The sequence below is a fragment of the Neolamprologus brichardi genome, chromosome 9, assembly GCF_056152115.1.
Source record: "Neolamprologus brichardi isolate AB-2024 chromosome 9, ASM5615211v1, whole genome shotgun sequence".
In the NCBI taxonomy this organism is placed as follows: Eukaryota; Metazoa; Chordata; class Actinopteri; order Cichliformes; family Cichlidae; genus Neolamprologus; species Neolamprologus brichardi.
In genome coordinates this window covers 27,257,862-27,318,809 of record NC_142112.1, presented here as the reverse complement: position 1 = coordinate 27,318,809, position 60,948 = coordinate 27,257,862, and the positions used below count along the sequence as shown (strand labels likewise).

The 60,948-nt window shown below is 42.3% G+C and overlaps 1 protein-coding gene across 1 annotated transcript; it reads left to right on the top strand.

The window, feature by feature from the left end:
• Positions 1 to 303: 303 nt before the first annotated feature.
• Positions 304 to 40,908, top strand: cyribb (CYFIP related Rac1 interactor Bb). Its single transcript, XM_006795000.3, has 12 exons — positions 304 to 525; positions 14,998 to 15,086; positions 24,797 to 24,879; positions 26,918 to 27,039; positions 27,779 to 27,884; positions 31,935 to 32,074; positions 33,484 to 33,561; positions 37,209 to 37,325; positions 37,428 to 37,507; positions 37,588 to 37,714; positions 37,792 to 37,862; positions 40,098 to 40,908. The coding sequence occupies exons 3-12, from the start codon at positions 24,807 to 24,809 to the stop codon at positions 40,159 to 40,161; spliced, it is 978 nt and encodes a 325-aa protein (XP_006795063.1). The 5' UTR covers positions 304 to 525; positions 14,998 to 15,086; positions 24,797 to 24,806; the 3' UTR covers positions 40,162 to 40,908.
• The last annotated feature ends 20,040 nt before the right edge of the window (positions 40,909 to 60,948 follow it).

Below are 60,948 nucleotides of genomic sequence, written 5' to 3'. Positions count from 1 at the left end.
CAGCGTCATTATTAGCACGAATAATTTCAATGACATGCATGGAAATCGAGGATTAAAACTCGCTGATAAATTCTGGGGCGAAATAACAGAACAGCGTCACCTAGAGGCGCTATGCTAGTTTATTGCCCAAGGGCACGTCGGTAGAACGGCTTCAGCTTTGATGTCCGATTGAAGAACTAAGTGCAAACACTGCACCTACCGTCTGATAAGACCTAATTTACGCGGCGGTGGGTTCCATTAAATCTATTTTAGTAGTGATACAGTGGAGGTGACCGCTGACATAGTATCGCGCGTGTCGGCTGACCGGGCGCATCTATTTTCAGTTCTGGAGGGGGGAGGAAGGTGTGCGACTCACCCCCATCCGCGCTCAGAGGTGGGACAAACCGAACTCCCCTCTCGTTTGACGCTGGATAGCTAACCCGGAAACAGCGGCAGCAAATCGCTGTTCCCTTTCTTTGAGCCCGTACCGCTGCTTGTAGCGTGGTGTCCAGCCGACGGTTGCCGTGTTTCTCCGCGAGCATCAAGGTAAAACACAAAGAAAATACTACTTTATTCGCACTCTTTCTCCCCTTTCTGTTAGTCACCTTCGCTGTCCGCCGTATGCCATTCATTGAAGCTTGCTCTGAGTGTTAGACTTTGGTCCTCGAAGGCAAAACTGTTGAATTAAAAAAAAAAAAATCAGGCAAAATCAAACCTAGGTAGGGTTAAGTTGGCGTTAAAGTAAAAGGAGGGGTAAATGCGAGCATGACGGTGTTACATCCTCGGTGTACCGTTAACTTCCCTTTTCAGAACAACGGACGGGTTCTCAGGCATTAGGCTCCGATGCTTAGCAGGATTTCCCTTAATTTATCCACAGACGCTGAGCGATACACGCCTGACCCACAGCACTTCACCGATGACCAGGCTATCAGCTGTGTTTGGCGTGTGTGCACAGTTTTAAACGGACCGTATGGCTGTGGATTAGGACTGCGCGCTTAGAGGCAGCAAATGAAGCTTCATTAAAGGAAATGCACACACAGTGACAGATGGGGCAGCAGGTTCAGGGCTGGGTTTGTCTTCGGTCATATTTTTATTTTAAAAGCTGTGGCTTGATTTCAAAGCGCTGGGAGTTCATATAAAGTGTCAGCAGTAGCAGCCGCAGAGTATACACATACCTGCAAAAGTCCGAAATTAGATCTGCTGTTGGTTAATTGAAGTCACCGCATGCTTTATATGCTCTTTATAGAGGTTTCTTACATGAGTAGTTACTACAGTTGCCAAGTAATATCAAGTACCTGAAAATGAGGACCCTTTTTTTGCAGTCCAGCACTGGGATTTCTGTAGACTGCATGCTTAATCTTTGCATCAGTGTTTCAGTATAACCACAGTATATAATTTCCTGTCTGCCCAGAAGTGGAAATGAAACATCCAGACAGTCCGATTTGTTGACAGTGTTTGGAAAGTGCAATGTCCTACTTCAGATTCGTCTCAAAGGTCTCAGGCTCGCTCCTGCTGCAATTTAGGAGCCCCTGAGTGTAGTCAGACATGCACAAAGTTACTCCACCATCTTTAAAGATGGCTCAAGTCACTTCAGTGCGTCACCCGGATATTGCAGACTCATACTTTATTTCACAATTGCTTACTATCACTTTCCCCTCTATGTGTGGCTCTAAAAGGGAGTGGAGAGGGGAGTGTTACGGCTCTCTCAATAAGGCCTTTTCCAGTGTGTATAAAAAATTTAGGCCTTCCATGTGATTTATTTATTTATTTTTTTAAATGACAAAGGAAGGAGTAAACTGCACAGACTTCTGTTTAGTAACGTTTTCCTACAGGCACATTTTGAGACAGAAAAAGCCCTGCAGCCCATTTAGCTGAAAAGTAAAATATTTGCATTTTTCAATGCCGCCGCATATAGAAAAGGCACTGATAAATGTATAATTTCCTTTCTGCTCAAAGTCTACCGAAAGTGGAAGTGAAACATCTGCAGACGGATGGATTTGTTGATTAGTGCAGCTTTAAATTTATCTCAAAGGTCTCACTCCTGCTGCACATTAGAAACCTCCAAGTTTAGTTAGACATGTAAAACGTTGCTCCACTATCTTTTCAGATGGCACCAGTCATGCATACCAACCGGATATTGCAGACTCATACTTCAATTCACAGATGTTTACTGTGACTTTTCCCCTTTTGTGTCGAAAGCACCTCAGATGTGGCTCAAAAACAAGTATGAGGTCGAGAAGGGATGGAAACTGAATCAAGTATCGCCTCTTTTTATGTTTTAGACCTCTAAAGATTGACTGGAGGACGCAACAGCACCCAAGTGTTGCCACAGTCAGTTGTGAGATGTCAGACGAGGTGAAACTTGTTGCGCCCTGTCTCCTTCCCTTGCTGCTCTTGTGTGAACAGCTGGGATCATCGCCAGTTCCTCCTTATTTTTATTTATTTATTTTCTTGATCTTTCTGCTGTCACAAAAAGTGTAAAAGCGGGGAGAAAAGACTGCTTGCGATAACAAAGTGAAATGTTGTGTGGAGGAAGTTGTTTATGTGAGCTTTTGTTTTTTTTTTTTTAAATGCTTACAGTCTTGAATGAGAAAATATGGCTGACTTGGCTGCGTGTTTTCCCTCATAAATCCTGCAGGTACGGGCGTGCAGGTGCGCTTAGGCATGACCCTTTCTTAGAAATCAAATGTGGGCTGGATACTCTGACATGTCAGCAGCAAACCAAACAAATGTTAGGAGCCCTGGGGGTGACTTTCGCGGGTTTAATCTTGTGTTAATGGAACAATAGGCATTTGGAAAATAATGTTTTGTAGTCAACAGCAGCACCTTAGAATATAATAAGACAAAGATAAACAAAGCCTGCATAAAAGAAGTGCACGTTTCTCCCATGAAGAGAGATTTTCCACGTTTTCTCCCGCAAATGTTGTTCGGATAGTTGTACATGGTACAGCTGGTAGAGTGAATGTAATGGTGGTCAGTTTTAATTATTTATAATGTTTCCAGGAGTCTTCCCGAGCTTTTCAGTCATCACACAGACCGACCTGCACTCAAAGCCAGGGTAATATTATATATTTTATATTTACTGTTCTGATAGCTTTACATTTCCCCACATTGTAGAGCTCACAGGACCCACTCCCTCAAACACACCTGTTGGCTTCAGCTTGGGTTACTGCAGTTATTCTCAGTATGCTGACACTCGGTCTGTATTATATAGTGTCTCTGATGGTGAGTGGATCGTCTCACGCTGAACACACTGAACATCTCTTCATTGTTGAGTCATTGTTGTAACATGTCCAGCTCATGTACCATTGTGTGGTTTTTGCAGCAGTGTTGTGACATTACAGGCAGCCCAACACATGTTTATTTACTACACAGTGACAGCTTGCTTCGAGCATTTTTCATGTTTGCTGTGGCCACGTAGCCAAGCGGCGCAAGATTATTTTCTGGTTTGGTAACGTAATTTAAGCTTAAAGGAGGCAACAACCCAAGCGCTTGTGCAACAACACACAACCCAACGCAGTCCCCTCAAATAACCACCAAAAACAGTCCCCACAGAAAAGATTTATGAGTATTTGCCTGTTTGCCGTGCTGTTCGTCTTATTGTGTCCAGCATTCGTTTTTAAAATAGCACAGTGAGCACGGTTGGCAGAAAAGCGTTGTATTGATCCATTTCTCTGGCATTAAGCTGTTTGTGCAGTTATTGGGATTAACTTCCTCGAACTCATCTGGCATGTTCAGCATTCAGCTCTAACACCATTATCATGACATGGCCTTAATCCAGAGGAGCCGCAGACTTCAGCATTTCAATTTTAAGATTGTTTTTTTCCCCCCCACATATGTGTTTAAAGACACTTAAATTATAAATCCAACATTCTTACACCATGCACTTTGTTTAAAAGTTGCTCGTTGCTTGGATCACTGCGGAGGTTGGTAACCTGCCTATCATACAATATTATCGCAGTTTTTGACATCTTAAAAAAAGCTGAGTATTGCAGTAATATGTGTTGTAATTTATCAAATGTTTTCAACTGCAAATTCTCCTCAAATTTAAACTTTGTCAGTATGTTTAGTCCAATAAGCTAAAGTTATTTGCTTCAGTTATTTTTTTGCTACAAAATAAGACTGTCAAGCACACCAACACCGTGTTACTGTTGCCTTAATACGGAGTCAGTTTGCAATTGGATATGCCTAGTTAGCAATTACATGCAATGTGTTTCTAATAATAAATCATCAAATATCACTTATCTGTTGCTGTCTGCATGGACAGAAGTTCACATGTAAATATTAAATTTGCACTCAGTAAACTTCCTGTTCTTCAGGAACCTAACCAGAACGCAACCAGCTGGCAACTGGTTTAGTCGAATCTCCTCGAGTTGTGCTTGTTCGCAAAGACTGATAACATGTTGGCAATCCGTCTGCATTTATAAACTAGAACGCATGTATTCGCAAACCTTCTATAATCTCTCAGAGCAACTGCAGTCGGTCCAAGTCAGACTGTGACTGTTTGCAGAAAGGTTGCCACCCAGGTGACCTGTGCAGCCACCTTGCGATAAAAGTGGTTGTCAGTGCGCAACACCCTCAAGCTCTGGGCGAGCATTTATTTACCACAGTCGTTCACAGAATGTGAAAAGATTCAGTAGAAACACCAATCGGAGGCAAGGTTGCTGTCCTATTTTTATCCGTGTGACTGAGCTGTTAGCTTGCTCTGAATTAGGAGGTAGCTTTGTTGAGTTGAGTGTGTCCAGTGTTGGATGGTTTTTCGGTTGAGCTGACTTAATGTACGTTCGCTTGGCTAACATGATCTCAGGATGGCAGTGCATGAGATGGGCCCTTTTTCTTCATCTTATTCCCAGGGTATTTTCATTTATTTAATAAAATATCAATATTTTGTGTCCCTTTATCAATACAATATCGCCACGCACTGTATTGGCCCCATTACACTCAGTGTTTTCCTCCATGCAGCTAGAAAAACCTGACACCCTCTAAAGAGTTTTTGCTCTTTCACTGAGGGAAAATAGTCAGGACTGCCATTAACAATATATTTTTGAATATGCATTTACTTACATACATTTACTCAAGCTTACAATACATCTTTGTTTATCAAATGTCCAAAGGAATATCAGAAAAAGACATCAACGTCTTTTAACTGCAGTAACTAGCACCTTTTGCATTAATTACATGTGGGGCCAATTGTGGTTGTGTGCATAGGCACCTCCTCACGCAGGCCACACAGAGCCAGGAAAAACCCAGACTGTTATGACTAAAATGGGTGAAACCTTGTGGTCCTTCATGCTTCTGCATCAAATTTGGTAGAGAATTCTGACTTAGCTGACTGGTATTCATTCTCTAAAAAGTGTAAAGGTTTTTCCAAATCTCACACCGTTCTGATTATTCTTTATATATGTATATGTATATATATCATAAGATTGTTCTTTTTTTTTTGTTTGTTTGTTTTTTACAATAACATAGGTTTAAAGGATTTTTTTCAATTTGGGAATTAACAGAGAAAGGACTTTTGTGATAGCAGTTGTCTAATATACCTTCTGATCACACGTGATTGTATTCCTCCCTTTGCATGCCGGCTCACATCCTTAGAACTGTCAACTTATTTTGAGTCATTTAGTAGTAAATCCTAACTGTAATGCCCCCTCATTCAGAGCAAGATCTAAATCTATTTTTCTTGCAGTTGTTTGGAACTTGACACTTTATCTCTACTGTTTTGTGGTCTGTTCTTTTGAAACCTCTTTGTTTCTTATGCACTTCCTGCTGCTGTGTTGGCCAAGACAACCTCGGCGAGGGACTTCTCCTGCCTAAATAAACTATTACAAAAGATGTCAAAGGGCACTGCATGCTCCCTGCTGTTCAGTCTGCAAACGGATATATTTAAAAGTTTATTGATTAACACACGCTGACTGTATTTCGCATTAAATGAGCACAGAAAGGTGGTCTGAGGCTGCGGAGGTCCTCACTCTGGTTTGTGTTTGTAGCTTTTGGCGGGGACGAGTAATATGCTTTTGATATGTGGCTCTGATGTTTATGAGTCAGTGTGTGTGTGCCAGTTTCTAATCTGCAGGGCTGGCTGTGCTGGTAGACTTGAGCATTCCTCTCAACTTTCTCACTTCCGTCTGTGATCCTGCTTCATCTGAAGCCCAAAGCGTGCACATAATGAGAAAAGAGAGCAATCTTGTTTTTTTCTTTTTTTTTTTCTTTTTCTTTTTGCTCCTGTAAGCAGGCATCTGACTGCCTTTAACGGGATGCTCACTATTTCCTGCTTGGTGTATGCACCAGCAGCAGCATCTCCAATGGAAATGTGAAGTGAGGTGGACTTTGCCATGAGAAAGTGCTGTTTAAGTGGTTAAGTCTTCTCAGTATTCTTAGTTGTGTTTTTGGACACAGACTTTCAGATGTATGATTTGTTTCCAAGTAAAATTTTCCACTGTTAAAGGGCAAAAAGGTCACATTTGAGGCCTGAGGGGGACGGTGGTGTGTGATAGCTCTCAGTGCTCAAACCAGAAACCACAGTTTGAGTCATACAAGGAAACAATTTTTACTCTTAGATTTGTGTTATTTTAAGTGTTATTGTCACTGGAAAGAGTCGGTTAAGTTTAGGGACTAAAATCAACTCAGGTTTAGGAAGGAAAAACTACTCGTTAGGTTTAGGCACAAAACAGCTCGGCTAGGCTTAGGCATTAAATGGTTGTTCTAGACTTGGACTTAAATTGCTCAGTTAGGTTTAGGTTTTATACTACTCAGCTACGGTAAGGCATTTAGGAAAGGAAAAGGAAAACTATTATGTTAGATTAAGGCATTAAATTATTCATGTTGGTTTAAATAGACTTGTTTAAGTTAAGGCATTGAAACTACTTTAGGTATAGGTACTCTGTTGGGTTTAGCAAAAACTAAAAGTCATTTAGGTTCAGGTATTACATTATATGGTTAGGATTAGGTATGAAAAACTACTGTTAGGTTTTAGCAATAAAAATGAAACTAGCTGATTAAGTTTGTAAAGAGCTCGTGGTTTGGGTGAGACTACCGTGGTTCCCACTTTTTCAAAGCTGGTTTCATCGGTTGCCATGGTGACAGGACCTCTCTGAGGAGTCTGGTGTCTTACATGGTGCAGAAGCGATAGACTTACCCTTACAATACATTAGTTTCCTAATTGACATCTTGCCATGAGACTGGGCTGTAGTATACCACATTAAGACTATAAATATCACTGCTCACTCAATGAGAAGGAAAAAGCACTGTGCTCCTACCCCCACATCTTTCACTCATGCACTGAAAACCCCTACAGGCTCACACTAGAGAAAATGTACTTTCACTTCATCCTGCTGCATTGAGAGAAATATTCACTCATGACAAAAGCCACAGTGGGGATTTTTATTTTATTTTATTTTTTTGTGATAACATGTTAAATTCAACAGGCATGAGATTCTCATGCGGCTGCCTGCATTTTCAGCAGACGCTCAGAGCAGACGTGCTACCACAGATGGCAAATCAGCATGGTACAAATCCAGTTTTTGCATGAAAGTGTTGCTGTGCTGCCCCCGCACCAAACCTCCATTTTCACATAGTATTAAAGCTGTTATATAAAAACGAGTCGCTCCCACTTTCACCCCAATAGCCTGTACATTGTGTAGTCAGATCTAGAATTTCCTTCTTGCTTCAACCTAATGTAGTATATCTGAATATACATCCTTATGTGAAATAATGTAATGGTGCTTAATATTTTGTTCAGCCAAAATACTCTATTTAGTCCATTAGTCAACAAAAATAATTTTCTCAGTTTTATGGCATTTTAAATTGAATATTTGTGGTGTGGGGCTTAAAAGGAGTAATTTGAAGACGTCCCCTTGGATTCTGGGTAATCTGTAATGGACATTTTAGAAATTTTATGACACTTTATTGATAATAACCAGGGTTTAATGGGATTTGGCATTAAACCCTGGTACTTAGAAGTACGCTTAGAAGTACATTTTGTTAGGTATACCTGTTTAACTGCTTATTAATGCAAATATCTAATCGGCCAGTCACATGGCAGCAGATTTAAACTGAGCATCAATTGGCATGGTTGTTGGTGACAGATGGGCTGGTCTCAGTCTTTTCAGAAACTGGTGATCGCCTGGGATTTTCCTACTTGACAATCTCTCGGATTTACTGAGAAATATCCAGTGAGCAGCAGTTCTCTGGGTGAAAGTGGCTTGCTGATGCCAGAGGGCAGAGGAGAAAGGCCAGACTGGTTTGAACTCAGTTGTAACATAATGTTTAAACCAAGGTATGTAGATGAGCACCTCTGAACACACAACACATTGAACTTATAGCAGCAGAAGACCACACTGGGTGCTTCCTAAAAACCCAAATTATATTTATTCATTAATTTATCTTGGTCCAAGAAAATCCACTTCTTTTCTTTTTTCTTTTAAATGTGAGTAATCTATGTTATTAAAAAAAAATCACAATCTAAGTGTCTTCTTAGTATCAAAGACATTTATAATGGATCTGTGTGCCAGCGTCTGGTTGCGTGATTGACTGTAGATCTCTGGCACGGTGTAAATATTCCAGTCCAGCAGAGAGGAACGAGCCCTAAACAAGCATTTGTTGTGTCATTTCAGTTCAAGCATCTCCGGCCCGTGTAAGCGATCTGTGGGAGATTGCTTAATGAAATGATTTTCCACAGAGGCTCTGCTGTGCTCTGCGGGCTTCAGTAATTTCAGTCACACAGCCGATATCCCTCGTCAGTCCTCGGCTCTCGCTCGCCAGAGGGAAATGGGGAATACAAGTTGTCATGACAACCCAAGTTTTTATGGAAGATTTATTCAGAGGTGTCGAAACTAACAGCGTGAGGGACAGTTTTAAGTCCCAGTGTCGCTTTCTTCATTTTGGTTCTGGAGATGCTCACAAGTCTTTTGCCGCTCTCTCGCTCTCCTCGACTGCACAGCCAGCATTTTCCATCCAAGCTCCATCATCACAAGAAAACATCCGCCTTTGAAGTTTCATTCATACAGCTGCAGTATTGTAAAACACACTACACAGGTGAGATTGGAGGTGTTGTCAGTTTTGGAAAGAAAGTTGGAGCTTGTGATCACATAATGTCAGTGACCCAAATGTCATGTTGAGTGTAAATGTTTAAAATCTCTAGGTTTCTAAGCACATCACAAGTTGTTTTTTTGTTTTTTTTTAAATCACTCTGTATTAAAAAAAACCCCATTTAAGTCCTTCAAACAGCTGTAAGTATTTAAAAAAATCCATCTACACCTTGGTAACTTTCCATCCAACTTCTTAAACACTTATTCGGGTAAGGGTTGCTGGAGTACTGGGGCTTATCCCTGTATGTTGTTGGGTGTGAGGTGGGGTTACCCAGTACAGGTCAACAGGCAATCACAGGGCCAACACACTCACATTTGCACCTACAACTGACTTAACCATTTAACCTAACATGCATGTCTTTGGTCTGTGGGAGGAAGCTGGAGTACCCTCATGGACCCATGAAGGCATGAGGAGGACATGCAAGTAGAGCAGGGCGATATGACCAAAAATATTTATCACGATAGACATTTGAAAATTTGTGATAACGATATAACTGATGATATAATTGACACTAGACAAAATACTTTGGAGCTCCACAACTTTATTAGTGCAACCCCCCCCCCCCCCCCCCCCAAAAAAAAACCAAAACATCAATGTATTTTCACTTCAACAAGCAGCTGTTTTTTATGTGCATTGAAGTTACATAAAAATTTAACAGTGCAAATTCCTTGCTGACAGTTTAACCAAAAGGCATTTCCAGTGGAAATTGGCCGACATATCCTCAGCATAACCATGTATAATATCCACAAAACTTAAAAAGAGGTTATAAACACACAATACGGTAATATTATGTTGAAGCACAGTACGTATCACTCCGCGAAGCTCCTGCCTACGATAGCCGTAATGCTCCAACAATCCATCAAGCAGTGCGGGTTTGTAGCTTAGCAAAGTCGTACTAAAACATTTGACAGATTTTCGAGCACCGTGTACGACATAAAGTCGTTTCGAGGTCAGTAAACACAACCAAAATTCATACATATGGCACACGGGATTATAAGGGGCACTGCCGATTTTCAGAAAAATCAAAGGATTGATTTTAAGTGTGCCATATTTTCCAAAAAACACGGTAATAACGACGGCCTGCTAGCATGCTCTACCAAAAATAGTGCTTTGTTGTGTATCTGACGGACGAAAGCCAAACCAGTTCCAACCCACTGAAGTTGCAGCATTTTTACAAACCAATTCTGGTTCATCAGTTTCATTCAACGATTCGCTTTCGCCCTTCTCATTCTCCGCCATGTGCGTATGAAAACAAAGGCACTGCGCATGCATGTTTTACCCATATTCTATCGCGATATTTCATTTTCTTATCGTTGCCCAACATTATACTGGTATTACCGTGAATGGTATGATATGGCCCAGCCCTACATGCAAGCTCCACACAAAGGCCTCCGATGGCTTAGGCAGTCTAAATATTCTTTTACAGCTAAAACATCTGAAGCTCAAAATTGGTTTTATCATTGTGGATGACAACCCGATGTGCTCCAAATCTCACTGATTACCTTATGCAGCACATGTTTTAGTGTTTATAGTGCACACAGCATCAGGGCCACACATGCTGTCCCACATTTATTGAGTCCTTCATGTGGCTGAGTAAAATTAAAGCCAAACAAGTGTACATGGCGTGTTAGCTTATTGCTCCTGCAAACTGAGAGAGAACAGTCCAATATGAGTTTGCTACACAAGCACTTATTGTTGGAGTTTTTGTGATCCAACAGCAAAACTGTAATATTTTATACACTGTGCAGAACAGACCAATCCAGCTCTGGTATGCAGCGACTCTGCCCCCCTTTTTTGTTTTTTCATAATCAAAACAAGGAAATAAATGAAGCAGCAGGACGTGAGCACATGGTTAGGAGAAAGCTCGTTGCCATGCCACTCCAGCATGTAGTTCGCTGGAGTTTTTGTTTATGTTTGTAACTGGAGTGTAATGAAAATTGCATTTAGCCGCTCCTTCTGTCTTGGTTTTATTTAGATTGACCATGTTCGGATGAAGTACCTGTTGGGAAAAGCGTAGCTGCCTCTGAGGTGACTAAAACCCCAAACTGTGAAACGCCCACATCGGTTAACTGTTAACTGTTTTGTCTTTGATTGCTTTGATTTTTTTTTTTTTTTTTTTTTAAAAGCTGCTTGGAGGAATGAGCAAAGTTGAATCACCGCTTGCACACATGCTCACACACAGCCTGAGTGCGCTGAATGAGCTCATCGTGTGGGTCTTTTCCTGCAGCAGCACTCAAGTGAATGACTGTGTACTTCTGCACTCACAGGTTGAGCCATGCACCTCAAAAGCATGATGGTGGTTAGAAGAACTGATCTTAGTCATTTGCCCCAGGATAATTTGATTTAATTTACAGGCGAGAGAGAGAGCGAGAGAGAGCGAGCTTGGGCAGCCTCGTATTTATTGTATTAGCTCTAACAAAGCACTATGAAGTAGCATCTAACCTATGTGCTTGACTTTTTAGCCAAGCTAGCAGCTCGCCTGCACTCAGTGCTTTCTTCACACATAAATGTCTCATTAGTTGAATGGATTCTGATGAAGTTTTGTACAGTCACAACTCTGGCGCTAACACAACCACAGTGATATGTTGGATGATGCCTGGTTCTGCTGGAGGTTTCTTCCTATTAAAAGGGAGTTTTTCCTTCTCACTGTCACCAAGCGCTTGCTCAAAGAGCATCATATGATTGCTGGGATTTTCTCTGTATTATTGTACAATGTCTACCTTAAAATGGAAATGAATTTCCATCCACTAGCACGATCAGACAATACAATCTGTGTTGGGTTAAGCCCCTCTGCACTTTGTGTTTAGTACATGGACTTAACAACTACGTGACCCACTGATTTATCATCAACATGTGGCAACTCCAGTATCAAGGTTGTGAAGTGATTTTTTTAAAATCATTTCACTAGAATTGTTATGAAGAGAGTGGCGATTGTAACATGAGTCTATGGCAGGGGAGGAGAACTCCAGGCCTCGAGGGCATCCTTGATCCAACACAGCTGATTTAAATGGCTAAATTACCTCCTCAAAATGTCCTGAAGTTCTCCAGAGGCCTGGTAATGAACTAATCATTAGGGGTGCAACAATACTGGTATTGGTATTGAACCGTTCGATACAGTGCTTTCGGTTTGGTACGCATATGTATCAAACAATACAAAATGTTTAATTTATTTTATCAACTTTTCTTCTGAGGATGCTGTCTGTATTGAGAGCTCAGTGGATCTGCGTTCGACTACTCCGCCTAGGCTGCACTGTCGAGCGCAGATCCACTGAGCACAGCGCAGTTGCAACATGGCAACTGCCTCAACAGCCTCTCCCACCCTCATTCAGATCTGGCGTTTGGAACTATTTTGGTTTTCATGTGAAGTATGACCCTGATGGTAAGCGCGTCATGGACAAAAGTAAAACAGTATGTCGGATGTGCCACGCAATGCTCAATGGTGGCAACTCGTGCGTTAGCGCAGTTAGCTCGTTAACGTGCTGACGCTGTCCAGCCCCACGCACAGGGCGATCTGCGGTAACTCGTTAACGGAGATTTGCTGCGTTATGGCGTTAATGTCATTTTAACGAGATTAACGCTGACAGCACTAGTGGGAATATGACTGCACATTCACGCCGACATCATCCTAGTGCAAAGAGAAGTGGAAGCAGACAAAAACAACAAGCACGCATGCTACAAACTTTACCAGCAGCCGTTAGCACATGATTCTCCTTATGGGGACCTGATATGTTTAATATTCTGCTGAGAGTATACCCCAGAAGAAGCATATAGTATAGCTTTTATTTTGGAAAGAGCCATTTCTCTGTAATAAACTCTTTTCCAAAGATGAGTGATTTCTTGATCAGATAGATTAATTTTTTTTATTACTTTGTTATTTCAGCAACATTAAATTTAAAAGCTGTACTTTTGAGTTAAAATATATATTTATAATTTCAATAAATGACAAATTAAAAAGGCATGAACATTTTTTTTGTATCAAAAAAACATCAAACCCTGACACCAAAGTATGAACCAACCCTGAATTTTGTGTATGTTGCACCCCTACTAATCATGTGATTCAGGTGTGTTGACCCAGGGTGAGATCTAAAACCTGCAGGACACCAGCCTTCAAGGCCTGGAGTTGCCCAACCCTGGTCTATGGGGACTCACTAAACTCACTTATGGGGCCGGCCACATGTGGCTGTTAGAGGAACTGCAGTTTCAGGCACTACAGATTTGTCTTCATTTTCCAGCCCTGGAGGACGCGGCTTGATTTAGTATTAAGTCAGAACAGTTAGCATACACAGACTTTAAAAGAAGGAGTTTATGCACAGCAGACTTCCTGAGTAGTTGGATTTTCTTATTCCTCAAGTATTGTTTTAATATTTTTAATGACATTTTGCATGAAAGTATCTACAAGCACAAGACGTGCTTTAATTTTAATAGTCTGTGGGACTTGTGCAGAATCACAAGTCTAATAGGATATCAAAATACTGACTTTTTTTCACTGCCACGCCTCTCTGCTGTAATGTATCTGATTAAATATCCTGCCATACTGTGTCTTCAGCAGCTGACTTGCACTGTTTGATATTACAGAACCAAACCTTAACTGTAGCACCACAGCTGACATACTGCTCTGCATGATGTAGGCTTAAATGTAACCTCAAGCGATGATTTGGCTGTATGTTGTGACCCCAGCTGCGTTTGGGATGCATAGCGGACTCCCATGATGCCCTGCTACAAATGTTTCCTATGGCATGTCAGCTCTGTTGGATTAAGAGCAAGTCACATTACATTAACGGGGAGAAAAGTAAAATAGGAGAGGCTGTTACACCCCCTTTTTTCAGGTTCACAAGAATGTATCTTCCTTGTTTAGTCTTATTTTCTTCTTCTCTGGTTTCTCATGTGTAGCTTAGCCCTTTGACAGTGTCTTATTTCATCACGTTTGCCCTCCGCTCAACAAGTCTCTCTCAGGCTTCACTGTTCTTGTGGTTCTGGGGTTTGAAGTCTGATCACATTCATGCATGACCAGCACTGATGCCACCGCTGTGCATTTGTATGCAGGCTGGCGAGAAGAGAGCTGCCTCGGTCCTAATGGTCTCACAGTCTACTGAGCGTGCACTCTCAATCAGGGCTGCATGACTTGTGAAACGAGCTTGTGGCTTGCAGAGACTATTGAATCTTGAAACTGAGAGTCGTGAGGTTATTCTTTTCTTATTTGGACCTAAGAACCAACCAGACGCACAAAACGTGTGCTAAACGTTTCACTCGCTTCGATTTCTTATTAATGTGGCGGGTTTAGGCGTTTCCACATCTCAATAAAAGGACTCAAACGTGAGTTGGGTGAGTGAGTTGTGCTGTAGTCCTCTTACAGGAGGAAGCGTGGAGTCTTGTAGAAAACCTGAAGTGAATCAGAGGAAGTGTTACACAATAGGAAGTGGTGTGCTTTTTTTCATGCGATTCTGTTTGTTCCATGCTTCTTTTTTTCTCCTTTCTAAAAATTCACTTACTCTGGCCCATATTTCTCAAGGTAGTCGCATTAGGATAGAACAGCCCAGTTATTGCCTATTGTTTGTGTTTGCATTTTCTCTGATAGTGCTGCGTTTCCTTTTTTGTGTGCTACAGCTCATTTTAAAAGGGAACCCAAAGACAGGCAGTCATTTCTAAAGGGTGTAACCAGTATGTGTGAAGTGTGCAACAGTAGTGTTGTCCAACTTTGGTAAAGTCAAAATGCACAAAATAGTTGCTTAGCTGTGGAGTTTTTTTTGTTGTTTTTGTTTTGTTTTTTTGGTGCATTTCAAATAATTTAGTTGAACTTTGTCTGCAGGAGGAGCAGTGATGCCACGTCTTGTTATCTCTAGTTGCGGATGCTTTTTAGGATTTTTTTTTTTTTTTTCCCCAAGCTCTAGATTGTAAAGTTTTATGTTTTGTTGCTGTTGATCTTTGTTTCAGAGGCTGACCTCTGCTGGAGGACTGTGACCCCGGGGCCACCTGCCAGGCCGGGCCTCCCTGCTCCTGCCAGACACACAGCTCCACTGCTGGTAAGTCCTAAAAGATGCTTTTCTGTTGATGTGCTAATGAAATAGGGGAAAAACTGGAACGATTCATAATAATTTAAACTTTCAATGACAAATCGTTGTGCCGTGCTGTGGCAACATGTAAACACAAAGCAGGAAATTCACACTGCAAAGCAAATGCGTGTCTGGACAGTGCTCACTAAGTCAGACTCCTCAATGTTTATATTAGCTTTGAACTTCATAATGCACGCTAGTCTGTGGTTATTTCCATTGGAATACCATAAAATTCCCACTCAAAGTCCGCAAGTTGCACACGTGCATCATTTTCATCAATGCAAAAATTGAAGCTATTTTTATCCTCAGCATCTTTCTTTTCCCACCCCTGATTACCATCCGCTTATCTGCTGTTATTTTGTTTGCATGTCTATTTATACCTGCACATATTCACAACTGATATGTTTCCTTATTTGCATTCACTGCAGGTGCTTAAAGGCTTTTGAGATCACCATAAATACTGTCGTCATTCATTTGTGTAACTATATTTTTCCAGTTGTTTAGGTCATTGGCACATACTGAAGCGCATTGAATTGAATGGAAGCATTTCCCTAAATAGAGGCTGAGTCAGTTCATTTTGCTTTCTTTCCACTGCTAGTGTTTTTTTTCCATGCTAATGTGGGATCAGTATAGGTGGGAGAAAATTCAGTTAGCTGCAGTTTCTATTACAAAGGCTTCAATCACAAACAGAAGTGGCATACTTTGCATTCTCAGGCCAGATCTCAGGGTAAATTGGTTATAAGGCACATTTATAAGGGAAAATTGAGGCCAGGTCACTAGGTGCTTGAGTTTCTGTGTCTTTTCACCTCAGACTATCCCAATTTAACAAATCTCTGAGCATAAAAGTGCATTCACTCGTAAAAATAATTAGAAAATCTTCACCATTTATCTTCTTGTCGCTGGTGGAAGGGCTACTGCTGTAATGGCCCGTGTTCATAAAATTTCAGCCTACTTTTCTGACAACCATCACCTCATCTTATTGACGTTTAAGCATTAGTAGCTCTCTGTGCACAAATACAGACATGTCATTATGTAAGACCGCCTGTGGTGCACCTATGCCTATTATAGTCCTAATGTGCAGTGCTGTGGGTGTATGTGTAATGCTGGCACAGGAAATGAAATGCATTGTGGGCCATAAAAAGGAGTTGAGTAATGTAGGTGCTCCCGGCTTCCTGTCCCCCCCATCAAAGCCAGAGTGTTTATATAACCACAGGGCACGGGGTCACGGCTCCCGTGATGAGCTTGGCAGCTCTGGTGTTGGACGGTGTTTAGTAGTTGGTCAAATGTGGACTCAAACTCACTCCTGGTGATTTTAGACGAATATTTTAGTGCTGTGTCGTTCATCTCTCCCTGCTCGTATGCGTGCCCATCCCTGTTGTATTTTCCTCTGTGTCTCCTTGGAGATTGTTACCATGCCACACAGCTATCATTTGATTGGCTCAGCTGTGGAGCTGGAATGCTAGGCTGCTTTGACAGCTAAGCCTCAGGTGGTTCATATATAGGATTGCTAAGTCAGTGTGTGTCCCCATGTGAGGCTTGTAGTGTGTATGCGTGTGTATAGGCTAATGCTTCTGCAGTGCCTTATTGAGACTCAAATCTATTCTCTTAAATCGGCCTGAACGGTTGCTATTTTGGCTGCTGTGCAGTATACGACCCTGCAGCGGTGCAGGGGAACAAACATGTGATGGACTATACATGAAGAAAGGGAATGAGTTAATGCAGCAGCCTGAGGTCTGTGTGGAAAGATGCAGGGTGGATTAACCCTGCTTAAACCAGGGGGAGGGTGGTAGCCATAGATGAAGCTGTTCTTGGCTCTTATAATTGGATCAATACTGCCCCCAGCTGGTGAAGCCTTGAAGTGTTATTGTTATGGACATGAATGCAAAATATGTGTAATTGTTTTCTATATATAGCTCTAAACTTGCACTAAATTACAGATAGAAGCTGTTTTTTGACCAGTTTAAGTGATTCAGCTGGTAGATCACATAATAAGCTGTTATTATTATTATTTTTAAATACTAAATGAATATCAGTTTCTCCACTCCTGACTCAGCATATGGAAGCTGTTCTGGCCTCCTGCTCTCAGCCAACCCCACCCTGTGAGTAGGTCATTTGAGATGATGCGTCTGAAAGGGTGTAATATGTAGAGTGGCTCGTTATGTCAGTTAAAAGCTCCCAGCTCCTCCTAGGTTATCTATTATTTATGCCGCTGGAGGCTTGACGCCGTGTAACTTCCTGCCCAGGTTTTCCGTCAGGAAGCTCGCAGACTGCGGCCATACGCGCCAGAAAAACTGAACATCTGGAAAGCTTGTTTTAAACTTGGAACTGACATATATTATTTCTATTTCTTGTCAATGGAAATAGTGTCATTTTTTTCCCCAAGATATATGGGAGCGTTTATCCTTAAATAGTTGTTAACACCGGATGGCGCTGTTGGATCTGGGATCGGACCTTCTCTCCAACTTAGTAAAATGAAATTTGCAAGCCTTGCAGAAGTATTCTGCAGGGTTTCCATCAAGACACAGTTTACAGTATAATCAGTTTATTGTAAATATTCCCACTTCCTGTTTGCATTTGTAAAAGTAAACAAAAAGATGCATAAATGTGCCGGTACAAGCTTTGGGAGTGGCTCTCATCCTTCCTGCCTTCTCTGCACAGCTGCTTTCCTCCTCCAGATGGCACTCGCCTCCTACTCAATATAAATGTCAGTTCTCTACAATCTGACACTCATCATCACTCCCAAACCTCCTCTGTGCCCCACCCAAAATCCTGTTGGGGTAATATTCTGCAGGAGGAAAAAAACATGCAAGGATTATGTTTGATTCTAAAATTGAAATTAGGCTTAAATTGGAAATCCATCTCTTCCCGAATGCTTTTGTAAGTAAGATTAAAAGATGCCGCTGATGTTGGTGAGTCAGTCAAAGGTCAGGCAAGTAATGATGGTTTGGGGTGGGGTGGGGGCGTTGTTTCTGCAGAGGAACGAGGGAGAATGTGTGTGAATGGATTTAGGAGGAAGATGCCCTGAGGGAGGTGGCACTTAGAACAGGACAGCGAGTCAATGCTTGCCCCCCTCCCCGTTAATGATCTCCTCACACATACCAGGAAGAAGTCAGAGGACTCTCAAGGGCAGAGTGGGAGGGTGTGAAGGGCCTGGCTCTGAGGTGGATGGAGCAGAAAATGAAAAAGTAAATTTATATGAAAGATGATGCAAATGTCACTGAGCCTCCTGATTTGAATATTTTTAAAATAAGGAAGATTGATCTCAAATTAACATCATCCAGCCTGTGAGCCCTGCTCTCTCTCTCTTCCCTGTCTGTTGGTGTGACTGAAGAGCGGCACTAAGAGCCTCTCCACAGAGCTCAATGAAGCCCGCGTTTTAGCTGACTCTGGTGCATCTGCCTGTTGCCATGGTTTCCATCTTTCATCAGGTGCCGTCCAGAAAGCAGCACTTAGCAGAGGATGAGGTGCTCCCGCTTTCATCCTTCCTCTCTGATCTGCTTCTCTGGACAGAACGGCAGTTTTCATAACTGAGTTCGTTACAGCTGTAGGCGACAGGGGATGTTTTTAGCTGGAGAAAGACGAGACGGCTGATACCGGATGTCACCTCAAGTGACGCCGTCTGTCTTCTTGTAGGTTTGTTTTGATTTGCCCCAAATCTGGGTGAGTGGGGTATTAGCCGATGTTTACGCGGGTGCAACAATACAGAGGCGTGGCTACGAGTTCAGAGAGTTCACCCACATAAACAAACAAATCGTAGCCTGCCCCCGCTGCTCCTCCCTTTTTCTCGTCACCTTGCATCCCCCCAAGCAATTTTTAGTCAGCTGGGTGAGATTGCTAGGAGATAGTTGGGGTGGGTGGGGGGTGAGGAGGAGATGAGTTGGGGGGGGTTAGGGGGAAATGGGGACGCATGCCAGTCCCATTTGGGAAGTGCTCCCCCATTTTCTGCCTGTCGAGTCAGGCCAGTGTCAGTGAGCTCCGGCGGGTCCAGGTCTGGCCGAGTGGGCTAATGCGATGTGGCGTGTCACCCGGGGAATCTAGGTCAAGTTTAAAGCTGCCTAGTTCTGCCCGCCTCTGCCGCAGTGTGACGCTTCAAATCCCTCCCCTTCCACGCACGCAATAATATTCAGCACGCATCCATACCTGCACTTTTATTTTGCATTTGTTTTATATTTTAATCATTTCACCCTGATCAAAATGAGCTCTGCAATTCCTGTTACAGGCTGTGTTTATTGCAAACATAAACACACTCATCTCTCACACACATGCCTTGCCCCATCCCACCCCCACTCCTACCCCTATCCACACACACAAACACAGACAGACACCCCAGGCAAGCTCTCAGCCCGTCCACGGCGGAGCCCACGTGACGCTCCGCGCGGAGGCTGGGGAAGGGAGGGCGTTGTTTTTCCCTCCATAGTAAAGCAGCGGGGCACGTGGATTCTCATGCTGCAGCCGAGTAGTGGAATGTCAGCACTATCCCTCCCTCGCATCAGCCAGCTTTCCAGTTGCCCCGAGCCGTTTCTGCAAGGATGGCCACGGCAGTGCTCGGTTTCAGCCCTGTCCCGCTTCTTATTAAATGGAGAGGCACAGAGCTGGGAGATGTTTTTAAAAAAAGGCAGTGCCATTCTGAGGTCAGGCTGCTGCATGGGCGTGGCACTGTTTTGGTTTCTTCACCGAATGGGCTTGAACCTCCCTCCACTGTCTGTAATCTGCACATATTTGTTTTGGATTGTAGCTTCAGTCGGATGACATTTTCCTGGAATAATGTCAGGGTGTCAGTGTGAAAGTCCGCCTTTATCGTGTTTTTATTGCAACGATCTGCTAGTGTTCATCAGTAAAACTAGATTTTCATTTTTAATAAAAATTAGAGAATTTGCTGAGCTACACAGAAAAATGAAATCACATTCAATCCAGTCACTAACAGATGGGTTCAGACACTTCTCCATCATCTGTAGTTGATTTTACTATCCTGCTAATCCGCTGTTTTTGGCGCATTACCTCATCTGTATTAATATATTCGTGTGCTTTCAAGTCTTACTACTACTGTACTCGCTCTTCACCGGGAGCTCGAACCTGATTGGCTGCTGCAATCTTTTCAATGGCACCAAATTTTTTTCGACTCCATGGATACAGCGAGCTGTTGGTTAGGCCGGCTCAGCCAATGGGAGAGCTGCGCGGGCTTCAGCTTGTCAGATTCTGCCCCCTGGCCTTGGAGGCAGCCCTCCCCTCCCTTCCCACCCTCATTGAGAGCACGCGATGTCTCAGCGGGGGGGTTCAAAACAACACCAAGATTGTCGTTGGCTTCTCTGTGGTGCCCAGGACATGCCAGGACTGCTGGGTACTGCTCAAACTCTCTTTAATATAGTGTCTGCACTTTCTTCACTACGCTATCACTAAGCAACCAGTTACACTTAGTTACACAAATTGTTGGAAATACATCTTTAAAGAAGAAGTCCAAATAAACAGCAAAGTCAGTTATCTGTAAGTGGTTCTTTTGATGAATTTTGGTGGAAGAAATTTGCATAATGGACAGATTTAATTTGCTCTTTTTTTTCTTTTCTCTGCACTTTAAGATTCTCTAGTGGACTTTGAAATGCGGCCACGCAAATCCCCGTCCTTTAAATGACCTCATTTTAAACGGCACAGGGGAGCAGCGCCGGGCCTGCAAGGCTGCCAGTGCCCTCGTTGAAGCGCTGCGAGCCCAGGCTGCTCTGCCCAGTCAGCGAGCAGCTGAAAGGTGGCAGTAGAAGATAATGATGATGGAGATGGTGATGGTGTTGGGGTAGTGCCCACATCATCCAGCAGGGTGAAGTCGGTGACAGCTCTCATCGCTTTCCGAGGCTGCATCAGGTGCCGCTTTCCGACAGCCAGTGAGGTGCTGGCGTTGGCACGGTCAGACATTCAGGTCACATTAGAGAAGGGTAGTTTGATGAGACCAGACAAGGCAGGTGGGGCTTTGCAGGTGGTCGGTGGATTTGGCTGGTGACAGACAGTTTGTAGAGGCGCTTTTGAAGTAAATAAAAGTAAAAAAAATATCACTGTTCATCCACTGATTTCATGCTGATGCACAGGAAATCAGAGAGAAGCTCATTTTAAATGCACACCAAATATTTATTAGAATATATTCAAGTTAAATTTAGAATTTCTACTAACAAATATTTATTTTTTGATTTAATCTATTACTTGTAACAAAACAACTAAATGAAAACAAAACCGTGCAAATGACGACTTGGACAAATTCAGCTTCGACTCGTCATTCAGTCATTTAAAAACTGTCTGCTCATCGCACTTCGAAAACAAAAAAGAAAGGGACATGACCCAGTGCTCGGTTTTCAACATTCAAGAATCCTCCCTACACGATGCATCTCATGCATTTTAAAAGCGCCCCGTCTCAACCTCTGCTCCTGACTGCTGAGTGCGTACTTTGCTCTGTCGCAGCACCTCCCTGTCTTCCAGAATCACCTGCGCTGGCGTGATTTGCCCCCGTCTCTGCAGACCCTCGCTCGAACGCTTTGGCTCTTCACCTGCCACTCATCTCGGGTGACATCTGCCTGCCAAAATTGAATTGCGTCACTGTTCTGCGCCGACCCCGCTCTCGCAAAGCCCGTCCATCTCCACCCCGTCACCGAGGGCTAAAGCTGCCACCGTTTCTCTCTCTACAAACTGCAGCAGATCTCTGACTTATCAAATGTCTGTCAGCCTCTGTAGCTCTGCACTTTCGAGGAGTCGGAGGATTGACAGCAGAGAGCGGCGCAAGGGTGCCGCTTTTCATTGCACAACTCGCAGCTGACTTGTGAGAGTGTGTGTGTGTGTGTGTGTGTACATATACATTATATATATATATACTGTATGTGTGGGTCTTCGTCTCTTTCGTCTGTCGCCTCCTCATACCTGCAAAGCACTTGAAGATCATCATAGCCACAAAAACTGGGTCGTTTTCACAAGCCCTACATAAATAACCATAAATCATACTGGGTGGTAACAAATTCCAGTTAACAGGGAGTGAGGACACACTGGTAAATTTGTGTGACTTTGATTGGCCTACCTGCAGTAAAGTTAGGAGTTTGTTTCCAGAAACACACTTGACAGAAATCTTTTCATTGTCCTGCTCTCCTTTTTTTTATTTTGCCCATTATAGACAAACAAAAACTTAAACATATAATTGTATTGCAGTGCTCTGGTTTTTCCTACGGGTGTGGCAAAAACATTTTCCTCCAAGGATCAGAAACCCTGGTGCTGTAGATGTATAAAAGTATGACTCACTTCTGGTAGCAAGTCTCTAAACAAATCTCAGCTCTTGTCTTCAAATGCGTCTGGTCACCTATTTTGGGCATATTCATTTTTTGAGCAGAATGAACATTTTCTTTTGAAACTTAAAGTTAATAGAATAACCAGTAAAATCTGATTAGATAGCTTAAAAAGTTTGTCTCTAAATGAGATTTATCTCCTGGAAGTTAACCACCATCCTTGCTGGTGCAGAAATCTCCAGCTGATCTCAATTCTGGATAATTGGACTGCGGTGTCTCTTTATGTCCCTGCAAATACAGATTCTGTGCTCAGGCTTTGCTTTGGTTTTGGTGCTGCTCTATCTGTACTCCATTTAACATCTGTTTACCCAGTTAATCTTAATAGTTTAAGGCACTTAAAACAAAAGCTCAACACTGACCACGCTGACCATTGATCAGTTTTAATGATATCAATGATGTTATCATTTCTGCTTGCAGGTCAAATTCTTTGACTCTCACTGATCAGCTTTCTGTACAGCAAGAAATTGGCATACCTAGGTTTCAAGCAGGAACTCATTTGTTTACATTGAGTACATAAAAAAGAAGAAGAAGCTTGCACGTGGCTCAGGTGTGCAGAAGCTCCACTGAAATGAATTTGAGCTCATTGTTGTGTAATGTGACTGTCATAAACACAGCTAAGCAGCATTGATCACAGAACTTGGAGAGAGGCTGTTTGGATTTGGTTCCCGTTCTTAGCTGGACCTCTATTGTGATCCTGTCTGGTTCACTTTCTGTTCTGTAGAGGTTTTTGAAGCCTTTTGCTTTAGTAGACAGTTTAGTAGAGAGTGGGTCAGGAAAGCAGAGAGAGCGACTGAGGTGAAAATGCACGGCAAAGAGCTTCAGGTTGGTCTGCTGCATTTCAGCCTTGCGGCATATGGTTGCCTGCTCACCTTGTGAGCTAAACTGGTGCCTGTCCTGTACAGTTTATTAGTCTTAGAAACCATGAAGAAGATGTACAAATGACCTGTTGTGCTTTGTTTGATGGAAGGATGGATTATATGGATCATATTAAACAGCTGCTGTTCAAACCTTCTTTAATGGGGAGCAGCGAATCAGAAGAAACTTAAAGGGAGGAAAGCTAAACCAGCTCGTTTCAGACTGACCCAAGGATTATTTTGAACCACGAATCATGCAAAGCTTCTCCAGTGGAGTCCAAACGTGAAGCTAGAAATGAGCTTAAGAGGTCCACTTTGATACCCTATTGCAGGTGTGTCCAACTACTGGCCTCAAGGGCCGGTGTCCTGCAGGTTTTAGATCTCACCCTGGGTCAACATACCTGAATCTAATAAGTAGTTCATTACCAGGCCTCTGGAGAACTTCAAGACATGTTGAGGAGGTAATTTAGCCATTTAAATCAGCTGTGTTGGATCAAGGACACATCTAACCTGACCTGCAGTACACTGGCCCTTGAGGCCTGGAGCTGGACACCCCTGCCTTATGCTCTAAAAAGGTGCAATGGTCACTGGTTAATAAATATTTAAAAAATATATGCTTTAGGTTTCTGTATCATGCTGCTGTCTTAGGCTGGGATTATAGCTACACTCTCTACAGACACCACAGACAAGTACTCGATCCTATTGTAGTTTTCTCGAGGCTGTAGTTGGTGCCTTGTAGCATAGCATCTTGTGGACAAATCCAGGTGGTCACAAACCTGGTAGACACGGAGCCTCACAGTCATCGTCTGATGAGGAAATTCACTCAACTTGCAAATTTATGGATGCCAAAACTGTAACTCTGGCCTTATATTTACTGCTGTAGCACAGTGCAAGTGTTTTGTTTACTGTACCACATTCATCGTACATGCTTGCATTGCCAAGGCATGGTTAATATTAATGTGATGTTTGGGCAGCTGCATTATCTGATTGTGCAGAGACGATTAAGTGAATTTCTTAGTACTGCTCTAAGTCTGATTCACTTACAGTAAACAGAGAAGACTTTATGAATGTTTGATTGGATGCACTGTGCAGCAAACAGCTACATACTCATGCATAACATAAATTATGAGCGATATCCCTGCGGACAAGGTAAAATGGATTAGTTTGCATGCGGCTGCCCGTAAAGGTTTGCCAATGCTGGGAAGAAGTTTAGCAAAGCAGAAGTCAGACTGTGTTTTTTATTTTTGGGCCTTTTTTTGGTTTGACATCTGGTTGGTGAGAGCCTGGGTGCAGGAAACACACACTGGGGAGTGTCCGAGGGGAGTGCTGGTGTATGTGAACGGTGGGCACATCTGGGGTATCGCTGAGTTCATACAGGCACCAGAGCAGTGAAGCAGAGCGGGAGTGAGGTGCATGGATACAACAATGCATCACCACCTGCTCACTTCACTGCTGCACTCTTCTTCTTCTTCTCTTTTTATTGATTTCTCTCTCGTCTTCTTTTTTTCTCTCTCAACAGGTATCATAACATGGGGAACCTACTGAAAGTTTTGACATGCACAGATCTGGAACAGGAGCCCAATTTCTTCCTCGATTTTGAAAGTGAGTTTTCTTTTTAAGTAATTTCTCCACATCTATCCTGATATGGATCACATGGATATCTTACCATAACATTACCAGCTCCAAAACTCCAAAACTCTTAAGTCGTTTCACCACCACTTATCTTTTTCACTCTTCCTCCCAGCAGCAAAAGGAATCAAATCTACCACTAGGGCTGCTGCTCTTTTCCATCAACCTGCCTTTTCCATGCTGGAATGTGTGCAGAATATCAATCAGGGCAGAGGTGCAGCAGTGCCCCCTCCCCAAATATAAAGCACTGAAGTCAGGCTGTGGTGTAGCCTAAGGGCCCTCAGCGTGGCTTGAACCTGTGCTGTGCTATTCTCACACTTGGCAAACCCAGAGAGTCAGTCATACCTTCAGAGGAAACGGCTTCTCATAGAGCTCAGAGTGTTTCGAGGTGGTTTTTATACTGAAAGAATACCACCGTTTTATATACAACTGATGCTTTACAATACTGGGCAATGCTGTATGAAGTTTTTTCTTTAATAATGCTGTTAGAGCCTGAAATTTTATTTCTGAAGAGCAAATAGAAATAGCTAGTTTAAAATAAAATGAATAAAAACTAGTTTTTTAACTAGTTTCATGTTTAAAAATAAAATGTATCCTTATGAACAGTTCTCCAGATCCATGGCTTGGTTCATATTCACTGGCCTCTTCACTATTTACACCTGTTTAGCTGCATATTAACACAAATGTCTAATGAGCCAATCACATGACAGCAGCTCAGGGCACTTGGACAAGTAGTCAAGACAACCTAAAGTTCAAACCGAGGATCAGAACAGCATCTCTGAACGCCTCCCTGAAGCAGACAAGCTACAGCAGCAAGCTACAACATCTGGGTTTAAAATGAAGTTAGAGATCACACAGGCTGGAAAAATGTTTCCTGGACTGATGAGTTTTTAAAAAAATTGTCATTAGATGTTGATGGTAGGGTCAGAATTTGACAGGAACAACATGAAATCATGGATCCAGCCTGCCTTGTATCAACAGTTCAGTCTGGGCTGGTGGTGTAATGGTGAGGGGATATGTTGTCGGCACACTTTGGACCCCTTAGTACCATCATTTAAACATGACAGCCTCCCTGAGTGTTGTTGCTGACCATGTCCATTATGACCACATTGTCTCTCATTGTCTTTTGTGCAATGTCTGCTTCTATCAGGAAAACAAACCATCTCCCAAAGATCAAATCATCTCAAACTGGTTTCTTGAACATGACAGAGTTATGTCCTCAAATGTGCAGCTTACAAATCTGCCGGAACCATTGACGTGATGTTGTCACATCAATGTGGAGCAAATGCTCGGAGGAATGTTTCCAGCATCTTGTTGAATCGGTGCTGTGAAGAATTAAAGCAGGTTTGAAGATAAAACAGGTGTAGCTCCTTCTCTAAATGATAAAAGAACATGGCACTGGCCTGTAAGTCTGCCTACTTCTGACACCTTTAACTCAGTCGGACTGCAACCACCTACGAACTCTACCATGACTTTGATGTCAGCTACACACCTGTGAAGTCTTGTGGCTGGATCTTGTGTGGTTGCAACACTTTTGTGTTGGGGGGGGAAAAATAAAACAAAACTGTCTGCCGGCAGACAAACACCTGCCAACACCTGCTTAAAACTGCTTTTTGTGGTAGTTCCCACTGCAGGCTGTGTCTCCAGGACCGCATTTTCCCACACTAATACAGACACACACCATGCCATGCTGTTACATTTACAAATTTTGAGATAACCCGTTCCGTTCGTCTTCTCTTATCTTCCTCCAATTCCCTGCTTCCTGGCCGGGAAAAGTGGGTGGTGTTAAAACTTAATGGGAAGCAGTGGGAAGAGACGATTATTTGACTGAACTTTCATTTGCATAATTGAAAGTTGCTCATTAAACTTTCTGTGATATTGAGGGTGTGGTAGATGTCCTAGAGCTGTATTTTACTTTATGTTGAGTCAGTGTGAATATGGATGAGATTCCAATCAGATTTGCCCAGCTGACTTTGTTATTGGTCCTTTTTTTGGTGCGTGTCCCCTGCAGATGCCCAGCCCACAGAAGCAGAGCGAGAGATTTGGGAAGAGGTGGATGTGGTGCTGAAGGACGCGAAGGCGATCCTGGACGAGTTGCAGGCCTACAAGGGAGCGGGGCCGGACATCCGAGAGGTACGTTCATCCACCCCTTCATCGCAGGACACACTCATGCAGAATTACAAGGAGATGTGCATTTATGAGGTGATGGAGGTGTCGCTTGTCCTTTATCAGGTGTTGCTTTAGTAATTTGTATCATTTTTTTCTAACACAAATGAGCAGAATAAAGCAGATGATCAATTTTGGATTCAAAGATCAAAGGAATGACCTCCACATGGGCCATTAAATCAGTTCTGTCTTTTAGCCTCGGTCTGTTTTTAAAGACTTGACCTGCAAATGAACCGTTAAAATTTATTTAATTTCAGCTTCTCGTATCTCATTTTGGTGTTCAGCATCTGTAACTGCTGATTTCATCCAAGCCAGAGCCCTGATCAGTTTTATTGTCTCCTTACTAATACATTATGACGTTACCCCTGGCCTGCTGTACCACACCAAAGTGGTCTGTCAAGGACCTGTTTTGTTTCTATGTAATGACAGAAAATGGAAAATATGAAAAACACAGACTCGTTGAGATTGCTCTTATTTTTCTTAAGAGGCATCAAGTAATTTGTAAATATGTGACTCATTTTCTTTTAACATTTCTTTACGGTAAAAGAAAGAGGGTTCCCCCCCCCCCCCCCCCCCCCCCCCCCCCCTTCTTTTCTTTTTTACATTATAATGCAGTGGTTTTTCTGCTCCAGCCCAGAGATAAAACTGGGCTGTATGTACCCATGAGCATAAATGAGTTTGACACCCGTGTTGTATTTCTTTCCAGGCGATCCAGAATCCAAACGATGAGGCGTTGCAGGAGAAGGCGTGGGCGGCCGTGGTCCCCTTGGTGGGAAAGCTGAAGAAGTTCTACGAGTTCTCGCAGAGATTAGGTTTGTGTCTGCCTGCGCCGTCTCTACAGTAACCGTGTTATGTAGGCCAGGAAAAATTACATCACTGCTTCTGAGATCTTCATCACTGAGCCTCAGACACGCACCGTTTCAACTGGAGCGAACTCAGGTGTCCTCTGAGATTTCTTTCAGAGCTAAAACGATCTTGTGTGCGACACCGCGCTTGGAATTGTAGATCAGTGTGAGCTGCTGAAACGTCTGTGCGGTTTTGTTGTCTTAATGACTAACGGGGAGAGCCGGTGTCCTTCATGTGCAAGGCATTTTATAGCGACCTCATACCGATGTAAGCGCGACCTTAATTGTCCGCTTCTGCATCGGCAGGATTTGCTGCTGAGCTTCGCAAGACACATACTCATACTCATAGCATGCAGTCTTATACACGTGTGCTTTGAACCCCGCCTACATGCTACCGTCTCAACATGCCGCTTGCGTTGCACTGTGTATTGACCTCTGTAGGGTCTTATTAGCATGGTTTCAAGGTGGGGGTGGGGGTGTAAGCTCACTGCTCCCTGATCTTCTTATGACCCTGAGGCTTGAGGGGAGGGAACCCGCCATGCGTCAGTGCCCTCAACCCCTTTGACCCCGTAATCCCAGTGGCGGTGGAGAAGGCACTCAGGGGGCGGCGGCAGCAGCCTGGTGATGGCTGTTATGTAACAAAGTAGGTCAAATCTCAGTCTCGAGCGTTGCTCTATTTCCCTGCCAGGACTTTAGGCTTCAGGCGCCAGGATGGTGATATCCAAACAGGACTCCCTGAAAGAGGAGAACCTATGCATTTGGAATGAGCGGACACGTTTTACTGCACTGAAATCCAGACGTATACATGGGAAATCCTAAAATTTGTCACAAGAATTGATAATCACATAAAAAAAAATCACAAATTTTGTATATCGGGGACAGTAATATCCTGCTACACCAACACTAAAGTTGGCTTCAGTATAAAAATGTACATTTCTTAGAACAAACCTTCAGACTCAAAGCTCATATCTTTATACAGATTTTGACCAGAAGTCAAAAAATTAGGAGTGGCAAAAGTTGGACTGTGCATAGTTGGATTAATTTTTATTATAATGCTGAAACTTAACAGGTGATTAGCTTACCTAAGCTCCAAGGTGACATCTTAATATTACCATAGAAAGAAAACCATGTCATAGACCACAGATTATGCATTATTAAAAACTGAAAAAAGCTTCCTATGTTTATGGACATGCTTTTTTATGGATCCAGTAATTGTGAAAAGTAGCACTCCATTTATTTTGAGTGTGCTCTGCATGAACTAGGGCCCATCGCAGTTCCTAAATCTCTGTTTTAGTGTGTTTTTAAGCCTTTTCCAGCATGAGAGTAACGATGATGGAATGTTTGGTCCACACTTAGGGGGCCTGGATAGTTTGAAGACATGAATATGGCACCTGCAAATGGGATTTAAAAAAAAAAAAAAAAAAAAAAGGGGGGAAAGTGTAAACATGACTAAAACATCAGACAAGACACATAAATTTTAGCCTTTAAAAATGGAAGAAAACAGAAACTAAAAAAAAGTTGATCTTGAAGGACTGAAGGAGAAAACCCGCTGATCGCATCCACCACAGAAAAAGCAGTATAGAGAGAATTACAGGAGGATTACAAGAAAATGAAAGACCACAAAAAGAGGTGTTGTTGCTTTACCAACTGCTGGCTGTTAATTCACTCAGGAGTTCCTGTTTGCAAATGCAAACACAAGAACAGGACTGGGAGGAACCTGGGGACTTCCCCAGACCCTCAGGTAGTCCCCAGAAGCTGCGACCGGCTGTTTAATACACTTTAATTTGATTAATCGCTTAATTGTTCAGTTATGTCAATAGCTGATGTTTTCTTTTGTGGAGCTGAAGCTGTGAGCTTGGAGCTGTGGATCTAGAAAAGTCTGAGTCCCGCTGTCATCTGGCCCCGCCCCTCTCAGCGAGTACAGTCTACATGCCTGCATTCTGCTCGCCTGCTCCGCCGTGACCTGACGAGATCAGACATCTCCCGGTGCCCCGCCCTCGCACGACTTCCCAACATACTAGAGTGGCTCATTTCTGGGGGCCTATAAGCAGCTCCATCTTAACTTCTGTTTTGACTATGATTGGGGGTGTGTGGGGGGGCTGCAGTGCTGAGGCCATTTTTAATCAGCTGCTTCGCTGCGAACGCTAGCCCAAGCAGATGGGAGTCATTACTGAATGGCAGACGTGCTCAATTTACCGCACTGCACTGCCAGCTCTGTGTCCTTCGAAAAGTCATCTTCAGATTATTTTAAGTAGACCGCTGTCTGAATCACACTGATCCTGGGTTACGCTAACATGCGCATCGTCATTTGTAATCAACAGTAACTGTAAAATACACAAGTCTATTTAAAGTGCCCATTTGGTAGCTTATTGCATCAGATGTTCAGCTTGTCTGGGTTATATCATTACTAAAGGCTCCCTTCGGCGTCTAGACTGAATTCTAAGCACTGTCTGCATCTATAAATAAAATTCCCTCTGGGCTTCAAAGCTCTTTTAGTTTTTCTTCTTCAGAACTATGTGTCTGAACAAGATCTGTTTGTCTGATAACTTGACTTGCTTGGAAGTTGTTCGCCACATTTCCCTCTCCCTGGTTCCCTGCCGGTGCTCTTCTTGCATGCTTAATCATTGGTCTGTGGGTATGCTATGTCACGGCATGGCACAGGCTTTGTATTTACTTAGTGTCAAAACAATGAGTGTAATCCTGCTTGAATGAAATCTTGCCCCCACCCATTTCATGCCAATGAGATAATTAGTCCCATGTCTCATTTGCATGTGAGCAGGAAAGCCCCCCCCCCCCCCTCCTTTCTCCTTTCTCAAAGGCCTCCCCATCCTTCTCCCCCCTTTGAGACTGGCACTGGGCCCTGGGCAGTTTGGGCACCACCGCTGCCTCATTATTTGTCTATGTCTTAATCAGGATGCTACAGCCTGCCGACACCCTGCACTGGTCACGTATCAGGCTGCTCCTTGACCTCCTACAAGGCCCAACAATAAAGAGACAAAGAAAGACTCGAGTTTATTTTCTTTTTTCCACTTATACATGACTTAACTCATGTAATTATGTAATTGTATTACTTTAGGACTCTTTAGGTATTTTTTCTATCATTTAATTGGAAAAATGTTTTTCCACGTATTAGCTTTTTTTAAATTAAAGAGTCACAGAAGCTTGTCATTTTCCCTGAACTGCAGGAAATTCAATGTTTTTTTTTTTTTTTCAAGTTCTCTAAAAATGTTCAGTTTACAGTGATATAACACATATAACGGAATCAGCAGAGCAAAAACCTCTCACGAGTATAGAATAGTTTGCTTTATAAACCATTCTATACTTGGGTACTCCGACTTTCTCTCACAGTCCAAAGACATGTAATTAGTGTTGTCAGGTTAACTGGTAAATTGCCCATAGGTGTGAATGGTTGTCTGTCTCTCTATGTTGACCCTGTCTGCAGATATTTGCAAATCTTCACCAATTGTTATCAACCTGTGTGACTGTATGTGGTTCCCCAGAGGTTGACAGATGTGAAAAATCTCTGGGCAACCACAGTTTTTTTTTTAGTTTTTTTTTTTTATGTTAAGCGCATTGAAATTACATGTAATTAAATGTATCTTGCCAATAAAATTACTGTGGCATCCTCTTTTTACTTTAGTGTAACTGAGCTATTAACCATTACTATACAGTGAATATAACTATTAGCTGCAGCAGCGTGTTTTCCTCCATTGTTCTTGCCCTGCTCTCCTTTTCAAACCTGAATATTGATCACTCTGCCATGCTACATGCAGCACTTCTTCTTTCCCCTGACCTTTGCATTTTTGCATATAGTGCTGCCTGAGCTGTTAACCTGGCAAAAACCTGAATGTAAAACTACTCAGTGGCTTTGACTGATGACCTGGAAGACTACACACATCAGCTAAACTGTCTCTGTTCAAGGCTTTTGTCAGGCTCTTCATTAAACGAGTAAAAGCCCAATCGAGGTCCTCTGACAGCGATGCAGGTTCCCCACAGATGTCTGTCTTTTTCTAACAGAGGCAGCGTTGCACAGCCTCCTGGGTGCTCTGACCAGCGAGACTTACAGCGACCCGACTCAACACCTGGAGCGGGAGCAGGCGCTGGCCAAGCAGTTCGCAGAGATCCTCCACTTCACGCTGCGCTTCGATGAGCTTAAAGTATGGCTCTTTATTATATTAAGTGTCAAAATTTTAGCTGCTTCTGTAGGCTTTGCTCTCAATCGTCCAACAAGCTGCTGATGCCCCTGGATTGATTTTTTTTTCTTTTTTCTTAGCTCTGTGCAGTTTTAAGCTGCCGCCAGTGAGTGCATGATTAGCATTTAATTAGAGCCCTGATACTGCTCTGCTGTTTATGATACTGTGGATGTCAGTGAAATGGCCAATAAGGGTTATTGCAAGGGGAAAAAGGTCTGCAAATTGTTGTTGCCTGAGCCAAGTTTTGCACAGCGTGGCAGGTTTTATATAAACGACAGGCAGAGGGAACTTTAAAAGTCTGATCTGGTTTGAATTCAGACACAAACTGCCGAAACGAAGCCGCGATTGAAGCATGTTTGTCGCTCAAATGCCCATTGTCAGAAACGTAATTGTGTGAACACTCATCTTGTAAGACACTGGACCCACATCCCTGCTCCTTTGACACAAAAACGTTAAAAAAAAAAAAGGCTCCCTGACTCCCTGAGGCGGTTTGCAGCGATGTCCCAATTAGTGCCCACTACCCAGGCTGGCAGGATGAAAAACATGAAGGTAGGGGGTGCAAGGTGGCATGCCAGGCCCATTCATCAATCTTTCACACCCGTGCACGGGCTTCTGACCTAGTTAAAGTGTCTGAGTGCTGTGCTGCCCCTCCCTGGTGAAGAGGCCTGTCTCTCCTGTTTGACGCGGTGGACGCAGACTGAGTACCAGCCTATTGTAGCAGGATTAGCATGCTGCCAGCGCAGCTTTGACTGTGACAAGCTCGTGCAGGAATGAGGATAATTAGCCACATGACGAGCACTTGCTTGTGGTGACTTTTGAAAAGAAGCTCTCTGGTTGGCCAGCTTCCCTTTAAAAAAAAAAAAGTGGTCAGTTTGGCTCCACACTGAAAACCAGATGATTCATATATTGTAGGGAGTCATGTCAAAGGAGCCAATGGAGCCTTGTGGCTTTTATCTGAGGCTTTGAGGGTGCATAACGTCAGAGAATAAGCCTGCGTTTGTCCTGTGCTCACTCTAACCTCGCCTCTCCTTAATGAGACCCACAGCCAAAGCTCACGGCAGCAGGAAAAAAAACAAATATTTGCTGACAGGGCGAGCAGGGATGTGGACGTAAAAGAGGGCAGAATGAGTGTCAGACATTCAAATCCAGTTCAGCACATAAAATAGTAATTGTATCAGTGCTCTTTTTATGTCATTTCCCCCCCAAAGCTACATTTCTGCCTTGTTGGCTAAAGCTTTCTGTCATGACGATGGTGTGTTTGATCCAGAGCTGAATGTCCGGCTGCAGGCTGTCTCTCTCCCCTCTCTCTGTATTAGATTGCCTCCAAGCTTACATATATGTGTATATATAATATTTATATTTCTGTTTTGCAGATGACAAATCCAGCCATTCAGAATGACTTCAGTTACTATAGGAGAACGCTGAGTAGAATGCGGATCAACAATGTACCGGTGAGCATGTTGCGCCCATCTCTGACATACAATTTCTCCTTTTTCTTTTTTAGCATCTGTTAGCTCTTTGTTTTGGTTTAACAGCCCATTTATCTGCTATTAGAGCATAGCAGATGGTGTTATTTTTGAGTAAAATTTTATTTAATTTTTGTCATAATTTAGTCTGTTATAATCTTATAATTCTTTTAGTTTTAGTCGACTAAAATCGAAAGATTATAGCAGACTAAACTTGATTCAGTTGACTTAAATATAAAGTGTGAAAGTTTCTCATGGTTTTACTGGTGAGAGTCTTATTTTTCCTTGTGAAATGCATCCATATGTCTCCTCTTCTCTTCCTCTTAGGCGTTGACATTTTGTCGCACTTTCATGAGAAACATGAGATTGTGCCCTTTCCCGTGGGCACATAAAATTGTTCATATTTAACCTTACTGCGCAAGGAGATTACTTCCGATTGGATCACTTTTGAACTTGTCCCGCCTCTCTGCACCACTGAGTTGGTTCTGATTGTGTCTCGCTTCTCCAGAATATTTAGGGTTTTTTTATATTTTTATTCACTGACTAAAGTGTCAGTGCATTTCATCGTCTTTTTTTCCATGAGAAAAAAAAGAACGATGAAAACTATGACTAAAATTACTGGTGTGTGATGTTGCAAGAACTTTTTATTTAAATCAAAATATGACCCACAAATGATATATTTTCTTTTATTTTACACTGACCACACTGACTTTACTGACTAAACGGTTTTCACTTCAGGAAGGCTTTTAACTGGTGCAGAAACGTGGTGCTGTGGACATGGTCAGCATCAATTGACCATCAGCGTTGGCCTTACTTTAGAATCAGTGTCGGTTTGAATGTGTGTTATATTTAGAACATTATCACTGGTTTTGCTGCCGACAGATGGCTCTCTCTGATGAAGAAGGGAAGCAGTTTCACTCCACCAGACTCCACTGGCAAAACAAGTATTTTTTTCTTTGCAAAACATGGGAATGGTTCATCTATTGCTGGCTTGACCAAATGGTTTGTCTGTGCTGTTGTGCATTTATGGTTATTAAAGCAGTTAGTTTGGGTGTGAATGATGCAAAAGTCACGCAAATTAAACTAACAACTCCCATGTTCTGTCAGGTAAAACTCACTGTTTGTGTCAGTGGTGGTTTCGAAAGGAGTGGTTTGGGTCTTAATGTTCCCGATTTTGGTGTTAACACTTTTATTATGATTCAGAATTATATTTTGAAATACCAAAAGCACCCAAACAGACTAACCGGCTGATGCAGTGGTTAACCAACTGTAAGATTTCTGTTTTTGTCAGCACAAACTGGTGGCTTTGATGACTTCCGTTCCTCATCAGAAGGAGACATCTGTGACAGCTTATAGCTTATTTTCTATTCTTGCGTTGAATCAATGTATGACATAAGTCGCCTTGATGGTTTGCATGTGTAGCTCTGCAGTTTTGCTGCTGAAATACTGGTTGTTGTTATTGTGGTTTCCCTCTTCAAGTTAAGCCATTATCTTCTAGTATGTTTCATAAATGGTGGCAGAGTAAAAAGTCGGAGGAAACGGCAGTATTGAATGGACCAGTCATAGTGACGCCTTCAGCACAGTTAGTTTTCTAGGGAAGTGCACGGCAGCTTCTGGCATAAGTTGTGGTGAAGGGTTTGTTGTTAACGCCGAAGCATAAATCTCGGATAAGCCCCCAAATTACTTTAAATACAGACTAAAGTTAAACTGACAGTAATTTATTTATTTTTAAACTGACATAACACAAACCTCGCACCAAAAAAGCTGTGATGCTGTTTAAAATGTAAATTAAAAAAACAGAATGCAATGACTTACAGATTTTTATGAACCAGATTTTATTTACAATAGAACACAGGAAATATCGAAGCATAGGAAACGACTGTGGCATGAATTTTAGCTCAGCATTTATTGGTTAAATACTTTCTTCTTGGAAAGTGGAGTAGTATTTATACCTGGTATTAAACACGTGTATAATCATTTCTCCTGTAATTTACCTTTTCTTCACTTTGATAATGAAGGCCAATGCCAGTGTCAGTGCTGCGCATTGTGCTTGCTACCTCGCTGTTATGACTGACTGAGACAGCTTAAAGCAGCAGAGCTGCTTTAATGGACTTTGTTTCGCTTGTGCGTTTCCCGGTAAAGCGGTCAAAATGTCATGTTTTCTTTCCACCTGTTCATCACTGTGATGAGTGAGGTCCAGGTGCAAATTCAGTTTAATGAAGAAATGGGATCTCTTCATGTAGGTCTATGTGTGCCTCTTACTTGCATGCAAGGACTTCCCATGCTGTCCATGTGTAAGGAGACCAGAGAAAGTCAATGTCATTCAGCACTTTGAAGTGAATTAAGATAACCTTGACCGACACATAAAGGGGTGGTAAATGCATTACAGAGTTACCCAGGCAACTGGAGCCTGAAATCTCCAATAGAGTGACCATCAGCTACAAAGAGATGTCCTTTGTGGATGCACCTTTAGGCTTTAGTTTACTCTGTGCACTTTTGCACATATGCACCTTGCTGTGTGGACACCCAACTTTGTGAACATAACTCGAGAATGAGGTGATGTAGGATTTTCAAATTGATACCATAGATGTGTTTTTTGTTCTGTCGTCCTCCCTTCAGCCCCAACCGGTCATGGCAGATGGCTGCACCTCTCTGAGCCTGGGTCTGCCAGAGGTTGAGGGAAACGTGGGGCAGTAAAATTAGTCATTTTTAGCTGCATATGAGGAAAAATAAACCAAAACTGCACTCAGTTCAGACCCGCCTGACAGGAGCTTTTATTTCTTAAAGCAGAACATGTCATTAGACAAATGGGCCCAGACAAGTTGTCGTTAGGACCTGTCACCGCTGAAAGACGCTCGGGCCGCCGTCCCTCCTCGCAGCTCCGTCGCACTCGGTTTAGTCAGCGCTCAGACGACTGAATCATTCAGACATCCGAGATGAAACGCAACTGTCCCCGCTCAAACAGTCTTTGAGCTCATGTGTCATCATCGTTTGTTAAAAAAACCCAAAGTGGTTTGAAAGTTTGGGGCGATTATTCATATTCCGTCAGTGCTCTCATGAAGGCAGGAAGTGTTGTTGTTATTTAAATATGCAGACAAATTTAGAACAGGCTGTTCAAGAGACGCCTTATTCTTTTGTTGTCCGCCAGGTGTTTTCAGCGTCTCATCTGAAACGGCAAAGCGGCAGTCAGCTGGGAAACCGGGGGAGGGAGGAGCAGGAGGGCTGTGTCACAGGGTTTATATCAGTGTTTTCCTGTCGGTGTTTTATTTAACGAAGCAGCTTTTCATCTGCACAAACAGTCTGTTAAAGCTGCTTTGCATCAAATGAACTAATAATACATCCTGATGTTCTCTCGCACCTTTTCATTCAGAGGTTTTTTAAATAAAATTTCACAGCATCGCCACAGTGTAGAGCGCAAAGTGGCTTTAATGTCCCTCCAAGCGTGTCAGCTACACGGCCACCTTCGTGGTCGCTTTCTTTTCTCAGTCTCCTTGTAAAGTAGCTTTAACTGGCAGCTCTTCTAATAACAGAGATAACCACGTTTGCCTGCGACATGAGTTTGATTATTTTAAGATCAGAGGTCCAGTAAACATGCAGTCAGTGGATTCAAGCTTTGTTTTTTTTGTTTGCAGGCAGAAGGTGAGAATGAAGTCAACAATGAATTGGCCAATCGGATATCTCTCTTCTACGCCGATGCCACGCCCATGCTGAAGACGTTAAGTGACGGCACAACGAAGTTTGTTTCTGAGGTGAGACTCTTTTAAAATATTGGATAATTTATTTTCTTTAGTGTGTGAGCGTGTGTGTGTGTGTGTGTGGGCATCCACTCAGTCATTCCTCCCTCCTTACAGAACAAGAACCTGCCCATCGAGAACACGACGGACTGCTTAAGCACGATGGCGAGCGTGTGCAAAGTCATGCTGGAAACACCGTAAGTGACCACCTCCACGTGTTGAATACGCCATTCTCGACTTTGCGTCTAATCCCTCCTCTTCCTCCTCCTGCTGTCAGGGAGTATCGCAGCCGTTTTACAAGCGAGGACACGGTGTCCTTCTGCCTCAGGGTGATGGTCGGGGTGATCATCTTGTACGACTACGTCCATCCCGTAGGAGCGTTCGCCAAGTCGTCCAAAATCGACGTGAGTGTAGACACGTTCACGCCAAACGTCTCACTCGCAGCTTCTTCTACAGCTAACGGTCTCTTTCTGTTCCACAGATGAAAGGCTGCATCAAAGTCCTCAAAGATCAGCCTCCAAACAGCGTAGAAGGCCTTCTCAACGCTCTCAGGTCAGTTCTTGTTCCGATTATTAAAAAAAAAAAAAAATCCCTGCTGCCCAGCGTGAAATGTGATTGCAGCCCTTGAGCAGGCTTTTAAACTGAACAGGAGCAGGCTGCTCACGCTGTGAGTTGGATGAGTTGGTTCCTGTTCACAAGCAGCAGACAGACCTCATCCCCTTCAGCGCAGTGACTCATCCTCCACGCCGTCCAGCGGGGGATTCGGTCAGCTGTGAGCCTGATCCGGGTTGGGTGTCGAAGCCTCTCCACAAAGGCCGATTACATGTGACACCAGGTCCCCTCGCGCCCTCACAAATTTCACCCACCTCACCTCGCTCTCGCAGCTGCTGACAGGGCGGCTTTGAGTCGACCTTACATCTGTGTGTTTGTGTGTGTGGGGAGCCCGAGGCGGGCCGGCTCAACCGGGCCACACGAGGTTATTTTCATGCGAAAGCTGACAGATTTTCTCTCAGTGATTGCCACACTGATGTGACGGAGGATGATAGTGTATGTTAGACACATGCAGTGCTGGACAGTAATGAAGTCAAAGTTTAAGCTCACTTGAGTACCTCTACAGCTCAGAGGGGAACACTGCAGTTTTTACTGCACTATTTATCTGACATTTACTGGAAGATTTTCTAATTTACCGTTTTGTTTGTATCAAAACAAACAACACAGCCAAGGAAAGTACAAACTCTTTCATTTCTAAGATGGGCTTAGACGAACAACATGACACATTACACTGTGTCGTTATTTGCAGTCAGTACATCCTTACTGCTTCCTCAGGAATTAAGAGGGTAAGTAGCAGCCAGCTGCTGCTAATCAAATGCAATAGACTAACGATCATCAGCAAGTGTGAGCAGCTCTATAAAAACAGAGGTTTTGACAGTTTGCTGGTCTGAAGCATTCAGATAAGTGCAACGTCAGTCTTAACAGGAGTGGACATCCCAGCTAATTGACTCCAGGATCAGATCAAGCAGCGCTCAGAGAAACTGCAAAAAAACCAAAACTCAGATCTCAGGCTGTATTGACCTCATTTTAAAACCTGCTAATGACCAGATAACTTTTATGCCCCGATAGCGCAAACCTTAGAATTGACAGAGGGTGTACTTTCATTTTTTGCTATCAATGTATAATAAATAAATACAGTAATACAAACACTGGGGCTCTTTGCCATGTTTCAGATTCATTAGCAGCCGCATCAAAGTAGGACTGCAGCTTCCTGTTATTTTCATCAATATTTAAACTGCAGATCGGGCCGGTGTGTCAGGTTGTTGCAGGAGTTCTCAAAATCTTGCGGGCAGATTTACATGAAGATTTTACCACCAGCATGGCCCAACTTGGAATTGATCCAGATCTGGATGATTCTTCTTTTTTATTTAATTGTAGCGTTTTTAAAAATATGGCCTCAGAGCAAGTTTCAGTATACGGCGCGCCTGCTCTCCCAGGTGAGCTGCAGACACAACACTTTTGGAGTCTTTAAAGTAAGTTGTTACTGCTGCTGCTGATGATCGTGATGAGAACAATTAGTAGGAATTGGAGTTAAAGAAAATATCACAAACTGAGGTAAGAATTCAATGAATGCATCGTGTGGTGGCTTTGGCGTTGGTACGCAGCGTTGGTACGCAGCCTTGGAGCGCTTCTTTTGATCGATAAGACGTGGAAATGCTTCCTTTTGTTAACAGTGTCGACTCATTCTGAATCAAATTAAGCTTCACGTGAAAACACACAGCCTTTAGATTTAAAGAGTGTGAATCTTTTAAAGGTACAAATACTACAGAAACAATAACTCCTTACTTTGTAATAAGAGCTCCTGGCAGAGCAATAGTTTCTGTTTCTGTGTAGTCTGTAAAGTCTATATTAAAAAAACTGCTTCAAACTTTTAGCAGAAAAAACCTTGAACATGTTACAGCTCAAGAAGCAGAAACCAGAGCATTCACAAGTGCGATTTCCCATCGGACGTTTTGTTTTTATTAACAGTTTAAATCTTTACATATAATCCAAAAAGGCTTAAGTCGGATCAAAAGGTTAAAGGAGAAGAAAGCTGCCTTCTACTGTTTGGAGGAGATTGACACCAGATCAGGAACCAGTGAAAGGAAATGCTTCAGTATTAACATTTACTCTGTTGAAGAGGACGTTTTCAGCTAAACGAGGACTTTCACTTTGAGAGCTTGAGCATATTTTGTATTTTCACTCTTTGTTCTTCTACTGAAGTGCACATTTGCTTTTTCTCTCTCTCGCCTGCAGGTACACAACCAAGCATTTAAACGATGAATCAACCAACAAGACTATCAAGAGCATGCTGCAGTAGGACTGAGCTGCTAGGACTGCTGAAGGGAGACGCCGCTCTCTCGACTGATGTCGCTGCACAGAATGTTTTATTTTTTCTTCCTTTGTTTGCTTTTTTAAATGGAAAAGAGCTACTGCTCCGCCCTCTTTTATACTGCAAAATGCTACTGCCATTGTAAACGTCTTTTTTGGTGCCAAAAAGATGTCGCTGATATGTAATGTTTTCGATAAAAGCCCATGCCGCTATGGCAGCTAATGAAAGCATTGTGGATGCTCCGGTTTTTATTTTAAACATGTCTTCTTTTTTTTCCCTGTGTAAGGGGACGGGAGTTCTGACTTGAAAATTTAATACAGAGAGATATATAGAGACGTATATATTATTTTTGGTTGATTTGTTATTTAATTCCATCTTCTGCATGATTACGAAACAAAATAGTCTTTTCCTTGTATTTAAAGTAAAAAAACAAACAAAACAAAAGCAATGGTTCCTCTTAATTTGTCTGCTCTTTTGTGCTTTCATAATTAAATGTTTTGTTATTGAAATGGTACTTGTTGAATTGAGATTAAGAGTACTGTTTTTATATTTTTTTATAGGTTTTAATTTGTGCATATGTCTTTTTTGTTTTGTTTTGTTTTTTTAGTTGTGTTGTATTTTTTAGTTGAAAACTTTAAACTGTGATACGTTCAAAATCAAATTAAAACTGGGAGTGTGTACTGTACATGCACAGTATGTTGTGGCTGGAGAAATTAAAAGGAGAACTCTTGTTTTCTACGACCCCGACTCGTCAGGTTTGATCTCTTCTCGCCGTCTCCGGGCGGCCGGAGGGGAAGATTGAGAACTCAGTGACACATACAGTTTTTTAAACTTAAAACCAAAATAAGCAACTTTAACACTTCAAAGCAATCCTCTTAATCTAATTGCCAAATTCTGTCTGTTCACCTTCATGTGAAGGTCAATAACGCTCTCAGGGTTGATGTTAAGTAATGGTAGTAACAAATAACTGAAACCAGCCGAGCCCAGCAGAATATTAATAAAATGGATGAAGAATCCACCTTCACTACCTGCAGGATTGACTTAACATTAATGCATCGATAATTACAGCGCAGAAAAACCTTTTTTCCTGTATTTTGAGTGTAATTTAAGCATGATTTGATTTATTTACTGATAGTGGTTCTTGATGAAGCCCCTCAGTTCAGTCTGACTGAAACAGGACATTTTCGCTCCCCTATGCCTGCTTTTAGGAAGGAGGGTGGAGCTTCTGTGCTTGCAGCCCTAGATGACCATATTAGGTATTTCCACTCTTGCTGACATCACTCAGAGTCAACAGTAGAAAAAGAGTCTGGTGCCTAAGCACCATTTAATATGAGCATCCTTCATTGTGATACTTTATATTTGTGACACTGTGAGTTCCCATGGAAATCGGCTTTTAACAGTCCCTAAAGTGATGGCTCAACACGATAAACTGCAAAAGCACCTGATGATCAACGCTGATGTCGTTGGAGGCGAAGTAGATGAATTACAACCCCGTACTCCACTGACTCCGGCCTCCACAGCCAGTCAACACTAAGGATGAATGACGACAGAGCAGGTTAATAAGGATGACAGAAAAAATGAGTGAACTGTGGATGTAACAGCTGATTATAGGAACCTGTTGGCAGTTTAATCTGTCAGCAGGTGCAACAGAGCAACCATTTTTGGGCCACCCGATGAACGTGAGTCTCTTATAGTTCTGTTTTTGGTCTCCACCACCTGTTGAGGGATGTATTTTTCTCTCTAGCTGCTAAATGTTACACTGTGTTCACTAGTCAGTCTGATTTACAGTACAGGCACAAACTGAGAAGGCCCCCTCTTTAAGGTTCATTTAATGTGTTAGGCTAACCTGCACATATAGAGGGAGGCGTGGCACCAAACCCAGACCTGTTTTCTTTTAGGTGCCTGTTTGTTTGTTTCAGCTGATTCAGTTTAGACAAGAATCTTGTGTTGGGTTTTGCAGGTAATTGTTTTTGCAAACTGCAGCAGGTTGGAGGCATCCCATTTCAAATGGGCTTTGTGAGCTATCCATTTGAGGGTTTAATAATAGGACCCCAATGTAACCACAATGTCCACAGTTCAGTTCCTTGCCACATTCATTCAGTTTCCTCTTTCTGCCCGTGATTATTGTCTGTCCTCTTCAGACCGCCGGATGTCTGATAGAGGTGAAAAAGCATTAAGAATTACTTTTCTAATAGGCGACTGCAGGTGCCTAGGTTCTATCCACTTCCTGTGTGTCCTTTGCCCTGCTTTCTTTTCCTGATTTGTCTACATTTACACTTTACAGTTGTGGTCTCATCACTCATCATGGGCATTAATGTTTGTGGTGATTTTTGTCTTTTAATGTTTTCTTTCAACTGTTCCTTTTCCAGGGTGGAATGATCTTTAATGACTTTAAAAACAATGACTGGGTGCACAAGTTTTAATCTATTTTAGACATTATAATCCACACAGTGTCCAAAGTGTACACACAGGCTCAAATATATACATACAATCAAGTAAAACTTTTAGTAAGTTGTTCTGAAGGTTCTACAAGGTCTTTTAATTTGAGAAGGCCAAGGCCCATTGACCTCTGGTTAGAGCTCATGACTTACTACAGCTGGTAGTTTCTCTTTGGCAGCATAAAGAGGATTTGTTTGACAGCACTCACTGAACTGACCAATACTCATTACTTCAAACAACTGAACACAAGTACAAATTATTCAGCTTTCAAATCCAAGACTGTACCAACTATCAGGCACGGTGGTGGTAGCATCATGCTCCGGGGCTGTTTTGGTGCGAATGGTACTGCTACATTACACATAGTGGATGGACTACCTCCAAATTCTTTAACTTGAAACTTGGACACAGTTGGATGTTCCTGCAGGACAATGATCCCAGACATATAAAAAGTGGTTTGGGATGAATAAAGCAGGCATTATTATGACATTAAGCTCCGGGAAAAACCTTCACAAAGCCCCAAACTCAACACTTTGGAAAATTTGTGGACTATTTGTAAAAATTTGACCAATTCTGTCCAGAAGAGCAGTAACAAATCCAGCCAGAATTATGCCACCAGCCTGTTGATCGCTACCAAAAAGGTACAACTTGCTAAGGGACATTTAACGAAATATCAGTGAAGACGTATGTATATATATTTGAGCCTGTGAAATGAAAACCTACAGACCCAATTCTTGTTTTTAAAGTTATTAAACATGTATGCTGTACAACCGATCCACCCTGAAAACAATAAATCATTAACATCCCCAAATTACCATGACATTCGTGCCCACTATGAGTGCACGTAAACTTCGCATCTGTACAGAGGGTTAATTACCGAGCACTAGAGATACAAACAGGCCTGCTGTTGTGCACAGTTTCCACCTTCATGCCGAGCTAAACTAAACGGCTGTAGTCTGTAGAGTCACATTTAGTGTACACATAAACAAGCAGTAGAATAATCCTCTCCTCTCTCCTATGCAATATGAAAATAATAGTAACAAGACAAAAAGTACTGTTTTGTTTGTCTGCTAATGAAAAGCATCCATTTCCCCCAGTGACACCTTTGTTAAATGAGCTTTTCATTTGTCCTCATTTTCCCCTTTTACGACCACTCAAAGTCTGCTATACTTAATGGCTCACTAAGAAACATAATTGCACGATGTCAGTGACAAGTGGTCATCTCTCTTTATCTAAAACAAAAAAAAAGCTTTTCAGGATCCATTATTCCTTTCCTCCACATTAAAGGTTTTCTCCTGTTCCATCCATGCTCCGGTAAAAAAGAAAGATCCTTTCAATTCATTCTCACTCTCCTAACCTTTTTATTTTTCCTCCTCTTTTCAGTCATGACACACAGAGAGAGGGAGCGAAAAGAAGGGGGCCACTCTCGTGTGGCCACTGCAGCAAAACTTCTCAGGGTCAAAGGCAGACAGACAGCAGAGCGTGCATGGGTGTGTCCTCTGCAGCATCGCTGCACTAACAGACTGGGAAAAAAAAGGGAAGGAAACGAGAGGGAGTGAAGGAGGAGATGGGAGGCAAGCGGAGCGGTTTAATCTTGGGTGGGTTTAAAATCCTTGAGGGAGGGTTATAGAAAAGCACGGTGGGGGTGGGGGTGTATAGCTTCTGTTGCATTTTTTAAATGCAGCTCAAATGTGGTTGCAGGGCATGCGACGCGCACAGAATAGCTGCCTTTTTGTCACCGTGACTCCTTCTCAGTGGGGAGCGTTGACCTTGTTTCCCACCCACCGTGACCCTCCATGCAGAAGCTTTCACTGCATCATCGGGGCTGCAGGCGGAGACGGCGGCCCTGCTGTCCAGACGAATGAAGCCTTTCTGAGCTGTATTCAATCTAATATCAAAGTCAAACCGTTCCTCTCACCTGAGAACGATCATAACGGAGCAGCATGGAGGCGTGGAAGCCAAAAAAAGAAGAAAAAGACTGAATTAATGAAGTTTTTAAAGTGTATTAAACCTCCAAATGTTATTACAGATTGATGCTTGAAGCTACAGGATCAGATCATGTGTCAATATCGGTAGGTAGCTGATTACACCCACAGCATCCCTGCTCTGTCACTAGAGCCACAGACTTAATAAAAGAAGGAAAAAAGGGAAGGACCATGTCTGTGGTATCAGATAAGAGCAGGAAGCTTGGGAAAATGACCTTCACGCAGATTAAATCCTGCAAACACAGATATCAGCTAATTAGTGCAACACACAGAATCTCACCCGCTATAACTGGAGTTCCCAGATTCAATCTATATCATCAAATTATGAGAACTTTCTTCTCACCTGCCTTTGATCTGCCTGAAAATGTTTTTGTTTGACCATTAAAATGATTGCTTTGAAATCTGAGCTTCTCTTCTACATGCAGCTGATTGGAAACCCCGGGGTCCCAAGGAGAATCAGCAGTACTGAGAATAGTGGGAGGTGCTTAGGTAACAAAAGGCCACGCATCAGGTGTGGCAGCCCTTTGTCTTGCTCGGTGAGGGGTTTGATTCAACACACTCTTCCATGATATGTATATGCAGTGAATGTGCTGTGGTGTTATAGGACATCCATAAAGTCCTAAATGGTTCTTCTATAGCACTTTATACAACTTGGCTCGTTCACCCAAGCCTAAATGCTTTCTAACATTCACACTCCGATGGATGCATCGTAGAGCAACTTGGAGTTTGGTATCTTGGGATGCAAGCTGGAACAGCCAAGGATCAAACCACTGACCCACCAATTAGTAGATGACCTGTTCTACCTATTGAGCTACACCACTGCCAGATTTTTAAAAAATTTTGTCATTATCTCAAAATTTCCACTTATTAACTCCATATTTCTCTTTTCTTTCTGCTGAAGTTATTTTCTCAGCGTTTTAATTAATAGCCTGAAAAAACTGTAACATGGCAAAGAGCAGCTGGAGACAACTTCTGAATCATTTATAACTGTATTTCATAATAATGCAAAATAAAACATGTACGATTTTTCGTCACAAAAATTCCCCATCAGTTGACCTGGAGAAGCTTGATAATTCAGGTTAAATTTAAAATAAATTAAAAGGCATAAAATGTAAAATGGCCTGTATTTGTATAGCGCTTTACTCAGTCCCTATGGACCCCAAAGCACTTTACACATTCAGTCATTCACCCATTCACACACACATTCACACACTGGTGATGACAAGCTACATTGTAGCCACAGCCACCCTGGGGCGCACTGACAGAGGCGAGGCTGCCGGACACTGGCGCCACCGGGCCCTCTGACCACCACCAGTAGGCAACGGGTGAAGTGTCTCGCCCAAGGACACAACGACCGAGACTGTCGGGGCTACAGGAAGAGTTCTCCATGTTTCTTGAAAAGAAACATTCAAAACTCTTCTTTGGATGTTTGCTGCATTTTGTTCTGTTCTCTGTCGAGATGATGACACACTGCTTCATTACGTTGAAGTCTGGACTCCTGGGAGGCCAGACTGATAGTTTTACATTGTGTGTTTTTCTATCCAGGTGTGCTTTTGCTGCATTGTCAGTGTGTTTGGGATCATGCTACAAATGAAACCACTGCAAATCCGATGCTTTTCACGTGTTATTGCAGGTTTTACAGTACTTTAACAACACTGGCTAAAATGCAGCTTAAACCATGACGGCGCCTCCACCCTGTTTTACAGATGGCTGTAGATTCTCACTGTTGCACCTCTCTCCTGACCTCATTTGAATGTACTGTCAATGATGTAAGACAAGAATGTCAAATTGGGTTCATCACTCCATAAGACCTGTTTTCACAGAATTTCAGTGCCTTTTCTCCCTGTTTGCTTTCCGCTTTGAACTGAAGAAGCTTCTCAGATGAGTGGTGAAACATCTTCAAGAAACTTAAAGAAGTCTAGTTGCTTTTCTCTCCAAACTCCACAGATTACCATGACATGGACGACTGAGAACCTGCACAGAAATATTCTTGAATTCACCTTAAAGAAAAGGACAAGAAATAAAGGCGGCTTGTTCAAGACTTTTGCACAGTAGCTTTGTAGCTGTTTATTTTATGTTAGCACTCAGCTTTATCACCAGGATAATCATTCATCCATCTATTTATTAGCGGTTTATAGTTGTTGTTTTATGTCATTGCCTGTAGCCTGTATTTCATTATTATGTTCATGGGTGATTTTTATTCGCTTGGCTGCAGTCTACAAATGTTTTATTATAGGATTAAACTTTGTAAAGCACTTTGAACTTTTGTTTTGAACAGTGCTAAATTTATTCAATTTGCACACTATTAATACTTGATGAGTTATGTCTGTGTGCACTGATGCCGTGGATGATTTGAGGGAGAGAAGGCACACAAAGCAAAAAAAAGAGATAATCCCGAAGCTGTTTGAAGGTCAAGTGTTGCCACATTAAATTTTAAAGTATTTGTCAAGCAAATATTATATCACATCACACATATTTCCTGACGGGGATCTTGGCCTCGAATGTTTGGATTGCTGCCCCTTTGTCCTTGAAGTTTATAGCCTTCAAAATGTTTTCTTGATGTGACCGACTGAATTCGTTTGAGTCCTGCTCGTTCAGCAGGAATTCCTCATGATAAAAATCTCCACGCTTGTTCACAACCACGTTGGGATTGTTTCTGTGGCAGTAATTAAGATGTAGCCTGACAGCTTATTCTTCTTAAAATAAAATTTCTTATATTTTCTGTGTTTTTTCCCTGGAAAACAAGAAAGGAAAAATTCAGTGCCAAGAAGTGAATTTTTTTTGTGTGTTCAGTTGCAGACAACAAGAGGCAGACTGCCAGAAATGAAATATGTTGCACTTCTGATCACCGTAGGTGCATTTCTGATCTGTTGTGTTATGCACCTTTTCCCTCTTTGCACCTGCATTTCTGCAAAAATCGTGCACGCATACTGGGTTAAAAAAAGAAAGAATTTTCCCTGGAATTTGAAAAGCCTCACGCGCTGTTTCCATGCAGACTTGTTTAGCTTTTGTTAGAAGATGTTAGTTTACTGATACGGAGCAGTTAGTTTTCCTTTAACGCGAGCAGCTGAAGAATGAATTCAAAGTAAAACAGATACAGTAGAAGACGTAATGATTTGATCCAAAACTACAAAATAAACAAACTCACAAATTCAGCAGGGGATCAAATCATCATTTCCTCCACTGTATCCCCTCGTTTGTGTTTGTTTGGGATGATACTTGGTGGATTTTATCCGTTATGTCTTCTGTCTAAAACACACCAGAAAAACCGGCCAAACACGGGCGGCCTTTCATCCTCAGCGATCCTGTGAGGCTTCCCATAAACGCCCGAGGGTGAAATCTTCCTGTGTCAGAGAACTTTGTGTTCTTCACACAGTAGGCCTTGGAAGATGAGCTAACACTTGGCCCCCTCGCAGGGGAACATGGAGCTATACAGCGGCGTCCAGAGGAAGTGAATTATGTTGTTGGTCACACCTCACAGAGAACATCTCACCATGCGGTTTAGTGTTTTAGAGAAAAGTGAAAAGGAGATTCGCTTTATTACAAAACACTCGACTTTTTGGCTTCGTGGAGGGCAAAGCCGCCTCCTTTCCTCCTTTCTGCTCAAGTTATAATAATTTTTTTCTGAAGACACGTGTAAGTGATGCTCTACAGTTTGACATTTCCACTCCCGTGTGTCACAGAGAACGGGCACAACTGTCAGTTTGTTTCCGAGTAAAGAGTTTCTTCTTTTATTCCAGTGAAAACCCCAGCAGCCTGAGAGCCGTGCTCTGTCCATAAACCACAAGGCCCTAACACATTGCTCATCTGTCTCTTGGGTGAGACAAGTTCACTTTTCTCAGAAAGACAACGGCTATCCTCTGAGACCACCCTGCCACCCTCACAACCACCCCTTTCACACACAAACACACTCACAGATGCAGAGACCCCCCCGCCCCTGCTCAAAAATCCCACTTCCTCCTGTACGTTGCTTTAATCGGGGGAGTCTTAGTTAATCAGTCGTGTCAAAACATTAACGGCTCATTGAAGATCACGTTTCATGCCAGCCAGACTGAACCAAGGGTGCCGTAATCTCGGTCCGTTGAGCAGATAGGACTATTTGCTTGGGCAAAGCTTCAACGCTTTATCAGGAACTAAGAGTCAGTGAAAGTATTGCTACACTTCAGTAAGAAGGCACAGGCCAAGTTCCTCTTAAACACTCTCAAAGAAAGTGGACGTTTTATACCAAGAAGCCTGTTTTTTAGAGAGGGAAGCATATTCCACATCTGGAGTAATAACAATAAAAGAAAATGCCCTAAATTCAACTTTAAGAAGATAAAACCTTTCATTTAGTTTCTTAGTTCAATAACTGAAGAAGGCGTAAATCGATTAATATTAACAATATTTCAAAGCAGAATCGTGAATGTAAAATTTATATTAGTGACAGTTACGTGTCCAAAAAGAAAAACAAAATTATGAATATTCAATGTGGCAACATTGAATATTCAATATTCAACATTTAATCAACAGAAAATAAAATTTCCATGTTCTTGGGACATGACACAAACTAATCCAAACAAACGTTCAGGCTAACGTGCAAAAATACATTTACTTGTTATATTTTAAGCTGGAGAGTTCCCTAAAATAGCACATAGGATATCAGAATCAGAATACTTTAAGATCCATAAGGAAATTATGTATGTGATATGTGTTTGTTTGTCTCCTTACCAAAACTCCCTACTGACAATCTAAGAAGCTATGATGTAAGAGCAGAGCACTCGTCTATTTTAGCAAAAACAGCTTCGGTATCCGGACGGTGTGAGGAATTATTGGGGTTGTAAAGAGGAAACACACCTAATTAACCTAACGGTCTCTTCTTATCAGGAGTGCAGAGAAACTGTCATGATTTGGATTGTGGAGTTGTTGAACATCCAAAATGCAGATGTTTCAATCAAAATTTCAATCTTTAATTTGCCTAATTTAAAAAAAAACCCAAAACTTAAAGAGGTCTCCAGAATACTGACATTTTCTTTCTAACGCTCTTGTGCCGTTTGGTTCCAGACCTTTTACATGTGAACCATCTATTATCCTGTCAGCACAGATGCCACTTAATTGATGGTTACAGCAGTTTTCTTCATAGACCTCGTCCGTGTTGGCTTAAAGAGCTCAGAAACATAACGAGATGAAACCTAAATGTCCACGTAGCAGCTGATAACCCGATTCTCTTTTTTTCATGTGTGCCAGTGATGAGACTTCAGAGGGGGCAGTGACGGTCTGTTAGGCTATCCACTGAACTGAGACCTCTCAACAATTACTGTCTGGCTTCAAAGAGCTCACACATGTGTGGCTAACTGCATTAATAATTAGATCTAGTTAAGGATTTCAGTGAGAGAACTTTTTATACCCTCCCTCCTGTTTGGTAATCCTGTCGTCCAGTTTTACTTCACACATTGGTGTGAAAAGACACCAGAGGAGTGTGAGAGTCTCCCTCAGCGGCTGTCACTTCCTTACTAAGAAACAGAAATGTATAGAAATGATGCGGAGCACGCCAAACCAGCAACCACCAGCAGCAGGCTCCAACCATTCACGCAAACTGCAAACAGCAAACAGCAGCATGTCAGGTTGCTGCACCGTGCCACCGAAATTTCACTTAAGTTTCACTTTCCACAGAATTTTACTTTATAAGCTGTTATGTGCAAAGACACCGGGGAATATTTATCTGAAGGGACTTCTGCTTATCTTCACTTTTATGTACAAGTCTAAAAAAGTTCTTAAAGTAGTGACGTGGGGGAAGAAGCACTTAAATGTTAATTTCATTGAATTTTTGACATATTTAAGTAATATGACAACATATAGCACATTTAAAGGGGATAGTTAATACGTTTTATCTGCTTGGATATTACTGATGAAATTAACAACAATGAGACTACCCCAAACAAGACTGATTTTACAGCTGGAGGCCGCTCACAAATATGCTTTTATTTCACTAGTTTTGTATTTGGCTAGTGTCAGTGTCCCTGCTGGTAGCATGAGGCAATATCTGGACCCTACAGAGGTTGCACAGGTAGTCCAGCTCCTCCAGGATGGTGCCATTGTTACCCGAGGAAAAAATTCAGTTTTAAGAGCATGGAGAAGATTGAGGAAACAGGCAGTTACTCTGGGAGAGCTGGACGGGGCTGCAAAACACCCTTAACCCATCAGCACGACCAGTATCTGCTCCTTTGTGCGAGGACAACCAGGATGAGCACAGCCAGAGCACCACAAAGTGACCTCCAACAGGCCACTGGTGTGAATGTTTAGATGTGATGTCTTTTCAAAGTGTTCCTTTCATTTTTGTTTGAGCAGTGTATATAATACTGCCAAGCTAAGCTAACAGGGGCTTGTTTGTGAGATTAAAGTAATCAATAAAATCTTATTTTAACTGCAATCTGTGATGAACCACTGCTGGAGCGAATCATCTACTAATTGGAAGTTGGTGGTTCAATCCGTGGTTCCTACATGTTGAAGATAGTGAACCCTGAGTTTACCCCGATTCATCTATTGGAGTGTGTTGGGTTAAAGGTGCATAAGCTTAGAGAAAAGGAGCTTGCCTGAATTTGTGTTATGAGACTCAGAGTTACTTACTAACAGCAGTGTTGGGGAGTAACGGAATACATGTACCGCCGTTATGTATTTAAAATACAAAATATGAGTAACTGTATTCCGTTACAGTTACTGTTTAAAAAGGTTGTATTTAGAATACAGTTACTTTGTTGAAATAAATGGATTACACGGCGGTACTTCCCTGTTTCATATTGTGGCGGGTCAGGCCTGTTTGGGTTTTGTTTGACAGCTACGTTCTGTTGTTCCAGGCGGCAGCGTTGCGGTTGCCATGGTTACAGGGCGACGCTCTCGCTCTGCGTGTTTCCTGGGTGAGAGAGGCCTTTTTGTTGTTGCTGTGCTAAGCTAATAGGCAGAATGCTACAGGCATAGCTCTAAAGAATGTAGCATCATAGGCAGTGTAGTCCGTGCTGCAGGGAGAATGGACCGCCATACTCGTTATGTGTCTGTGAGCGCGAGGTGGGAGAAAAAGGAGAGTCGAAAAGTTGTCATCGAGCAAAAACGGGAGCTGGAAGCATGTAAATATAATAATAACCACTGCAGCCAAAAAGAGTGCCTGAGGAGCCCAGTTGTAAGTAAGCTATTAAGACTCGACTGTACACTGTGTTCGTGTTTTTCTTCGAAACAATAAGTTCCGTTGCAGACAACAAAGCTAGTTTTCGGCTACGAGCCTGACACAGAACCCACCTTATTAGACCTTCAGTAATAGTAATAAATCACACAGCAATAGTACATTCACGTAGTTGTAAAATGCATGATAATATGTTAAGTAATCCAAAGTATTCAGAATACGTTACTCTCATTGAGTAACGTAACGGAATACGTTACAGAATACATTTTAGGGCATGTATTCTGTATTCTGTAATGGAATACATTTTAAAAGTAACCTTCCAAACACTGACTAACAGTGTCGTTACTGGAGCACAAAAGGCCATTTTTTCTCCCCCAGCTTTACCTGTTTTGTTTAATCACTAAAACACAGTTTAATCCTCAGTATAAAGGAGTAAAACATCTGATTCAACGTACTTTAACTGTAAACGCAGTAATTATTCACATTTTTCAGAGTCAGAAAGAAATGGCATGTTATGTTAGAAAACGATTAACTAAATAGAGCTTTCCAATCATGCAACCCAAAGACTAACATGAATAATAATGGTCAGTAGGTTTTTTTCTCTTGTTTCATCCAGGCTAAAGGGCATTATTTCCAACTGATCAACTTTCCTTAAGTATGTTTAAGTTTGACACTTTTGAGAGAAGTTTTTCAGGTGTTTTTGACATGCCGGTCACAACACATAAATTCCAACTTAAAACCAAGATTGACCTCAAAGCTGCCTGCCTTGGACTTCTTTATTTTTTTTGTCTGTATATACAAAACTGTCACATTCACTTCCACTTGCAGTTTTCATTCACTCTGCCTAATGCAATTTCCTCCGACGGAGGTCCTGAAGGGAGTCGACCGTTTTCTGTCTTTCCATCGGTCCATAAATCATGACCCTGAGTCCTGATGACGATGCAACTGTGGTCACGGTTTCCACCATCAGGTTGTGCTTCCAGCCATCCTGTCACTGAGTAATATCCGACAGCACAGCACATGTGAGAAGCCCGGCCGTGTGGTCTCACCGAGTTATTGTGATGGTGTATGGTGAAATAGTTCTGTTTTTTTAATTCTCGCAAGTATTTCACATGACAGTGTGGAAATGATGGAGACCCTCGTACATTGAAACTCATCTTCTTAAGCAATACGAAAAAAATTCATTAAAGAAATGACACAGGACCTAAGTGAGATACATCTGGACCTTCAGTTGGACCACTGGTATCTGCGGTGAAGCTTTGACCGTCAGTTTTGGCTGATAACAGTGTTGCTCCAACCACTTTTGCTGGGACATCCTATCAGTCCTCTTATCGCACTCTAACCAAGAAAACGGATCAACATTTTCCCTAAACTGTAAACTATTCCCTTACAAACCCTTGCAATGTGTGTGAGATAGTCTGCATTTAAACAAACGAGTTTATTTGTCTCAGGATTTACTCCTCTCACCTGTTCTGTTACATTTTGCTGAGATGTTTCATCACAACAGAGTCTTAGGAACTCAGTTCACAGAAGTAAAAATTGCTGGAAAAAAAAGCTGTTTTGATCTCATTGTCATAGTTTTATCAGATGAAATCGAGCCATCATCGCTGCGTCCTCGCCACGGCTTTGGCGGAAGAGGTTGTGGTGCAGAAAGCCTACCAAATCAATATAAATTATATATTTGCATCAATTCTGATGAAATTTATGATATTAAATTGCTTTGCTGTGCTTTGAAAAAAAGAAAATCGATGCATATCACTATGTCAGGCCTGTGGAGCTGCAGAGTAAAGAAAAAAAAGAAGAAGTATTGATTGGAGAATATCTCTGATTATGTCCGATTATGCCACTCATAATCTCTTTAATCCATTTAGACTAGTGTAAAAAAGAAAAAAAAAACACATACACAGTGTCTTTAAAGGCTGATAGAGTGTTTTTATATTGAATTAGAAACCGTGTGTGCGTGTGTGCATGCTGTACTCTGCGAAGGGTATAAAGGGAAGGGAGTGTCAGCCGGTGCGCTGCGCTGCTGACTTTAGCCGAGATGTTCCAGCTGCTACTGAGCGTTCACATTACTGTAATCAAGCCCTGCTGGCACTGGTTAGCTGTTCCTCGCCGCTTCCTCTGTGCTACAGCGTTATCTTACGTTACTAGAAAGGGAACAGTGAAACACTTTAAGCTTAAAAAAGACTCTTGTCAGAGGGAGCTTTGAGAGCTGCTTTTGAGAAATAACGCCGCACATGAATCCAGCATTTTGAAAACATTCAAAGACTCTCAAATAATTGGCTTTTTTGTGTCGTTATTAATGCATTTCATTAATAATTTAATCAATAATGAAGTCTGCGAACACAGATCGTCCCAAAATCCTCTTGAATGCCGAGATGAACTTGGCAGAGAACTTCCTAATGTCAAGGCAGCGTTTGACCTGCTCACACCCACTGCGTAACTGTGCACGCTTGATCTGATGGTGAGCCTGCAGGTGGTGCAGTAGCATCAGCTTTGGCTCGCAGCTCTGTGCGCCGGCCTCTCCCCGACTGGGAGAGAAGAGCTGCTGACTGGAACACATTTCCCCGCCGCACAGGGAAAACACTGATTCAGCTCTTATGGGAGAGCCCCCGTCTCTGGGGTTATTGAGGTTGGGATAACACCACCGACGCTAAAGACATCCCGTCCTCATCACTCTCTGACACGCCGGGAGCGCCTGTGAAGGTTTTTAATCTGCAGCTATTGATTTACTGTTCAAACGAGAGTTGGCTTCTGGTGATGAGCTGGGATGAGATATATTTTGTGCTCCTTTTCTTTTAACTTCCTTCTAACTGTCTTCATGCTCTTGCTCAACTAATGTGTCAAAACACATAAAGTGCTGCGAGTGTGTGTGTGAGAGAGAGCGGCCTCAGGGTGACGATAACAGACGGAGCCCAGCGGCTGGGTGGACGACCTTCTCTGGTTAGAGCCTGGCAACACCCTTACAGCTTCACATACCCCTGCAGACCATATCTACCCCCCCCTCTTTTTTTAACCTCCTCCTTCTCCTCTCCTTCCTCTTTTACTACACCCTTCCTCAGCCCCCTCGCCTGCTACTCCACATGAATAATGCAGGGGCCCTCCTCGATCGTTGCTACCAACATGCCACGGCATGTTTTATTCACGCTAAACTCAGGCAGATCCCCCACCCCACTATCACCACCACCACCCCCTCATCGCTGACCAGATCTGTGAGCAGCCACCGGCCTCAAAGACATCAGCGACAGCTCGCTGTGTCTGCTCGCAAGGTCTCCTTGACCCCTGCGTCCCTGCAGGAGAGCGACCCCGGTTTTTCTTGGAAGTAAATATTTGCATTTAATTCCTGAAGCCCCGTCACACCCTGCTGAACATAAATGCTCCTGATTCAGTCCAGTCCCTTTCTTTCCCATTATAACTCCCTTTCTTTTCTTTTCCTTTTGTTGATGAAGGTGGCTTTTTCAGAGATGATCCTCTTTTATCAGCGAGTCTGCTGCTATCACTTGGGATGCTCTGATACACCAGTGCCCTGTTTCTTAACTATAACCTTAAATCACTCGCTTATGGTTTATGGGTCTCTTTTACAATCTTTACACCCACCTGGTTACGTCAGAGCGATGCTTATGGTTTGATTGCCTTCTAGACACAACCCAAACACAAGAAGGTGTTATCCTTCAAACGAGGATTTACGATTTTTCCATTATAAACGTCTCCATTTTTGCACGTCTCATGAGTGGGTGACGAGCAGCCGGATTCCTTTGACTAATTGAACTACATGACCTCTGACCTCAAAACTGAAATTAAATTTTCACATGTTAATTAACGGATTAACGGCATTAGAAAAAACAGTCACATACATATTTTTCTGCCTGGTAACCTCATATAATTGGCTTATAATTGACCAATGAACACTTAAAAGACAGTACCCCATGTTTTCCATTTAATAACTTGACATACTTTACCTCGGTGTGCACGCTGTTTTATATTTGTATATCTATTTGTATTTATTTGGCTTTGGCTTTGGCTCTGAGCTAAGCACAATGCTTCCTGTGTGACCACACCCAATGTATGTGTGGAAATGGAAAATAAAAGATTTTATCTTATCTTTTTTATTTATTTTAAAGACAAATATAATCCTTTGTCCTTGCTCCACCTCTAAATTAAACTTCAAATCTGCCTTTTTATTTTATTTTATGTTTTTTTGTTTAATCTTGCTGGCACTTAAAACACCTAAACTAGTTGAACAGGTTAGGTATTACATATAACTGCCAAATTTAAAGCTAAAATCTTCTTATGACGACCAAAAGATGTGACGTCATAGCTGGAGTCAGTCTGAGTGCTGTGTTGTTTTGTCTTTGGGGTCCATCTGTAGGAAATGTTTACCTGGACCGTTGTCCTGAAGGTGAGACGTTGCACCTGTCCTGTGTATCACTTGAACACTCACGCAGCCGAGAGTAACCACCTCCGCTCGTGTTTTGAAAACAACACGCCCGCCTTGCTTTAACAGAAGCTGTTGCGAAATCAGAGTTTTTCACCCTTATCCGATGGCCCGATCACCGCGGTGCGAGAGCGGTTCCGGTCACGCCTCACTGACTCTCCATGGCCACGCCGGTGGGGATGACAGCGCTCCGATGAGTCATTTGTTACCCTTCGAGACTCATTCCTTTGCCCCCGTCTGAAATGCTTGATTGATTATTCATTTGTGCTCTCCTGAGGGCTGAGCACATTAGGAAGAAGGTACCAGGTTCAAGGCCTTGAGCGCAGGTTCCACCTGCTGTCTGCAAACATTAATCTTCATAGACTTGGAGGTGGTTTCAGCATATACAGCTATTTTAGCCCCTCCACAGGTGAAGGTAAACGACAAGCAGCTGGGGGGTGTTAAAGCTGAAACCCAGCTCTCGGCCTGTTTTTGTTTTCACCAAAAACAATCTCTTGCATCATCTTGTCTCCTTACTATGCTTCCCCTGAAATATGATCCCTCACCTCCGAGTGGTGAAGCGTCCAGAGTCCAGATGGCCCGCCACGACAGCCTCTTCATCCTCGCAAGTGTCGTTAAGAAATAACATACTGCAAATAGCACACATGCTTTTAGTGTCGCACAAAAAAGGAAACCTTGGCGTTATTTCTGATGTGTTTACGGAATAGCTTCCTTTTCCCTAAAGTCTCCTCATTTGAACCCATGTTATGAAGACAACTACCCGACCCGCACGCAGATTACACTTTGTTTTGTTGTGCAACAAAGGTCCACAGTGCAAGTACGATATGAGTCGCACCTGATAACAGGATGACTCCAAACTCAGCAAACAGGTCAAAGGCTAAACAACACCTTCATGGAGGAAGCCTCTGTTACTGGAAATGTCCCACTCTAAGACTATGGCCACACTAGCCCGGATAGATTTGAAAATGGCGTTTTCGTCTGAGAACGCTCGGCGTCCACACTAGCGTTTTCACAGAGTTGTGTGTCCACATTAAAATGCCCGAAAACTCTTACATTCCAGTACTGTGCATGCATGAACCGCAAGAAGATTCGACCTGCCTCATTTCTGTCTGCCCTTTATTTACGTTCTGGCAAAATGTCGAGGAGTTTTTTTAAATGGACTAACAATGAGGTGGAGTTGTTGCTGCGAATAACACAAAAGTACAAAGTTGCCAAAGTGAGTGAGAATTAACTAATTTGAAGAAAAGCTATCTGGAGCATGTAAAGACTGATATTAATCTTTAATAGGGCTGTAAAAATTGAGAGCAAACAAAACAACTGCTGTATAATGCCCTCCGCTATCTTTTTTTAATTGGTCACATGACTGCATCACATGACTAAAATAAGATAAGATAAGATAACCTTTATTAGTCTCACACGTGGGAAATTTGTTTTGTCACAGCAGGAAGTGGACAGTGCAAAAGTTATGCATCACTGTTTTCGAAAGTCTGCGTTTTAATATAATAATTTATGTCTTTTGCCCCCTTCGTGAATAAGAGAAAATGACACTGCCAAGTTCTATACTGTGGTGATGCTTTCCTCACAACCCTAAAGGGGCATCGACACAGAAAGTGATTCATGCGTCGCTTTTTTACTGATGGTAAGCCTCTAATGCAGGGGTAGGGAACTCCAGGCCTCGAGAGCTAGTGTCCTGCAGGTTTTAGATGTGTCCTTGATCCAACACAGCTGATTTAAATGGCTAAATTAGCTCCTCAACATGTCTTGAAGTCCTCCAGAGGCCTGGTAATGACCTAATCATTTGAGTCAGGTGTGGTGACCCAGGGCGAGGTCTAAAACCTGCAGGACACCAGCTCTCGAGGACTGCTCTGCCCCTGCTCTAATGTATTCACCACCTTGTAACCTTCTTTGATCTCATTGGTAGTTTCTTCAGTCGCTCGCGTTGAAGGTGAGAAAAGTTTAGAGTTGATCTAAAATGCTGGATGTGACCGACTTTCTTTGGTCTGTAGTCAACATGTTGCTGTGAATCGCTTATTTACTGAGTCACAATTATGCAAGATTGGATTACTGTTTCATTTACTGCCACCATGGGTTGTTATACCTGGGTTGGTGGGGCAGCTTCGGCTTGCCGAGTAAATCCGATTTGAGGGGGCATTCCAGATTTAAATTTGGACTCTGAACTTTGGCTTCCATCTTATTCAGGATTGATGCCACTTAGATCTCTCTTTTGTTAATGAGAATACTGCCATGATTCTATAGCTGCACCATTTCGTATATCTGACACCAACAATGGTTATGTGAAATGATGTTAATTTACAAAGCCTGAGAAAAAAGCTCTAATAAGTCTGAATGGACACTTAAAGCTGCTCTTCTATGTCAGAGTAAAAAGCTACAATGTGATTGTTGGTGGACGTTAAGGCGAGGTTTAAAGTTTTCAGATTAATCGCTCCTATCTGCTCCACTCACCACTGTCTTGTTTTTTCCCCTCCTCTTCCTCCTTTTCTTTTTCTTTCACTCCTCTTAATTTTCACTGAGTGGCTTTTAGTTTTGTTTAAACAGAATCCTGCTCTCTGCTTGCAGCAGGAGTGATTGGATACAGTTGAGGCTCTGCTCACTTCTAATATCATAGCAAGCATTGCACTTTGCAGTTTAAGGATTATCAGTCCTCGGGGAAGCCGTATCCTGGCTTGCCTAGTGGCAAGCAGTACCTCTGGTCATGATTTCCTAAAGCAGTGCTGTGACACAGTTGTTATTTTTGCTCCTGGCCTTTAAGACTGCCACACAATTGGACATTTATAACAAGTACTAATGTCACAGTTATACTATTAAACTGGTGTGTGAAATCTATTTAGGTCTTTTGGTTAATTATTTAATTGGGTTATCTGCATTATTAGCTTCTCCAACGGGTCAGCAATGTCAATATTTAAAGTTAAACATTTTATTTTGGTACATTTTATCCTTTTTTTTTTTTAAAAAAAAAACACTGCCCAAAATCATGGGCGTAAATATGCTGTCAGTGTGTTAAGCTTGTTTTAAAAAAAATGACACTGCTGTTGGAGGATGAAACACCCTGAGCAGACGCATGCTGTCGTTATTAAGGTTTTGTACCAGGTGGAACAAATGCAACAAAAACCACAAAAAGGCAGATTTACTGAGTCCAAGACTAAAGAAGAAAATGTGAAACACACAAACCTGGAAACAAGAAAGCTCACAGGAGGGAAAACAGACAATTCACAGTAGTAGAAATAGAAATAGTCACAACCTGTAATCCACCATCAACGCAAATTTCCCCCACTTATCTTCATTTTTCATCTCTCCGTTCTCAGATGTGTTTTTTTTTTTTTTTTGCTTCAAGGTGAAAAAGTTCAGATTTAGAGAGTTGAAGCAGCTACAGTCACACTAGTGAAAAGAGTGATCGGAGACGACACAATTAAAGTTATTGAGGATGTGCGCGCCCTTCTAATGGTTGCTTTAGAAATGAGGACCACATCTGCAGCCTCTTGGTATCAGCTGCTGTGTTCAAAGCAACAAGATGGAGTCAGTCTGCTATCAGTCTGCGACCAATTGGAGTCAAGTTGGCAATTACACGCCATCCTGTTTATGTTAATACCAGATAAACAGGAGGTCTGTTTTCTACATACACAAAAATCTACATGAACTTCTTGCATTCAGAGTTCAGAACTTCATAGATCTGAAAAAAGAAAGAAAGAAAGAAAGAAAGAAAAAAAATTCAGAAAGTGTTGCAATTTAACTGAAAATGACAAAGGCACCTGCCAACCTTGCTTCTGTACAGGAATATAAATAGAAACCAGTTCAGTCGAGTCATCTGTTGCAAAGAGAAGCATTCAGACCAGTTACGTTCATCACTGCAGAAGGACTCAGATCGATTGCAACGTGTTCATAAATTAGAGAATTATTTGCAAAACTTTGGCAGTCAGTCTGAAATGGACAGTGACTGTTTGGAGACAAGTTGCTTCCCACAAGGAATCTGTGCACCACATTAGAAACCGCAATTAGACTATTTTTACACGTCATTTGTGCAATTTTGAAAATGTTTATCATTTTAATACATTCGTATCATTGAAAACTGCTGGGTTATGTTAGAAAATAAATCACTTGGTGCCACGTCTTACATTTTTTTTGTTTAGAGCCCAGACGGGTTTTTGAACCACTTCAGTTTCAAAATTGTGCTGACTAACCCAGAGAAACCTGAAAAAGCAGAAGCAAACAGACCTGTTGTAAGTACTTAATGTTTTTACATGAGACCAGGTTGATATACATGAAGGAGTTTTTCATGAAACATAACAAAGGTGAGAGTGAGCCACAGGAGGGGGCAGCCAGCCAGAGGTGAAAAACAATGAGGGCGGGTCGGACGGTCAACAAAAAAACCCAAAACAAGATACACGAGTAAAGTAATGCTCAAAGTCGAGAAGAAAACCAAAAAACCAAACCAAAACCAAAAAACAAAGACAATGAAAATTAACACTAAACAAAGATAGTGAATACTAAAGTGATAGTGAATACTAAAACTAAATACAAGACGAGAACTAGAGACGAGAGAGAAAAATGTCAAAACAAGCAGAAAACTCCTCATCGTTATGGCACACAGACATTTGAGCATCTTTATTAAATGCGTCACACAAATATGACTTTTTAAACAGATTGCATACTTCCTCATTGTATATGAAGTTATGGGACAGGGGTTTAAAGGAGGCTATTTAAATCCCTCATTTATGGCTCACATGCATCATTTTATGGCTTGTGGATGCTGA

Excerpts from the sequence above, each read along its gene's own strand:
- cyribb (XM_006795000.3), top strand. The coding sequence starts at position 24,807 with ATGGGGAACCTACTGAAAGTTTTGACATGCACAGATCTGGAACAGGAG. Across the intron at positions 27,040-27,778 it reads CGGGGCCGGACATCCGAGAG|GCGATCCAGAATCCAAACGA; the intron begins GTACGTTCATCC and ends ATTTCTTTCCAG. Across the intron at positions 37,326-37,427 it reads CAACGAAGTTTGTTTCTGAG|AACAAGAACCTGCCCATCGA; the intron begins GTGAGACTCTTT and ends CCCTCCTTACAG.